General features: G+C 40.6%; 1 protein-coding gene and 1 long non-coding RNA gene across 2 annotated transcripts; one reads left to right on the top strand and one right to left on the bottom strand.

The window, feature by feature from the left end:
* Nucleotides 1-441: 441 nt before the first annotated feature.
* Nucleotides 442-38,019, bottom strand: lancl2 (LanC lantibiotic synthetase component C-like 2 (bacterial)). The gene is made up of 9 exons (XM_047349764.1): nt 37,833-38,019; nt 35,968-36,085; nt 22,794-23,001; nt 16,086-16,233; nt 11,841-11,987; nt 7,914-8,096; nt 3,899-4,075; nt 3,733-3,805; nt 442-1,551 (listed from the first exon to the last, which is right to left on the bottom strand). The coding sequence occupies exons 1-9, from the start codon at nt 37,995-37,997 to the stop codon at nt 1,475-1,477; spliced, it is 1,296 nt and encodes a 431-aa protein (XP_047205720.1). The 5' UTR covers nt 37,998-38,019; the 3' UTR covers nt 442-1,474.
* LOC124858050 lies at nt 37,960-42,564 on the top strand. Its single transcript, XR_007035743.1, has 5 exons — nt 37,960-38,073; nt 38,728-38,844; nt 39,816-39,973; nt 42,076-42,233; nt 42,331-42,564. It is a non-coding gene; the product is annotated as an uncharacterized LOC124858050 (long non-coding RNA).
* Nucleotides 42,565-60,948: the final 18,384 nt, after the last annotated feature.

Below are 60,948 nucleotides of genomic sequence, written 5' to 3'. Positions count from 1 at the left end.
TTGAATACAAGGAACAAAAGCAGTAAAAAAAAAAAGTGTTAGAAAAAAATAATCTGAATCTTTCTGAATTGGAATTGGTCAGACCTGAAGGAAAACTGGAAAATAGTATCTGCCAATAACGGCCTCATCAGTGGATCTCTAATTGTAATCTGTCAAAATTAGTTATATCTGCCACAGTGTGTACTAATGCCAACTAATCACCATGATTGCGGCCATGTGTGACATCATCGACCCAAACAGGCTCACAAGCGAACTTGAACTGTTTTTTCCCCAACCGGATTTAAATATTTTAATTTTTTTGTGAATCCCTGCAGTGAAAACCTATACTGCATTGCTGTACTACCGCTGTGTTTTTCTTATTGTTATTATTATAAAAACTGGCTAGTAACTTTAAGTTACACATAAATGAGGTAAAATCCACAATAAAAACGAACCCTGAAATGACTGCAGTTTCTGTTTTATTAGAAGCATTTGGATACTTGAACAGTAGCGTTGTTCCCCAGATATGAGGCTTATATTGGAGTATGATGGAGGCAATGGAGCCGAACAATGGAATATTAAATAATTTGGGCTTTTCTCATATCTTTTGTAGAACATTACCATCAGCTATGACTTTATGACATAACTTGAGCTCCATCACTGTTAAGTGACATGTGAATGAAGAGTTGCCAGTGCTGGGAGTTTTTACTGTGGGTGTCTCACCATCACAAGGTGCTATCAGCTCATTAAACATCTGTATGATGGAAGATAAAATAGAAACAATAAAGAGAAAAAAACCTCTTTACATAAATTCTATCCAGTCTTTAGTCTGTCGCAGGACATGGACACTGCTGGTAAAACTCCACTGCTGCCAGGGCAACCTGTTGGGATCAAAACAGCATGCACAGGAAAATGGATCCACATTGATTGGTCACCCCATATATTGTTCACAATTATTGAAAGATAACTTTAGCACAATGCAACACAAACATGGAGAAGTGTTTAAACACGACACAGATAGGACATGACACACCAAGAGCCAACAGTGGTGGACATGCAGAGGCCTTTCAACACCTGAACAACATCAGACCTCTAGCATTACCAGTTCAGGGCTGAGGGAGTTTTAAACATTGTCCCAATAAGCTGACAATGAATCTTATTGAGTGGGAAGGCTTCTTCATGGAGCTCTTTCTTCAGCCCAAAACACTGCTGGATGAAAGAGCACAAGGACACGTTTCCATGATTTTCCTACCACTGATCCCATGGGATAAACATGTCCATTTTTAGCAGGCAGCTATTCCTGTTAAGCCCCCTCAATGAAGCAACAACATTCATCTCACAGTTACATCCATGAATTATTCAGAGAAACAAACAGGTGAATTTTTACAGAAATCCACCTGCCACCAGTCTAACTGTTCTGTCAAACAACGTTGTCCAAATACTGTTTGTTTCTCCTTTAGGCCTCTCCAGATTCTCAGCCTCAGCAGTTGGCGCGTTACAGTTCAAAGGCAGGAAAGCTGGAAGCTTCAGGGTTTGTCATCTCTGACAGGTAGTGGATGGTTCCTGCCATACCTACGAAGAGAAAAACATACCATCAACACAGCTTAATCATCACTTTGTTGTGAACACGGGAAAAATAAACATTTCCCTATCAAGTCATACATCAATTTATAGAAGAGAAAAACACTAGCTTTCTGTTGGTTTAGAAGCATGTTAATTAGATCTGATGTCATATGTCAGTTTTTGTCCCAGGTGTGAACACTCATCAGTAAAGTATGACCAGAATATACCAGGACACCATGTTAGCATCAGGTCTGAGGACCACGGCCCTGTTCAGACCTGCCTATAACATACTTTCTGATTCAGATACAGGTGGACAGCTTTAAGCATGAAGGTTCACATATGGCATCAAAATCTGTTACCCGCTCTCAATACAGGGTCATGTCAATAAATTAGAATATCGTTGAAATGTGAAATAATTTCATTAGTTCAGGTCAAAAAGTAAAACTCATAACTTAACCTCACACAGGGTAATAGATTCCAAGTATTTATTTCAGATTGTTTTGATGATTATGGCGTACATATAATGAATAGTGATGTTCCCTGTGATATTTAAGCTTTTAAGCTTGTGTCAAATTATGAGGGTGCTTTTCTTCGGCAGTTGTTTCAGTAAGGGGAAGAAAATAAACACGCGACTGATTGGAACTACTTCTCTGCTTCATTGAGACTGAATCAGTTGATAGGACAGAATTGTTGTCAGAATGCTGAGACGCCCAACAGATTTACTTTCACAAGTGGAGCATTATGGCTAATATAATGCTCTACTTGATGTATATGAAAAAACGATATTAGAAACTGCTTTGGGATTATTTCAATTGCAATAGACATGGAGACCTAAACAAAAAGGGAAAAAAGAAGCAAGAAAGATGGGGGTCTAAGTTGATCCAGAAGAGGGAGCAGACCAGGACACAGATATCGAACACATGGCCCCATACCCAAATGCCATGAATCCCTTCCCCACAGGGCTACGCCCTGACAGATGAGCTCCACCCCTGAAAAGCCAATGAAGACACAACCACACAGCGCAAGCTCCACATACAGTACCGCTCCAAGCACCCTTGCCACACTCTGCCCTCCACCACACAGTGCGCCACAACAGCACCCCAACCTCCGTCCATAAGTGCAACAGAGCAGACAACATCAAGCACTGTACTCATGACAGACCCCTGACCCCACACCAAGACGGGACAAACTCACCTGGCAAGTGGTCCCCGGCCAGCGGCATGCACCCGGGGCCGATAGCCCCTATCATGCCCCCGCAAACACACAAACACATCACATCGCCGCCACTGCAACGACAGCCCAGGGAGAAACACCAACCAGCTCAGCTCAACCGTCACCGCTCAGCCGACCAATCATACATTCAAAAAGAGGACACAAGCCCCACACCCTCATTTGTCATCTGGACTCCTTCCGTGTGGTTCTCATGTCAGCTATTGAGTCTGTTCCCGCTTCCTTTCACCCTATGACCCTGTGCGACCGCTAACAACAAAGCTTTCTAAAATCATGTCAGCTTCGAAGGGCAGGTATAAAGGGTGTCATATCGCAGCGTTCTTCCCGATAGCTGTTAAGTACAAATCGGATGACGGTCATTTCACTAATGGCGAGTAACAAGATCACTTTAACTTTTATGCTATCTGTGCCAACCATTTCCATCATTTCAGCCTGACATGAACAAATATTGATAGTTTTTACATACAGTAAGGGTTTTTTTCCTGCTCAAAGTGTTTCATTCAGTTTTGCTGTTCAGGCAGCAAATGATCAAATGTTGATTCCAACCAACCTGAAGGCAACAGTTACTGAGGCAGCTGCATAACAGGTCTATGAAGCAGGTGAAGAAGACTCAGTGTTACAAAGTACTGTCTCTACAAGCTAATCCAGGAGGAGTAAATGCTGCAAGTCACTAAATCAATGCAATCTGCTGGGTTTCCTTTGATTGAAAAACATTTAACCAGTTTGAATAATAAACTGAACTTGACTGCATTGTTTGATAAGTAGGATCAATTGGAATGAATGTACTTGGCTTGGAATCTGTCTGTATGATTAAAATTGCTGTAATGTGGCTTGAGACAATGTGTTGTGAATTTAAGCTATATAAATAAACTGAACTGAATTACATCACATTTATTATTAAGATGTTTTCCTGGCAAAGGAGGAACAATTTGAGTTGAACATAAGATATATATTTTGTACCTTCAAACAGAGAGTACGGTCTGTCTGGGATGCGACAGCCATGAGCCCCATAGTCCAAACACCACTCAGCAAACTAGAGGAAGGAAATCACAATAATAGGTCAACAACTGCTACATATCAAGTCTTTAAAAAATAGTTCAATGCTGTTCCTGATCCACTGCCTTACCTTGCATGCTCGATACAAGTACTTCTTCTCCTGGTTGAGCTTATAAAGGGTTAAGAAGGCATAGCCATTGCCGGCGGTGCCATGACAGATACCATAGCCTTTTCTTAGCAAGCCCCGCTGCCAGATGACCTCAGCACAGTCCGCTGCCTCCTTCAGGTATTTCTCCTCTTTGAACACCTACCAGGACACAGTCAGTGACACACAAAAAAAAATCAGCTTATATCAAGAGGTTCAACCCAAAGCAGAGAAAATAATAATTTGGTCGATTCAGCTGTTCAATATAAAAGCATCTTCCTGACAGGCTGTTAGTGTACTCCACCTACAGGTACATTTTTGGTTCCTCATTTCAGAAAGTGAAACATATATAATATGGATTCATTAAACAGAGTGAAATATTTTAAGTCTTTATTTCCCAATTTAATTTTGATGATTATGGCTTACAGAGAATGAAAACACAAAACTTTGTGTTTTCAGAAAATTTGAATATTAGGTAAGATTAAAAAACAAACAATATTTTGAACAAAAATGTCAGGCTTCTGAAAAGTATGTGTATTTCCATGCACTCAGTACTTGGTTGGGACTCCTTTTGCCTGAATTACTCCATCAATGCAGTGTGGCATAAAGATGATCAGTCTGTGGTTCTGCTAAGGTGTAACAGAAGCCCAGCTTGCTTTGATTGAAGCCTTCGGGCCCTCTATATTGCTGGTTTTGGTGTCTCTAATCTTCCTTTTGACAATACTCCATCACTAGATGGCCATGTTGACTGAGGACTTTAGAAAACACCAGCAGATGACATCCCCACCCCAAACCATCATGTGGAAACGTCAAACTGGACTTCAAGCAACATGGATTCTCTCTGGGACCTTGATTTCCAAATGAAATGCAAACTTTACTTTCATGAAAAGAGGACTTTGAACCACTGAGCAACAGTGCAGTTATTTTTCTCCTTAGTGCAGGTAAGACGCAGGTAGCCCCTGTGAAGGATTCCTCTGTGTGTGGTGGCTCTTGATGCCCTGAGTTACGCCTCAGTCCATTCCTTATAAAGCTCCCTCAAATTTTTGAATGAATTTTGCTTGACAGACCTTTGTATGCTGCGGTTATCCCCGTTGCTGGTGCACCTCCTGGATCAGTGCTTGAGTTCTTTTTGTGTCTCTGCTCTGTTCTCTCAAACCCCCAGTCGGTCATGGCAGATGGCTGCTCACACTGAGTTTTTCCTCTCCACTGTTGCTACATGCATGCTCAGTATGAGGGATTGTTGCAAAGTCAACGCCAGTGACTGTCCACTGTCTCTACATGCTCATCTAGGAGGAGTGAATGCTACAAATCTCTGACTCGATGCAATCTGCTGGGTTTCCTTAGATAGAAAAACGTTTTATCCAATTTGAATAAATAACTGAATCTGACAGCACTGTTCAATGGTTAGGATTAATTGGAATGTATGAACCTGACTTTTGTGAAGTTCCTTGAGACATGTGTTTTGAATTGGTGCTATATAAATAAACTGAATTGAATATGTTTTGATCTCGAGGCCTGCGAACCACATCTGGCCCTGGAATCAATTATCATTGGTCCGCGTGATAATATTTAATTACTATTAGAGCTGACTGGCTAGTATTGCACCCACAGCCATAATACTACGAGTTCCACTATCCACTCCTTGTGCGTTGGGCGCACATGAGTCTCTGGCTCACTCTTATCTGCAGCTTTATGCAGCTATGCACCAACTGACAAGTTTCAACCATCCCTCTCTCCTCACAATATGGCTAAACGAAAAGACTTTGAAAACAGAGGTTGTCAGGACAGGTCGGAGGTCGAGTATATGTTTGCTAATGTAAAGGGCAAACTGTATGCCTTCTGTGCACAGACAGGGTGGCTGTGATGAAACAATGCAATATAAGACGACACTATGAAACGAGACACAACAACAGATACAACACTGTAGACATGAAACAAAGGCTTGGCTTCAGAAGGTAGAATAATGTAAAAAGCCTGGTCTAGAATAATGCCTGGATGTAGCTTTTAAGGCCAGTTTCATTGTTGCAGCAGAAGTTGCAAAATCAGTCTTTACCAATAGAGAGTTTGTGATGAAAGTTTGCGACACCATCTGCCCAAAAAAAGCCATTTTCAAATATGAGCCGGAGCCAAAACACTATTGCTGACTGTGTACTGTGTCAGCTAACTACCAAATGGAACATTTTTCATTGCATAATCACTTGCTGTGGATGAGGGAACACAACTTCTGAGGATTTCCTCAGCCTGGAGCCTAACCCCAAACAAGATGAGACACCAAGTATCTGGCTCAGAGAAGTGGGCATCACAGAGCAGCAAACTGAGTTTTAAAACAATTTATGGGATTAATTGCGATTAATCCATTATTGAAATAATCCTCAACTAATTTAGTAATTGAATAAACATTAACTGGAGTACACATACCATTTACTGAAAGAACAACCCACTAAGAGCAGTAATTAGGCCAAAATTGTACAACAAATATATACATTTAGCATTTGAGATAAAAACCTTTGTATGTAAATATGCCCTATCCAAAACTCACGTAGCATAGTTGTAGCTTCAACTGGTTCAAATTCTGTAAAAAATCTCCTACTAAGCACCTTTCACTATCCAATAACTAATCAATAAGCAAAATAATCATTAGTTGCAGCCCTACTATAAGGCATTTTCAGTTTTTAATGCAGTTTCATTTTTGGTAATTTTTTTTTCTTGCTACTACAGGACATTTGAATTTGAAAAAATATTTTTTGGCTGTTTGTGGAAAAGCATGTTCACTTGAATTTACTCTGGAGAGGTTGCAGATAGAGCTGTAAGAAACTAATGCAGCTTTCATTTATTTTTGACATGTTACTATTTAAAAGTAGTGATTGATGAGGATCTTTCAGACATCACCCACATAATTTTGAACCTAACAGCTTTTACGTTAGCTTTTAAGTCTTTGTTAGTGTATATCACCTCATTGTTGTAATGGGCTTTGTTAGTTCCAGGTTCAGCATGTACGATATGGTAATTTAAAAAAGTTTTCAATAAACATTGAATCGGTCCGGCCCTCGACTTGTACCATTTTTTTTAAAGTTTTGGCCCTCTGTGTCCTTTTCCACTGGCTCCACGTGGCCCGGCTCCACTCTGCTCACTTTGCCAGAGTTTCCATTACTGTTTTTTTTGTACCAGTAACTACTTTTTTCCTCCCTGCTTCTGAGCGGGTCCAACCAGGGCTGAGTCGGGCCTCCATGTGACGTGAACAGATTGCTGTTCACTGATTGGTCATGAAACCAGGAGAAATGAGAAGGTTTTCGATGAGGCAGTGCAGGAAAAGTTAATAAAACTCAAGGTCTACTACAATAAAATGAAGGACCACAATGATCGAAGCGGGTCAAACTGAAATAGAGTTTTACACATCATCGTTCTAAATCAGCAAATCGCACATAAAACCAGCTGTTAAGATGCACAAACATTTTCTCCAAAACACACAAACCAATACAAGCGCTCAGAAATAAACAAGATTTTTTTAATGTGACAATATTGTGACAATGTCACACAGTAACACTGATAGTGGCACAGTGCACAACACTGGCAGCTGGAGGCGGGGCTTTAAGCCATAACTGCAGCCATCAGTGAGGCCATGAAAACGCAACACGTTCCATGCCAGATAGAGAGACCGATCGGTGAAAACCCATTCGGAATTGTCAATAAAAAGAGGCAATAGCTGCCTTTCTGACTCCATAGTGGATCAAGAAAAGAAGAAACTAGCCTGTATAGAGCAGCTGCAATGTTTCTGTGCACATACAACAGCAGGCTGAATCTGTATTTAGTCACAGAATTCAATCTCAGCTGTGACATGAACTAAAAAAGTATCAGTTTAAAAAAGAAATGTTTTTAAATTAGACTGTTGCAACACCGACTTTGCTGAGAAGAACCAGGCCACAGGGAGTCAGTGTTGTGTTTGCAATAGACGGAGTGACTACTTTACTCCTCAGCCATTCCCCATAAACACGGGTCTCACCTTGTAGGCCATGATGAGCATGTGGATGACACCAGGAGCTCCATGACACCAGTGTACCAGCCGGTCACTCTCGTTGCTCAGCGATGAAGGGAAGTTCCCTGATCGAAACCTCTTGTGGCGGACGTAGTCGATGCTGGGCCGAACCAGCTCTGCCAGCATGGTTGGGTGGACTCTCGCTCCAGGCTGAACACAGAAACATACAGGTCACCTTCAAAACTGCTGCTCAGACATGTCTAAAGTTATATAGGGAGAAGAAAAGACAGAAACCAAAAATGGTGATTGTGGACCTAACTGACTTGTGTGACCTAAAATTGTCACAACTCATGATCACCCAGAATTCCTACTACCCTCTTCTTAAATGTGTATATGCAAAGCAAGAGGTACTTTCTATAAACCCGTACAAAATATATTTGATATTAAAAAAGAAATGCAGTAGCCAACTACTGAGGGAAGAGCAGCCACTTGGAGAGATCTGGACAGTGCCCATTATTGGTTAGTTGTAAATGTTCAAGCAAAACACACCTAAACTAATATATTGTCAAACGGTGATAGGTTTGATGAATAACAAAGAGCTACCCCGCTGCACCACGGCCACTGCAGTAGCTGCAACGTGCCTTTGTTGTACAGTTCAGTCCACGTGTGAACGACCGGGACAGCTTTGCTACCTTTCAGATATTACCTGGGATTTTGGAAGAGACTGAGCCCATACCTTCATCCTTCCAGCTGGTGGACGATCACCTGCCTTTGCTTTTGAAAGAGTTTGAGCGTCTCATGGCAGACAAACAAGTTCAGGGCTCCCACTGATTTTGCATTATGGTGAGTTGCATTTTTAATGCACTTTGTTTTTGTAGTGTATCATATTTTAAAGGCATGTTTAAACGTTACCAGAGGAATCAGAGAGTGTTAGGGGGCAGGGAGGATGTTACTAATGTTAGGCTGTTGACGCGAAGTTAGGAAGACGCTGCTAAAGTTGCATACAAGCATACAGTGGATTTACGTTTATAATTACAGGTCCTTCTCAAAATATTAGCATATTGTGATAAAGTTCATTATTTTCCATAATGTCATGATGAAAATTTAACATTCATATATTTTAGATTCATTGCACACTAACTGAAATATTTCAGGTCTTTTATTGTCTTAATACGGATGATTTTGGCATACAGCTCATGAAAACCCAAAATTCCTATCTCACAAAATTAGCATATTTCATCCGACCAATAAAAGAAAAGTGTTTTTAATACAAAAAACGTCAACCTTCAAATAATCATTTACAGTTATGCACTCAATACTTGGTCGGGAATCCTTTTGCAGAAATGACTGCTTCAATGCGGCGTGGCATGGAGGCAATCAGCCTGTGGCACTGCTGAGGTCTTATGGAGGCCCAGGATGCTTCGATAGCGGCCTTTAGCTCATCCAGAGTGTTGGGTCTTGAGTCTCTCAACGTTCTCTTCACAATATCCCACAGATTCTCTATGGGGTTCAGGTCAGGAGAGTTGGCAGGCCAATTGAGCACAGTGATACCATGGTCAGTAAACCATTTACCAGTGGTTTTGGCACTGTGAGCAGGTGCCAGGTCGTGCTGAAAAATGAAATCTTCATCTCCATAAAGCTTTTCAGCAGATGGAAGCATGAAGTGCTCCAAAATCTCCTGATAGCTAGCTGCATTGACCCTGCCCTCGATAAAACACAGTGGACCAACACCAGCAGCTGACACGGCACCCCAGACCATCACTGACTGTGGGTACTTGACACTGGACTTCTGGCATTTTGGCATTTCCTTCTCCCCAGTCTTCCTCCAGACTCTGGCACCTTGATTTCCGAATGACATGCAGAATTTTACTTACATCCGAAAAAAGTACTTTGGACCACTGAGCAACAGTCCAGTGCTGCTTCTCTGTAGCCCAGGTCAGGCGCTTCTGCCGCTGTTTCTGGTTCAAAAGTGGCTTGACCTGGGGAATGCGGCACCTGTAGCCCATTTCCTGCACACTTCTGTGCACGGTGGCTCTGGATGTTTCTACTCCAGACTCAGTCCACTGCTTCCGCAGGTCCCCCAAGGTCTGGAATCGGCCCTTCTCCACAATCTTCCTCAGTGTCCGGTCACCTCTTCTTGTTGTGCAGCGTTTTCTGCCACACTTTTTCCTTCCCACAGACTTCCCACTGAGGTGCCTTGATACAGCACTCTGGGAACAGCCTATTCGTTCAGAAATTTATTTCTGTGTCTTACCCTCTTGCTTGAGGGTGTCAATAGTGGCCTTCTGGACAGCAGTCAGGTCGGCAGTCTTACCCATGATTGGGGTTTTGAGTGATGAACCAGGCTGGGAGTTTTAAAGGCCTCAGGAATCTTTTGCAGGTGTTTAGAGTTAACTCGTTGATTCAGATGATTAGGTTCATAGCTCGTTTAGAGACCCTTTTAATGATATGCTAATTTTGTGAGATAGGAATTTTGGGTTTTCATGAGTTGTATGCCAAAATCATCCGTATTAAGACAATAAAAGACCTGAAATATTTCAGTTAGTGTGCAATTAATCTAAAATATATGAATGTTAAATTTTCATCATGACATTATGGAAAATAATGAACTTTATCACAATATGCTAATATTTTGAGAAGGACCTGTATATTTAGAGTATACTACAATTTGTATGATGATTGTATAATTTTATTTTGTTGTATTTATCTGTTGCCACCTAAAGGCTGGTCCATGCACATATTCTCTGATGTTAAATCGGTCTGTGGCGCAAGAAAAATTGGGAAACAATGATGTAAACATAGAAGAAAGTGTTCTCTCATGTTCGACTGCATGCAACACATGTGGCTGAAACACTGCGTATCATCCTATGCATACGGACCCCACTGTGACACGTGATTCTGGAAGCATCATGCTGTGGGGATGCTTCAGCAAGGACAGGGAAGCTGGTCATAGTTGATGGAAAGACAGAGGGAGCTTAATACAGGGCAGGTTTTCTGTACAGGTCAAATAAAACCTGTTGGAGGCTGCAAAAGACTAGGTGAAGGTTTATCTTCTATCAGGAACAATACTCTCAACACAGCCTGAGCTGAAAAGGAATTGTTCAATCAAGGTCCAGAAATAAATCCAATTGAAAATCTGTGACAAGACTTATAAATTGATGTTCAAAGAAGCTCTCTACCCAATCAGACAAAGCTTAAGCTATTTGCAAAGATAAATGAGACAGCCTAAAAGACTTGCACCAGCAAATGCAGAAAGTCCATTCTACAAAGTATTGAGTCTGGCAGTTAAATACAAATGCATGCACACTTTTCAAGATTTATTTGTAAAACAAAATCAGTACCAATGTGTTCTTTTCATTCCTCTTCACAAATTGAAATCCATTTTGTTTATCACATAGAATCCTGACAAAATACATTGAGGTTTGGTTTTGACAAGGTACAAGGGGTGTAAATACATTTCTAAGACACCATAAAACCTGTTTTTACAGATTTCTATAAACTGGCTCAAACTTCTGTTTGAAGGGGTACTTCTGTTACTCTGTACTCTTTCTGGCCAAAACTGGCATTTGTTTTAACCGAGAACAATTCCAGTGATTGATAGAATATGGAAGTGGTCTCTATGATGACGGGTATTTTAACTTACATCCATTTCTAATTCTATGTAGAGAATGAATAATGGCCTGAAAACCGCTGAATCAATAGCAACTAATAAGACAACCTAACCATATTTATGTATCAAAATCGTAAACGTCTCACTAAATAAACTATATTATTACATTTCTTTAAAGGCTCATTAATCAACAATCAATTCTGAAGGGATACATTTCTGTTACCTACACCTGACAGTGTGTGAGGAGGTCAACGTTTTTCAGATTTCACTGACATAATTTGAACATTTTCTGAAAATATACAACCAAATCCAGGAGAACAGCTCAGGTTTGAGGTTTTTCTTACCTGCATTAGCATGTAATAAATGCCAGCGAGGCCATGGGCAGCACCAATGTACTGCTTCTTGTGCCATTCGTAGAGAAGAGGGCAGCAATCTGTCTTCTTCTCCTCTGCTGACATGTTCTTTCCCGATCTGACAATGGCCGTCACCACCTACAGGTTAAGAGAAAATGGACAAACATAAAGCACTGGGCCAACTATATTCCACCAGAACTTTTAACATTTGACACAGATATAGACTTTAAACCCTACCAGCAAAATGCTAGATCTTTATTAGGGCAAATATTTTAAATTAATGTTACAACTTGATTGTTATCCTCAGATCTTTTCATCAGGACGAAGCTCAACCAATTAGCTTTCAGCTGTTCAGAAAACAGTAAATGGCAATTGAAAGGTTGCAATGAATGCTGATGCGGACTTCACAAAAACTATATGCTGCTATTAAAAAGTACAAATGTCATTTTTCTTGTTAATAAAACAATATCCTTATTGTTTGTAACTAAAGTTAAAATTCAGAAAAAGAGAAAAAAAGGCAGTTTCTCAGGTTTAAACACATTGTATTATATATGTTAACCACCATCTACAAAGCTTTTGCTTTATCTTCTGTTGCAGACATGCTGCTTAAAAAGCAATCGACTCCCTCTCTTGGATAGAAAGATTGGTTGAATTAATCTGTTTGCAGCTTGAATAAAACCCTAAGAACCAGCTAAAGCCAATGGGATTTGGCCTCAATGGGCTGAATTTAATTGAGGAGCTCTGTATGTGAACTTATAGTAACCCGCTTCAGTGGTTAACTCATTTATCGGTGGACTGTAAGAGAGTTAGGCGACACAAGGTCAGAACATGGGCAGGAACAGAACTGGCTCTGAGACTCTGGATCAGTCTAATGTGTTCATGTCAGTGTTATATGCTAACAAACACAAATTCAATTTAATTCAATTCAAAAATACCTCAATAATCCAAAAGGGAAATTAAATTTTATTGTAACTCATATTAGTTGGCTTAGAGTTGAAGACGCTGATGGCTGTTGGCAGGAAGGATATCCTCAGTACTACGGTGAATCTGAAGAAGCCTCTGACTGAAAACACTGTGTTGTTGTATGATAGTCTCATGAAGAGGATGCTGAGCGTTGTTCGTCAGAGGGTGTCAGTGCTTGCTGACCAGTCTTGCCCGTCATCCAGCTGGATACCCAAGTACTTGTAGGTTCCTAAAAACCTCCACATCAACCCCTTCAATAGAGATCAGCTACAGGGTAGGCCTGGTTCTTCTAAAGTCCACGAGCAGTTCTTAAGTTTTGAAAGTATTCAGCTGCAAGTGGTTGGCTAAGCACCACACTGTAAAGTCTTCAACCAGGCTCCAGTACCGCCTCTCAATATTCTCTTACAAAGGCTTGAACATCAGGGGATCATCTGCTTAGCTGTCATTCTCTGCCAGGTGAAGCCAATAAAGGAGCTACTACTGCCATTAATGTTTTACTTTTCTTTGACATAGAAGTACTCCTCGATCAGTGGTTGAGTTCTTTTTGTGTCTCTGCTCTGTTCTCTCAAACCTCCAGTCGGTCGTGGAAGATGTCTGAAAACACTGAGCCCGGTTCTGGTTCTGCTGGAGGTTTCTTCCTGTTAAAAGGGAGGTTTCCTCTCCACTGGCGCTACATGCATGCTCAGTATGAGGGATTGCTGCAAAGTAAATGGCAGCGACTGTCCACTGTCTCTACATGCTCATCCAGGAGGAGGGAATGCTGCAAGTCCCTGACTGGATGCAATCTGCTGGGTTTCCTTAGATAGAAAAGCTTTTAACCAACCCGAATAATAAACGGAATCTGACTGCACTGTTTGATAGTTAGGATTAAATGGAATGTCTGAACCTGACTTGAAATCTGCATGATTAGACTGAATTAACTTTGTAAAGTGCCTTGAGATGGCATGTGTTGTTAATTGGCTCTATATAAATTAGCTGAGCCGAATTGAATATCTGAGCTGCAGAGATGACACCTAACAGGAACAGGTCCTGGATTAGAGAATCTGTTGTTAACAAGCACTGCTAATCTAACTTCTTTTTGTATAGTCAGAAAGCCGGGCAGAGACACGTTGGAGTCAGGGATATGATCCTGCAGCCATGTTTCAATCAAATACATAATACTGCATTCCTAATAGCCTGTCTGGGTCCTTTCTAGACTTGCAGTTTATCCAAATTGTTTGCCAAAGATCTTACATTGCTCATTATGATCGATGGAAGTGATGGTTTGAACTTCCATCCTATCTCTCTCCTGTTTGCTCCTGCTCTGCATTTACAACACCTCCTTTTCAACTTATCTAGCACTATATTCGAGGTATTATCTGAGCTTTGGAGATGTTGATCAGCTGCTCTTAGTTGTAATAAACCCAACATGTTGCTAAAGTTATGCATCAAAACTGAACAGAAGTAAAAGAGTATCAGCAAAATTCTTCCAGCTGCAGAGCTGCCAAAACCAGAGGGAAAAATCCTCGAAAAAAAGCCATGTTTCAGCCTGAAAAGCAGGAATAACAGGTTTTTTTTAAAGAATTTGCTGTCACCTTGAGTAACGCAATTTGAGGTCAAAAGCTCTGAAAGAAACATGTGGCATCTTTTAAATCTGGGATTTTGACAGCAAATCTGGCCCCTATTAACACAGTCTACCAAATTAAATATTAATCCTTTCATGTTCAGTCTTTTTCATACTGGATTCTTGTAATTTCTGTTTCAGTTTATCTTAACTGAATTCCAAATGTCATTTAAAGGCACTTTAGGAGGCAACATGGTCCAACTCATACCCTGTTCAAACTAAATGAATGATCCAGTTTCACCACAATTCAATCAGAGTACCATAGAAATTGTCAACTGATGGTCCATGAACCACATATCTGGTCTGTTAACCTAATCCATTTGGCAAGAACTGGACAGAGAAATTATCAACATTTTCCAGCCAGTCAACATAAGCCCTACCAGAGTGAGCTGAAACTCTTTGATAGAGATCATTACTCAGAAGGCTAGATGTGGCCATGAGACTTCAGCATTAACCAAGCAAAGATGCTCTAAAGGTCACAGAGTTGGGAGAATCATCATGACATTAGCGAGAGAAGTGAGGAAAATGTGGCTTTATGGCAACTGATAGTCACACCATAAAATAAAACTGTATTTATAGAGCAATTGGTGGCCTCACATTAGCCTTATTTTGTAGAAAGTTATGTTTTTTTCTTGTGTCACACAAAAACAAAAGCTAAATTAATATTCTAAAGTTATGCAAAATAGCACAAATGTTCAAAGCTGTATAACACATCTACTATGTCTCACTGCTTTTCCTCACTGCATGGAAATGTCAGAATCTATTTCATGGTTGTGTTTGTACAAAGGCCAGATTAAGCCAAAATACAAACCTTCACCTGAAGCTCCAACACAAAGACTGGAATAAAAACTGAATATCTTCCAAACAGTACCAAAAGGAGTAAAAGAAAGAAAATGTGGATGTTTAGAGAACAATGTTTGTAATAATCCTCCTGGCCGATAAGCCACTATTAAGGGTCAAATAACTCAAAGACAAATGTAAAAGGGAGTTGTTTTTTGAAGCCTGTAGGGTTCTGCTGGAACATGTCAGCTAGAGATAGAAATGATGAACAACGCAGTGCTGCAGCAGGCCTTAAATCTTCTCATCTTTATTCTCTTAGTCCTAATAATCTCTAACCTATTCCACCAGAAAACAAAAGATGCTGTGGGTGATTACTAGGGCTGAAACAATTAGATTAATCCATTATTGAAATAATCATCAAATAATTTAGTAATTCAATAATTGGGAGTATACAGACTCTAAAATATGCCATTAGCTGAAAGAACGACCCACTCAGAGCAGTAATTAGGCCAAAACTGTAAAAAAATAAATAAACATTTTGCATTTAAGATGCAAGATGATTACAAACCTTTGTCTACAGCAGTGTTTAGCCACTCAGTGATACTATAATCTATCCTTGCATGTTTAGAGGGATCTTCAATGAGGCTTTAATACATGTAGAGGCTGTAGGTAAAACCTTTGGTATGGATACATGTTACGCTCCTATACAGTCACAGCAAAAAACTGTTTTATGGTTTTATGTATCAGCACAAGATAAAAGGATTTTAATGTTGTCCTAAGTGTACATAATTTAAAGAGATTCCACATTGTCATATTCATAAAACATAGTCGCGTGGCTCCAAGATAAGATGGCAGCTGATGTTAAACTATTGACCATAAGTGAGCCTCACCTTTGTAATTATGCCCTCATCCACAGTATCAGCTCCAATTTCCTTGTTAACATAGAGCAGAGCAAACAGGTATCCAACCCGACCATACAGCAGTTCATCTGGCATCTCGGCGTCTGGACTTAGAACCGAGCGCTGCAGCTGCAGGAGCCTGAAGGAGACCCAAAGGCTTTGGTAAAGGTATCATTTAGGACCAAACCAGCTAAAACAAAACAGAGACCTTCATTTGGAATTCAACATAAAAAGAAGATATTCCACATTTTACACATGAACTAAGACAGAGGTCTGCAACCTGCAGCTCTAGAGCCTCATGTAGCTCTTATAAAACTACAAGTTTTCAGTTATAAAATTAAGAGGTGCGGTTTTAGCAGTTCTTCTGTATCTGCTCTTGACAAATTTTATTTTGTAGCAGCATGGGCAAACGTGGCTCTTTAAACTAAAAAGGTTGCTCCCCTGAACTAGAGCTGGACAAGATCAGAATGTTTTAGGTCGGCGTACCCTTTTGATTGGCTGAATTATGCACATCAGCTTTAACACATCATATATAAACCTCAAAGAAATATTGATGGTTGCAGTTTGTGGTTGGAAACTGAATTTACCTTCAAATTTATTTCATCACACAGATTTTACTGAAATAATAGAAGTGTGTAAGGTGGTTGTCAGTAATAGTTACTGTTGGTTTTCTCAAATTAGGGCCAAATATGTAGTAAAACTGTATTAAAAAGAAAGTTTGGTTATGTGGAAGTTGGAGTTTACATGGCTTTCTGTCTCAATTGGAGGTTTAGAAAAGTTTCAAGGTTTGACTATTTTATTGGCGCAGTAAAAACATCGGTCCATGTGTGGACAGATGTGTTAATATGTCCTCTCTAGGACAGAGGACAGATTCAAATTCAGGTGTACCAGCAGCATAGTGACAAGTAAATGGAAGCATGCAGATCAACAAAAAGGTAAAAAATATAAAAGCAACAAACTAAGAATAAAAACTGTACAAAAAGAAAGAAAATGTACAGCATAAGTAAAACAGACTTTTATTAAAAACACAGTTATTAAAAATATCATACTTAGAACTCAGAGCTGTGTTCCTCACCAGCAAGGTTTAATAATTAAGTCTGCTAATTATTTTCCAGAGAAAACTATGTTTTTTACTATTTCATTCAAAGTTGTGTTATCCTTTTTTGTTAACATAAAAACATGATAAATAAACAATTAGATGATTTTGGGAAACATATAAGAAAGAAGGTGTAAAGGTTCATCTTGAGTGTTTTATCTTTTCCAGTCATCTAAATCAGATACACAGTTCCTGTTTTTTTTTTGCAGTGGCAGATTTATTTGCTCTTCTAAAAGGGAGCAAAACCCTAAAATCAACTGACAAAAAAACTCACATTCTCAATAAAAAGTTCAAATCATACAACTTTGGCCTTTTTAGATATTAAAAGGAGGCTAAAAATAAATAAGAAAGGGCCTCATATGGAGTACAAAAATATTTAAGCGTTTTGAAAAACAATTAATTTATTTTTTTGACTTGATATAGACTCATTGGTCTACAAAGAAAATCCAGTCCGACAACCATTCAGCAGGTAAACCCATATAGAGCAGTTCTAACATCAGATCACAGATGTTTCAGGTGGAAAATTCAATTAAATTCAATTCAAAAATACTTTATTAATCCTAAAGGGAAATTAAATGTTGTTGTAGCTCATTATGAAGGTTTCTTCAAAGAGCCGTTGTAGATGCTGATGGCTGTGGGCAGGAAGGATCTCCTGTAGCGCTCCGTCTTACAGCAGATCTGAAGAAGCCTCTGACTGAAGACACTGTTGTTGTAGGACAGTCTCATGAAGAGGATGCTCAGGGTTCTCCATAATGTGCTTCATTTTATGAAGAATCCATCTTTCCACAATGATCTCCAGAGGTTCCATAGGAGTCCCCAGAACAGAGCCAGCCTTCTTTATCAGCTTGTTGAGTTTTTTTAAGTCCCTGCCTCTGATGCTGCTTCTCCAGCAGATTATGGCAGAAGAGATCACACTCTCCACAACAGACTTGTAGAAGATATGCAGCATCTTGCTGCAAACACCAAAGGACCTAAGCTTCCTCAAGAAGTACAGTCTGCTCTGTCCCTTCTTGTAGATGGCTTCACAGTTGCATCTCCACTCTAGTTTGTTGTCCAGGTGAACACCGAGGTATTTATACTCCTCCACCACCTCCACTTCTACTCCCATGATAGAAATAGTTTTTGACTTAAAATAGTTTTTCTCTTAAAATCTACAATCATCTCCTTTGTTTTAGTCACGTTCAAAATGAGATGATTGTTTCCACACCATGCCACAAAGAGGTCCACCACCTTCCTGTACTCAGCTTCTTGTCCATCTCTGATCCACCCTACGACTGCAGAATCATCCGAGTATTTCTGCAGATGACAGGAGACTGTCTTGTACTGGAAGTCTGAGATGTACAGAGTGAAAAGGAATGGTGAGAGTACAGTCCCCTGTGGTGCGCCTGTGCTGCTGACTACCTGGTTAGACTCATAACCCTTCAGTCTCACAAACTGTGGTTTGTTTGTCAGGTAGTCTTTGATCCAGGAGATTGTTGAGGCCTCCACCTGAGTCTTCGGGAGTTTCTGACAAAGCAAATCAGGTTGGATTGTATTAAATGCACTGGAGAAATCAAAGAGCGTGATCCTCACAGTGCTGCTGGCTTTGTCCAGATGGCAGTGGGTTTGTTGAAGCAGGTGTATAATGGCATCTTCAACTCCAACTCCACAGCAATAAGCAAACTGAAGGGGGTCCTGATGGTTTACTGTTTGCTTACTCAGGTGGGCCAACAGGAGTCTCTCTAGGACCTTCATGATGTGAGATGTCAGGGCAACAGGTCTATAGTCATTGAGGACTGATGGGTGAGTTTTCTTTGGTACCGGAACAAGACAGGAGGTCTTCCACAACACCGGAACCTTCTTCTGGGCCAGGCTAAGGTTGAAGAGGTGCTGCAGAATCCCACAGAGCTGCTCTGCACAGGCCTTCAGGACTCTAGGGCTGACATGATCTGGACCTGCAGCCTTATTCCGATTCAGTCTCTCCAGTTGCATCTTCACTTGACTTCTTGAGACACACAGGTGGAAGGGGGAAGCAAAGGAAGCATCAGCATCTTCTGATATGGTTAAAGGCAAACATGTAGAAGCAGAAGGGTCTAGGGCTGAGGTGGAAGATAAAAAATGTGAGGTGTTACTGGACAGTTGTGGGTCCTGTGGGTCAAAGAAGGGTGGAATGTCTGTTTGGCTGTGAGCAGGAGAAGAGAATGCAAAGCTTGTTTCTGAACTGAACCTATTGAAGAATGTGTTCAGTTCATTGGCTCTGTCCAGACCTTCATCGGTCCGATCATCCCTCTGCCTGAAGCCCGTGATCTTCTTCATCCCTGTCCTCACATCTGTGATATTGTTTTGCTGGGGCTTGCTCTCCAGCTTCTTCTTGTACACCTCCTTGGTGTCTCTTATCTTGCTTCTGTAAACTCCTCAATAATTATCTGTCTCCCTCTCTGAAGGCTCTTTTTTTCTTGTTAAGCAAGTCCTTCAGGTCACTGGTGATCCAAGGTTTGTTATTGGGGAAGCATCTCACGGTTCTGGTGGGGATGATGTTATCCACACAGAAGTTTATATAGTCGGTTACACACTCAGTCATGGCATTGATGTCCTCTCCATGTGGCTGGCACACTGCGTCCCAGTCTGTAGCCTCAAGGCAACCTTGCAGAGCTTCTTCAGCTTCCTGTGACCATTTTCTCACAGTCCTCTTTATTACAGGTTGCCTCTGAACAAGGGCCTTATATTTCGAGCAGAGAAAAACAAGCTTGTGATCTGATTGGCCTAGAGGAGGTCTTGCTGTAGAGATGTATGAGTCCTTCACATTTGCATAAAACAAATCCAATGTTTTGTTTTCTCTGGTAGAGCAGCTGACAAACTGTTGAAATGTTGGAAGTGTAGCAGAGAGAGAAGCATGGTTAAAATCACCAGAAATTGCCACAAAAGTAATGGACACACTGAAGTTAGCATATCAAATGCTGACCTCAACAGGAACATGTTAGAATGATTAACAATCACTGTCACTCTAAACTATAATTATGGGATGCTCTGAAGAGAAATCTAAACTTGAATGTATTTAAGAGCCATCAGACTGGGCAGAAACAGCGGCACAGGAGGCTGGGTTGTTGTTCATCCAGTAATATTCAAAAACCTTTAATGTTACTGAAATGTTTATTATTTCAGTAACTCAGGTGACATTTTTCTACACACTGATGCTTTCAAGCCTTTTTTCTAGTAATTAAGATGTTTTTCTGCTTCCAACTAATGAAAACACAACATTTAAGATCAGAATATTGTATCAGACCAATAAAAGAACATTTTGATACAGAAATGTGGGCTAAACGAAATTATGTTTAATACCTGCTGAAAGGTTATTTTCAAAAGGTACTTTTGAGAAACAAGCCTCATCTGAAAGCCTTTTCTAGTTTATTATAAATGACAATATATTTATTTCAATACAAAGAATAAGAAAAGGATTCCAGTCACAGTTGCCCTTTGCTGTTATTATTTATTTATTTCATTCTTTTCTTTTGTATATTTTTTATAGCACATCTAAACTCTTGTGAGAATGACAGTTAGAAGGACCAAACATACCACTAGGTGGCGATAATAGACCAAAAACATAATTATTGCTCTACTTTGAGTTCCCACCAGACGACAGAGCTCCTCATCCTAACTCTGTGTCAGCGCCGGACCACACTGTAGAGAAAGCTCATTACAGCTACTCATCAGGGACTTGGTTCTTCAGCCATTATCTCATCACATTACAATAGTTGACAGTTAGAAGGATCAGTCTGCTTCACAACCACAAACAACTGCAGTACTGTCATTACTGCATACAAAGCATTATTCTACATAAACCCTTGTTTGTGCATCTTTTGTTTCATTCTTCATCACATGTTGGCATTCTCATGAAAACATGAAGGAGTTAAGTGTGTGGGCCGGTCTCTCAGTCCTGCTCCACTATTAAACAACAGGGGTATCATGCACAAAGGGCAGCTTGTTGTGAAGTAAAGTGGTGTCCACGGCAGGTGTTCTCAGTGATGTTCACCAGTATTTCTTTCATCTTTGTGTTTTTTCCATAAAATTAAGAAAATAAATGTTGTTTGTTTGGTGTGTAACAGACACACTGAGGCCTGGACACTTTAAGCAGCTCATATACAGTACAGACCAAAAGTTTGGACACACCTTCTCATTCAAAGAGTTGTCTTTATTTTCATGACTATGAATATTGTAGCATCACACTGAAGGCATCAAAACTATGAATAAACACATGTGGAATTATATACTGAACAAAAAAGTGTGAAACAACTGAAAATATGTCTTATATTCTAGGTTCTTCAAAGTAGCCACCTTTTGCTTTGTTTACTGCTCCGCACACTCTTGGCATTCTGTTGATGAGCTTCAAGAGGTAGTCACCTGAAATGGTTTTGACTTCACAGGTGTGCCCTGTCAGGTGTAATAAGTGGGATTTCAAGCCTTATAAATGGGGTTGGGACCATCAGTTGTGTTGTTCAGGAGGTGGATACAGTGAATAGACTGTTAGAATTTGTATTATGGCAAGAAAAAAGCAGCTAAGTCAAGAGAAACGAGTGGCCATCATTACTTTAAGAAATGAAGGTCAGTCAGTCTGAACAATTGGGAAAACTTTGAAAGTGTCCCCAAGTGCAGTCGCAAAAACCATCAAGCGCTACAAAGAAACTGACTCGCAAGAGGACCGCCCCAGGAAAGGAAGACCAAGAGTCACCTCTGCTGCGGACGATAAGTTCTGCTAGGAAACCACAGGCAACAAGCAGAAGAGACTTGTTTGGGATAAGGAACACAAGGAATGGACATTAGACCAGTGGAAATCTGTGCTTTGGTCTGATGAGTCCAAGTTTGAGATCTTTGGTTCCAACCACTGTGTCTTTGTGCGGCGCAGAAGAGGTGAACGGATGGACTCTACATACCTGGTTCCCACCGTGAAGCATGGAGGAGGAGGTGGGATGGTGTGGGGTTGCTTTGCTGGTGACACTGTTGGGAATTTATTCAAAATTGAAGGCATACTGAACCAGCATGGCTACCACAGCATCTTGCAGCGGCATGCTATTCCATCCAGTTTGGGTTTAGTTGGACCATCATTTATCTTTCAACAGGACAATGACCCCAAGCACACCTCTAGGCTGTGTAAGGGCTAATTGACCAAGAAGGAGAGTGATGGGGTGCTGCGCCAGATGACCTGGCCTCCACAGTCACCGGACCTGAACCCAATTGAGATGGTTTGGGGTGAGCTGGACTGCAGAGTGAAGGCAAAAGGGCCAACAAGTGCTAAGCATCTCTGGGAACTACTTCAAGACTGTTGGAAAACCATTTCAGGTGACTACCTCTTGAAACTCATCAACAGAATGCAAAGAGTGTGATCAAAGCAAAAGGTGGCTACTTTAAAGAGCCTAGAATATAAGATATATTTTCAGTTGTTTCACACTTTTTTGTTCAGTATATAATTCCACATGTGTTAATTCATAGTTTTGATGCCTTCAGTGTAAAGCTAAAATATTCATAGTCATGAAAATAAAGAAAACTCTTTGAATGAGAAGGTGTGTCCAAACGTTTGGTCTGTACTGTAAGTCACAACATGGGGAGTAGTCACATAGTCCACCACTCACCTCGACACACAGTCTTTACTCTCTACACTGTTGTTTAGCTTGTGGTGGACCACAGCACCAACAGCCAGAGGCCCTGCATCGCCACACAGGAAAGTCACTCTCCGACCATTCAGAATCCTCATGGCCCTCTTCACATAGTCCAGCGCCCTCTGCAGGTGGGAGCCCTCAGAGGAGATGCGGTGCAGCTGAAGGTACAGCAAGGCAATGCCTGCAGTAGGAGAACAATAATGAACTGCTATAATCATGAAGTACAGGCGGTAATTAAAACCTTGGTTTAGAAACTGTGTTTCTAACTTTCTAACACTTAGAAAGTGTTCCTGCAGAGATCACATTTTGTGCAAATTTGCAACTAAATCCATTATTCTGATCCAAAATGGTTAGACAAGCAAGTAACTGGTTTAGTCAAAAGCTGTGTCTCCATCCAGCAGCTGCATCGTTAAAAGGCTGCATCTGAAGGTAGAAAACATCACAGTGGCACAACGAAGGACGTACAAATTCAAAGGCTCCCCTAAATGAAGCCTTCGAAATATGGCCTTCTTCTCTGAAAGATGAGTCTGGTAGATTATATGAGGCCTGAAATTTTTTATTCAGTGCACCAAGTGGAGGGCTGCTGGCAAATAAAACTCGCTGCACAGGTTACATGTTGGAGTAAAGATGCCTTAAACTGAAGAACTTGGCTTAATATAACCAGAAAAGCTTGTGATCCAGACTTTAAAGATTCAAGAGACCTTAACACCCAAAGTTGTTCCAACTTAGTTAAGAGACATTAGAGAACCAGTCTGATGTGTTTACTGCACCTCAGCTGCTATCAGACATGTAGATAAATGAAGTATTAAAAGCAGAGGCTCAGAGGTTTAGTGTTACATTTACTATGAAAAATGTTCTAGTAAAAAGTTGAGCATGAATAAACATCACTGTTTTCTGGTATTGCTCAACTAGAAAAGCTCTATTAAGCACTGAATGAATACAGTGTTGGTCTGAGGATGAGTGCTGTTTAACAGATATTTGCTCACACTTCCGTGGTGATAAAAAATGTTTTACTGAACGTGAGGAAGCATATGCAGACTGCATCACTTATAAATCTGGGATCAAACCTTTTCAAAAATAATTTTAAGGCAAATTTATTCTGTTTATTGTGTGAATGCTGAAGGCACTTTTTAACTCTTTTTTTGGCACCTATCTCCTCCTTCATACTTTGTGCTATTTCAGCCATTCAACTTTTAAAATGTTCAGGTCATTTAGGACATTACGGCTATGACTTTTGGTATTAATACTTTTTATACTTTTTAAAATATTCAGCTTTTTGTGCCGATTTGTGGCCTATTGAAATGAATGGAAAATCTTAAACATTCCGCAAAATTCAGCTAAAACTTTGTGCGCTTTCACAGCTTACTATTTCTGCATACTTTCAGCTAGAAACACCATTCAACTTTTAAAATGTTCACAAGACATTAAGCTATCTTCAAATGATTCAGCTTTTTTATATCTATTACGGTTCTTCTACAATTGCCATTCAAATTTTAGGCAAGATTCTTGACGTTTTTGATTTTATAATGTAATCCTATGGCGGAATTCGTTGGTAGTGTAAACTAGGTTTTTGAATAACCTGAGAAAGAACAAACAAACTCTCCTCACTCTCTCAATTTTCACTCTACTGGCACAAATTATGTATCAAAACGTAGGATGCTCTTTCGCGATTCAGAAAATGTCACCCTCATTAATGTGGGACTAACGGATTTCACGCAACACGCCCGGGAGCAACGCAAAGTCAACACACCCTGAATGGAAAACCTATAGGAATTTCAGAAAAAATTAGAGCAAAACATCCTTAAACTCACATGTTTTCGAATCGCCGCCTTTTGTAAACCGTTCAAGTTAGAGACATGAGCTTTGCACCAATAAATCTTCAGACCTTGCTGGCGCTATCAATGAAGGAATTGTTTTGATACCTTTCATCGTTTTGTCATAAAAAAGGTTTGTTTAGGAGTACCAAATCTGTCCTTCCCAAAATAGCTTGAAATTTCAAAATTTCAAAATTATCCACTTTTCTACACTGTCATATCTCCTACACGGATTTATGTAGAAACATGAAAATCTTCAGGATTGTTCACCGATTATTCATCCCTGCTGATACCTACGGTGCAAACATTTGGATACCTTTTATCGTTTCCCCGTGAAGTAGGTTTGTTTGACAGTGAAAAATTCACCTTCACTCAGGTTAAAAATGGTCAAAATGATCCACTTTTTCACAGGGTCACACCTCCCAGACAGATTTTTATAGAAAATTGAGAAGCTCCATGATTGTTCAGCAAGGCCTGCTGATTAATACAGTGCATGAATCAAATTGATAGCCCTTATAGTTTCCGAGGTATTAGACGGTATTGGAGAGCATGTTCAGGCATTTTTGTGTTTTTCTCCATTTTTCCCTTTTTTTCACCTAGTGTTGTGCCTTTATTATTATATTTTCAATGAAAATGTGTTAATATTCTTGTTCCCCTGTCCGTTCTGAGAAAAACGGTCCACGAATGACGTTGATAGTCCCTACGGTTTCCGAGTTATGGGCAGTAGTTGGGGAGCATGTGCCACCATACCATGATGAAACACAAAGTGTGGTGCTGCATGAGTGAGAAACAGCAGCTGTTGGGCGCTCATTAATTACCATAGCAACAAAACACAGCTGCCAGTGAACTTAAGTAACCTCTGAAAGAGAGTGGCTCTGAGGCTGAGCTCAGGCCAGAAGCTTCCATGAGTGTTCACAATAAGTCAGTCATAGCTGACAACCACACTAGATTTTCAAAATAAGACCTACACATACTCTACAAAATAAAAGCCTTTTTTTCACACTGAAAATCAACCTTCCATATTTACAAATGATTTTTTAAAGCTGATAATAGCATACACAATGATTTCAGACGAGCAAGCAGGTTCTATATGACTAATGGAAATAACCCAGACTTGAAAGAACAAACCTGATAGATTTTCAAAATAAGACAAAATATGCTCTACAAAATAAAAGCCTTTACATTTTAAACAATAGAAAACTGCAGCACTAGGCTTCACACTAATGTTGGAGCTCATCCAGTGTAGGAAATAGGACCAGGTCAGCCCTTTAAAAGAAGGCTTAGTGAAATTTTCAAAATAAAAGCCTCAATCTTCCATAGTTACTAATGATTTTTTAAGCTGATAATAGCATAGACAATGATTTTAGAACAACTAATTGAACTAACCCAGACCTGAAAGGAGAACATTGCTGGACTTTCAAAATAAGACAAAACATGCTCTACAAAAAAAAAAAAAGTCTTTACCTTTTAAACTATATATCATTGCAGGACTGGGCATTACACTACTGTTGGAGTTCACCCAGTGTTGGAAATGGGACTATGCTGGTCCTTTGAAATAAGGCTTACTGAAACTTTCAAAATAAAAGCCTCAGCGTTCCATAGTTTGTATTAATTTTTTAAGCTGATAATAGCATACACAACGATTTCAGAAAAGCAAACAGGTTCTTTATATCTAGTGGAAGTACGCCAAACCTAAAAGGACAACTATACTAGACTTTCAAAACAACACTTAGACATACAGCACAAAATAAACGCCTTCATATTTCACACAGCGATAATTGCAGCATTGGTCTTAATACTATTGCTGGGACTCTGATCTACTTTATCTAAATTTCTTCCGAAATTTTCTAGTATACAGGTCCTTCTCAAAATATTAGCATATTGTGATAAAGTTCATTATTTTCCATAATGTCATGATGAAAATTTAACATTCATATATTTTAGATTCATTGCACACTAACTGAAATATTTCAGGTCTTTTATTGTCTTAATACGGATGATTTTGGCATACAGCTCATGAAAACCCAAAATTCCTATCTCACAAAATTAGCATATTTCATCCGACCAATAAAAGAAAAGTGTTTTTAATACAAAAAACGTCAACCTTCAAATAATCATGTACAGTTATGCACTCAATACTTGGTCGGGAATCCTTTTGCAGAAATGACTGCTTCAATGCGGCGTGGCATGGAGGCAATCAGCCTGTGGCACTACTGAGGTCTTATGGAGGCCCAGGAGGCTTCGATAGCGGCCTTTAGCTCATCCAGAGTGTTGGGTCTTGAGTCTCTCAACGTTCTCTTCACAATATCCCACAGATTCTCTATGGGGTTCAGGTCAGGAGAGTTGGCAGGCCAATTGAGCACAGTGATACCATGGTCAGTAAACCATTTACCAGTGGTTTTGGCACTGTGAGCAGGTGCCAGGTCGTGCTGAAAAATGAAATCTTCATCTCCATAAAGCTTTTCAGCAGATGGAAGCATGAAGTGCTCCAAAATCTCCTGATAAATGCATTGACCCTGCCCTTGATAAAACACAGTGGACCAACACCAGCAGCTGACACGGCACCCCAGACCATCACTGACTGTGGGTATTTGACACTGGACTTCTGGCATTTTGGCATTTCCTTCTCCCCAGTCTTCCTCCAGACTCTGGCACCTTGATTTCCGAATGACATGCAGAATTTGCTTTCATCCGAAAAAAGTATTTTGGACCACTGAGCAACATTCCAGTGCTGGTTCTCTGTAGCCCAGGTCAGGCGCTTCTGCCGCTGTTTCTGGTTCAAAAGTGGCTTGACCTGGGGAATGCGGCACCTGTAGCCCATTTCCTGCCGACGCCTGTGCACGGTGGCTCTGGATGTTTCTACTCCAGACTCAGTCCACTGCTTCCGCAGGTCCCCCAAGGTCTGGAATCGGCCCTTCTCCACAATCTTCCTCAGGGAAGATTGTGGAGAACCTCTTCTCGTTGTGCAGCGTTTTCTGCCACACTTTTTCCTTCCCACAGACTTCCCACTGAGGTGCCTTGATACAGCACTCTGGGAACAGCCTATTCGTTCAGAAATTTCTTTCTGTGTCTTACCCTCTTGCTTGAGGGTGTCAATAGTGGCCTTCTGGACAGCAGTCAGGTCGGCAGTCTTACCCATGATTGGGGTTTTGAGTGATGAATCAGGCTGGGAGTTTTAAAGGCCCCAGGAATCTTTTGCAGATATTACTGCAAAGTCGTTGTGTTTTACTGTTAGACCTGTTCATGGTTGACATTATTTTTACAGTACATTGTTGTTGTCCTGTGACGAATATTTTGCGACACTTTAAATATCAAATGAAATTATATTGTTAGAAATAAAGTTTAATACATATTTGTATAAAATTGCAACTAGAGGTTATTGTTTTAACTATCTAATGTGAACATTACTGATGCTTAAAGTTACACAGGTTTAGAAATCTTATTTTACTTTGATGAGTCATCTTTTCTAAATAATAAATCACATGCCGCATTTAGCGTGGTGTAGAATATAAAATATCTATGTGTGTAATATGACTTATCTATGTGTGTAACTGCAATGTGTGGAAATAGGGGGGTCAAGCTTAGGGAGTGAAGCATAGAAGGGGCCTAGGGGAGTGAAAACATAGGGAGTGAGAAGCATAGAGAGTGCAAGGTCATAAATTAGAAGAGGACAAGGAAGGCCAGAGACAGGGGAGGATGAGTTGCATGTTACAATCAGAAGTATTCCTTATTTGGACTGTTATGTTATGTTATACATGTGTGCCATGATATATGTATATGTTGAACACACCCTTGAGACTGAATAAAACTAGCTGGAAGCAAGAGTTGATCAGAGTTGGGCTCGCAGATACTTGGCTGGAGTCTCCATCTCTCACTCTGCAGAGGCGAACATAAGTAGATTGTATTTATGTTTATTTCACTCTTTGAAACCTGTACCCAAATCAACGGACCCGGGGAAGCTGAGACGGCTCCAACAATTGGCGGCTCGTCCAGGATTTGGAGCAACAGGCGAAAGAAATTCGGACCACTGACGAGGACCAACAGGCATCAGACACGGCTAGCCAAAAACTACAGAACAGGTAAGCAGAACCTGTTTAATCAAAACTTTGCTTTTGGATTTTCAATAGGCTAAATTAATATTGTGTCTGATGTCTAAGTAAGTCTGAGTCAGCCAAAACTTAAGAAAAAGAGTGTCATAAATGTTGACTAGGATTTAAACTGGTGAATAGGAGGTTGTTTTAAACTGGTGAATAAGATGTTGTTTTAAGAGAATTACAAGACTTAGTGGTGGTATTGTGTGGAAAAATATAGTAGTTTCTCGAACATGGCAGTTCAGAGTACGTCCTCGACGGAGGTCTACTGTTAAGCTGGGTCAGAGGCCCGGGAGAGTGAGAAATCCCAAATTCTACAGAAAAGTTATTGTGTGGAAAATATAGTAGTTTCTCGAACGTGGCGGTTCAGAGTACTCCTTGATGGAGGTTTACTGTTAAGCTGGGTCAGAGGCCTAAGGAATTGAGAAACCTTAAATTCTATAGAAAAGTAAATACACTAAGATCAGGCAAAACACTTTGGTGTGAATGCCGTGTTTTACGTGAGTTCTGCCTCAGTAAAACCGGATTACAGACATAATAAAAGCACAAACACATAGTCTGAGAATAAGTCCTGTGAAGTGATAAACTGTGAGTTGGAGGAAATAATCCAACGAGATCAGGTTTGTGATAAAATAAATGAACTGTGAGCTGAATACAGGAATTCAGCAAGACCAGGCTTTTTGGTAAAAAACTCATGATATGTGCGCAGAGGAAATAATCTGTTACAGACTTGTTAGGAGTGAGTGAAAATTTGTGTATGACTGGAGAAGCAGCTGTGGAGAGCAGCTGTCTCTCATTGCGGGTGACTGAGTGCAGTTTTCTATCTGGAAACCTTACGGTGGCAACAGAAGGATAGACTGCTGATTGCTGTTTTTGATGAGTAACGAAACATTGCTCTGTGAAAATTTAGATTATAAACAAAAACTTAGAAGGAACAATATAAGCGGTGGAAATAACACTGTAAGATATAGAAAAGTTTTGTGAGTTTGACATTTTTTAAAGAACTGTGAACAGCAGTTATTATAACTGTAAGACCGGTCATGAGCTGTTAAGTTGGGTACCAATGAACCGACAACAGACTTTGTTAGGGTTAAAAAGAATGAGCTGTGTGTTGGTATAAATAAACCAACAAACAGACTTTGTTAGGGTTAAAAGAATGAGCTGTGTGTTGGTATAAATAAACCAACAAACAGACTTCATTAGGGTTAAAAGAATGAGCTGTGCGTTGGTATAAATAACCAACAAGAGACTTGTTAGGGTTAGAAAAGTGCATAAGCTGGACACTCAACACTCCGGCAAATAGTAGACAAGATTTATAGTTTAAGTCCATGAGCTGTGAGACACACACACACAGGCCACTAAAAACAGGCTTCTGGGGGTTGAATGTGTTCTGTTGTTTTGAAAGTTGGTCAGAATTGAATGAGTGAGTGACTGAGATAACGCATTAAAAATATATCTTTTAGAAAAAAGGATAGTCGTTGTTATAAGATGGAAAGTGAATTTAATAGAGAAATGGATATCAGTGCAAAAGAACACAATGTTTTATGGAAAACAATAGAGAATCAGCTGTTAATAATGAAAACTGCTATTAAGAAACCTCACTGCACCCCTTAGAGAGCTTGTCAAAAAACAGGGCATGAGAAATCTCACTGCCCCGCTTGAATGGACCAGAGAAGCTGAAGAAGCGTTCATTAACTTAAAAACCAGCCTCTCGCAAGCTACACATTTGGCACATCCAGATTACACGTTGCCCTTCCACTTGGATGTTTCTGTCACAGCACACACAGCCAATGGTGTGCTGTTCCAGAAAAAAGGGGGTGTTAGGACGGTCCTCATGTAAATAAGTGTAATGTTGGACAACATGGAACAAAGACATCATGAGTGCACCCGACATGCAGCAGGGATGGCTAAAATAATGCAAAAAACAGCTCATGTAGTGATGGGACACCCTCTTAACATATTAACATCACATGGCGTGGTGGCCTTTGTGAACTCTCAGGCTTTCACACTCTCACCACTGAGACAACAGAGGCTGAGTAAGGTGCTGGAGGCCCCAAACATCACATACACACATGAGGGAATAAACATGGCAGACAGAATGACATCAGGAGAACCACATGTCTGCGCAGAAAAAGTGGAGTTTAATGAAAAAATCAGACCAGATCTACAAAGTACATCCCTAACAGACGCCCGAAACTTGTACACAGACGGGTGCTGCTTCAGACATGACACAGAAGGACTTAAGGCAGCATACGCGGTTGTGGAAGACACAGGGACAGATTTTGTCACAGTACAGGCAGAAGAACTAACAGACGCACAATCAGCGCAGAGAGCAGAAGTTTTGGCTGTAATAGCTGCTTTACAATTAGGAGAAGGACAGAGAGTAAACATTTACACAGACTCAGCATATGCCACAAGTGCAGTGCATGTTGAACTAAAGCAATGGTTGAGAACAGGGTTCAGGACAGCAGGACAGAAACCCATTAAACATGAACAGGAAATGAAAAGGCTGGCTGAAGCTTTGTTGCTCCCTCAAGAAGAAGCCGTCATTAAATGCAGAGGACATGACAGCAGTAACACCAGAGTAGCACAAGGTAATCAGGCCGCTGACCGGGCATCTAAACAGTGTGCAGAATATCAGCCCAGGCACATAATGCTGTGTTCAGAAGCAGGGTGGACACCAGAACCCACCCTGGAAGAAGTAATGAAACTACAAAAGGGGGCCTCTCCTGACGAAAATCAGTTTGGAAGGCACGAGGGGGCTCACAAGATCAGAATGGTCTCTGGAGAAGCCCAGATGGACGTCCCATCTTGCCACCAGGTCTTACCAAAGTAGCTCTAGAAGAAGCACATGGAGTAGGACATGTGGGAACAATGCAAATGTTGAAAAATCTTGAACACTGGTGGGATCCTTTTTGGAAACCAATGGCAGTGCATTGGATTAATTCATGTGAGATGTGCAGGCAGTTCAATACCAGACCAACCTTGAAGCCAGCACCTGGAAAGTTCCCAGTAGACCCAATAGCAGGAAAAGAGGTTATTATTGATTATACAGACATGACTGAGAGAGTGAATGGGTTCAGATATCTGTTGGAGTGTGTGGATGCATTTACTGGATGGCCGGAGGCGTGGCCTACAAAAAAGGAACACAGCAAATCTGTGGTAAAGTGTTTGATAAATCATTGTATCCCTAGACACAGTTTTCCAGCTAAAATAAGGTCTGACAATGGAACACATTTCAAAAATGAGCAACTCAAGGAAGTGGAAAGATTTCTGGGACTAAAACACTCATTTGGCACTGTGTATCATCCACAGTCACAGGGGAAGGTTGAAAGAATGAATCGAACCCTTAAGACCAAATTGGCTGAGATCTGTGCACAGTCCAAAATGAATTGGGTTACGGCCTTGCCATTAGCTCTGATGTCTGTACGGAGTTATGTAAATCAGAAACATGGTTTGACCCCACATGAGCTGCAAACAGGGAGGCCATTTCCAGGTCCACAAACAAGGTTACCGTTTCTCACTGAGTGTGAACAATCTATGTCTCATAGTGATTATTACAGATCTCTCCACAGTCTTGTTACAGCTTTCTCCAAACAGATCTCAGCAGAACCAGAGACCAGGGTTGGAACTAACACATCAGAAGCCGAGTGGGTCCTCCTGAAAGTCATCAAAAGAAAGTGGTCAGAGCCAAGGTGGACCGGTCCATTCCAGGTCACAGAGAGGACAACCCATGCAGTCAGGCTGAAGGGCAAAGGTGCTACTTGGTATCACTGGAGCCAGTGTGCAGGAGCAGAACCACCTCAACAATCCTTTTCTCAGGTCCAGGAGGATCTGAGCGAAAACACAGGAGAAGGCAATCTCACTTCTCTCACCCAAGAAGGGGCAGAATAATCCCCGGGTGAGAGAAATTAGCTCTAGGTCAGACTACACCTGAGAGCTGAAGATCAGATTTCTCACACCACTGAAGGGGCAGAATAATCCCCAGGTGTGAGAACGCAAGGCTCCAGGTCAGTCTACACCTGGGAGCTGAAGAGGAGAAAGGACAGCTGAAGGAGAGACGGGACGGATTGAGTTTCTCTCTCACTGGAAGTGGTGGAGCTTCTCTCCCACCCCAGAAGACACCGTTTGGCGAATGTTTTATATTTTATACTACATTTTGATTTTTTGTATCTTTTCATGTTATGATTTAACTTTCTATGTTTATGTTTTAAGTTTTATATGTTTTTTTAAAAATGATGAGTACCCAAAGAAAGGGAATTAGACTCTCTAGGAGTTTTATCATAGGTGGATTGTTAATCTCAGTATTCATTGTTATGTTTATCTTATGGTATTTTTGTGAACTTCCATTCCAGATATGTTCTGAAAACCTCTCCGGGAAGGTGTCCAAAAGGTCTAGGGTAACTCCATCCGAGGACGTATGCCTTAAGCAGCATGGGGGATTAGAATTAAATTACACCTTAGGAGCAACTACCACTTTTCGGTTTGACCTGTGTAATGTTGTTAATCGGAAGAATCCGATTGCCTGGTTGGGGTATAATGTGTATTTGTGTGCCAATGTTGACGTGTCCACCCAATGCGCTGCAGGCAGGACTATGAGTTTATATGCAGGAAACTAGCTTTGCGGAAATTGGGGTCACGCAGTGGGGTATACGGGTATGTGGACACCCACCCTGACATATATAAATTTACGGAAAAAAGAAAAAGCCAAACAAATCAGCCTGGTATGGGCGTTAACGCATAGCACACTGGGGGGTGTCAATACACTATTTTTGCCCATAAAATCGTTACAAGAAGATTTGCATCGCACCTTTCACAAGTGGGACGAGGTGATGTATTTCACTCTAGGGGTAGAGGTAACAGGGACCGACCCCCAGGTACTAACCAAAGTCAATTTAAATAAACCAACTCCCCAGGTGCAGGCCACCAGCACTCCTACAGTTCCAGAACCAGAAGATTAACTAGAAGGGGTGATGAAAGTAGATTACTCCACCCTGCAGCCTCTAGAAATGATCCAGATGGCCACAGGTTATGCAGATGATAATCTTTGGCTGCAATGGATGACACAAACCGCAAAGGAACAAAGTAGGTCTGACTGCATTGCATGTGCATCTGTAAGGCCACACTTAACCACTGACCCAGCCCCTTTATATCTGGAAGATGCTTGGGGGTACAGTTGCATGTTACAACTAACTAAAGAAGCCACCCTAGCCAACTGTACCACGCTAGCTAGCATCTTTCCACCCATTCCAAACAATACTAGGACAGGACCATTCACTCCTCAGAGGCTGAATGGGACATATTTTTGTTTCGAGTTCACCTCAAACATCCCAAAGGTGAATGTAGGACAAATTCCCTCGGACTGGTGTAATACCACCACGTCTGGGAAAGTGATTGGACTCTGGGCACGATCAGGATTATATTATTACTGCGGAGGATATAGACTTCTCACTAATATCCCAGATAACACCATAGGAGTACGTGCAATGGTTAGATTGCAGGCCCCGTTGATTTTAATTGGCCCTAATATTACCTCTGTGACATATCAACAAGATAAGGCGCTGGCACTCACTCGCAGGAGGAGAAGACATATTATGAAAAGAAGCACTTCAACCACTTTTGACCTGAGTCAGAGTTCCCCCACCTATATAGATGCAATTGGAGTTCCGCGACGAGTCCCGAATGAGTATAAACTTGCAGATCAAATATCAGCTGGATTTGAAAACATCCCTATTATAGCTGCCTTGTTCCCAGTAACTCCCAATAAAAACGTAGACCGCATTAATTATATTCATTATAATGTTTTGCGGCTGGCGAATCTAACTCGAGACGCTGTAGAAGGTTTATCTGAACAATTGGCCCCAACTTCTCTCATGGCAGTTCAAAATAGGATGGCTTTGGATATGTTATTAGCTGAAAAGGGTGGCGTGTGTGACATGTTTGGAGATATGTGTTGTACTTTTATTCCTAATAACACTGCACCGGACGGTTCAGTGTCAAAGGCTTTAGAGGGACTTAAGACCCTCTCCGCCACCATGCATGAACATTCTGGAATTGATAATCCCCTGGAGGAGTGGATGTCAGGGATATTTGGACACTGGAAGGGTTTGATAATGTCTTTAATGATTTCTATTGCATTATTTGTAGCTATAATGGTAACCTGTGGATGTTGTTGTGTCCCATGCATTCGTTCTCTGATGGTGCGCCTCATCACCTCTGCAATTGAGCAGAAGGATCCAAAGATAACCATGCCACTGTTGCAAATTGACTATAATCAAGATGAGGACTCAGAGTGTGAATTCATGGACGCATAATATGATGCATGCATGTTGTTTAATGATTTTCTCTTTTACAGGTGGTATAGTAATATTTTTGCATTATTTCTACTTATCTTTAGAAGGACATTTTAGATTGTGAACTCTTTTATAAGAGTTCAAAAGGGGGAATTGTAGAATATAAAATATCTATGTGTGTAATATGACTTATCTATGTGTGTAACTGCAATGTGTGGAAATAGGGGGGTCAAGCTTAGGGAGTGAAGCATAGAAGGTGCCTAGGGGAGTGAAAACATAGGGAGTGAGAAGCATAGAGAGTGCAAGGTCATAAATTAGAAGAGGACAAGGAAGGCCAGAGACAGGGGAGGATGAGTTGCATGTTACAATCAGAAGTATTCCTTATTTGGACTGTTATGTTATGTTATACATGTGTGCCATGATATATGTATATGTTGAACACACCCTTGAGACTGAATAAAACTAGCTGGAAGCAAGAGTTGATCAGAGTTGAGCTCGCAGATACTTGGCTGGAGTCTCCATCTCTCACTCTGCAGAGGCGAACATAAGTAGATTGTACTTGTGTTTATTTCACTCTTTGAAACCTGTACCCAAATCAACGGACCCGGGGAAGCAGAGACGGCTTCAACAGTGGATAAGCAGCAACAGCTCGCCACTTAACCATGGAAACCCTGGTAGGCTAGACATTCTCATGTTACCGGACCTCGACCAAGCCATTACAGTATACAGAGGATGCTTCCCTCGAAGTATACAGCCGCTGAACTGAGATTTACTGAAACAATTTCCTTCCAAGCAGCTGAAACAAGAAACAGGTTAGCACCAAGCAGGTTTCCCGGCAAACAGATTACTTGCTATGTTTTTAGTGACCAAGTTATAAATTGGCTTTGGCACCAGTCATGGGTCAGCACTGGCACCACCTTGGTGAAGAAAACCCCTTTCTAGGACATACCTGTCCAGCCGGTGTAAGTGGAGAAGTCATGGGGGTCAGCAGTCTTCAGGCCCTCTTCCATCTGTTCAAGGAGATCTTTGATCTTACTCTGGACCTTCATCTGAAATGCTGCATTAACCTGAGCAGAATAAAAAAAACACTGTGAGTAAGCAGGTATAGTAATTCTCAATGTATGATTTCAGTCAAAACTTAAAGCCAGGAGTATCAACAAAAAGGATAACATTAAGGGTCTGGATTGACCTTGCCATGGCCCTGACTTAAACCCTGCTGAATTCATATTCAATGCGAAAGGCCGTGTTGGTGCCAAGAAACCAACTCTAACAATTTACCAGGAAGGGAGGCTGATTATCCAGATAGCATTACAATACAAGCTTGTTGAGGGCTACTCATCAACAAGCTGGCCTAAAAACATTTAAGTGTGACAAAACTAGCAAAAAGAAGAAATCTGGAAGGGGTCATATACTTATTAACAGCAGTGCAGGTGGAGTTTGTACTCCATTTCAAGCACCATATACTGTAAATTAATGACACCCCTGATCAACAGCAAAGCAAAGAATCAGATGCAGGGGTGTAAAGCATGCCGTCACTGGAGTCTAGAGCAGTGGAGACATGTTTTCTGGTGTGACAAATCATGCCTCTCTGTGTGACAATCCAGTAGATGAGTCTCAGTTTGGCGGTTGCCAAAAGAAAAGTAATTGCCTGAATGCATTGTATCAAGTGGAGAGGGGGTTATGGTGTGAGGCTGGACTCTGCCCTTTAGTTCAAGTGAAATACACTCTAAATTCTTCAGCATAGCAGCAGATTGTGCTTCCAGCTTGGTATTTTCTTGGTTCAATAGGACTGTGCACAAGTGCACAAAGCAAAGTCCATAAAGACATTAAATAATCATTGGTTATAATCAGTCTGACAGAGAGAGGTACCCCCAATCCTTGTGGTTTTTAGTAGAACAATGACCACCAGTGGGCTCTAGATGGAAAAACTTTATCAGTTTATTATTTTACTTAGTACCCCTACACATAGCCCATTCTAAAATGGCCAAACTCTAACACTTAGTAGTTCATTCTAACTTCCCCATCAACCCCGCACCATTCCAAACCCTTTGTGAAGAGCTTTGAGACAACGTGTTGTGAATTGCCGCTATATAAATAAACTGAATTGAATTGGTAGAGAGTTTGGTGTGGATAAGAGTGACTGGCCTGCACATAGTCCTGACCTCAACCTCCCAGAACCCATTTGGGATGAACTAAGGCAAAGACTTTGCGCCAGGCCTTCTCGTCCAACATCAGCGTCTGACCTTACAAATGACCCTCTGGAAGAATGGTCCCCAATGCTTTAAACACACCCCTAAACCCTTCCAGAAGAGTTGAAACTGTTATAGCTGCAAAGAGTGGACCAATGTCAGATTCAACCATATGGAATAAAATAATGTCTGTATGTATGTGAAGGCAAACGAGCAAATACCTTTAACAAAATAGTGGATCTGATTTCAAGACTGTTTAGAATTTACACAGCACAACATGCATGATAAATTACATGAACGATGTTGATCTGGTTTGTGCAAGGCGATATGAAATCCAAGGTTGAAAACGTGGTTTAAAATGTCTCAGAACTACGAGGTGCAATATAAAACCAATGTAATTACTGCAATTTTGTCCGCATCAGATTAAAGCACTCTGAACTACAAAAAACCTTTCACTACAACAATAGTTTGTTTTTTTCTGAATAGATGGAGCATTGTAACAAACCAGACCAGATTATTATGACTTGGTGAGCCCAGGCAAATATTCAAACGCTAAGCTAACAGTAGCTACCAGTATCACCTGAACACAACATCAAATACATGTCAAAACAATGACTAATGTCACCTTTCCTTCAGCGTCAAACGGATCATTATATTCCACGTCAGCTCCAGCGTTCGAGGCAACCACTCCCTGCTCCCAGTCAGGATACTGGTTAGGGAAAGAGCGCTCCTCCATCTCTGCTTCGGTAGCTGATATTAACTTCATCCGCTTGGAAACGTTGTCTCCCATTGCTACGGCGGCTCGGCAGGAACACTAGTAGTCGGCAGCGCTGTGAGGGATGGGAGTGGGGATATTTCATTCCTGGGTAAATCTCTACGACGTGAATAAGTCTTTATAATTCTGTAATAATATAAAGCACTACATTGTTGCAGTGCAAAAATGAAATTATTAGTTTAGTTTATATAACTACAGTCCAGAATCTCCATATTGTATTTTTTTTTAAATAATCACAAAAACAAAATCTGTTTTTTTTTTCTTCTTGGTTCTATATATTTGTCATTTTATATATTTTAACAAGAAGCCAAGAAATGTTTACAATTCAAAACTGAGTCAAAACAAACCTGTCCTTAGGCTTTGATTTTAAAACCCAATAAAGTTTGTGTGAAGTCAGCTGAGATCCATCAGCAACATGGGTCAGATGTTGCCTTCCATTTACTATAGAAAATGGTGCTCAGATTCAAGTAAACCCCAATTTAATCTTGTTGTACATGCAAGTTACTGGTAATTGCTGTGAGCAATACAAATAATTTAAAACCCATATATCCATTAATTGTCTATACGTGCATGTCCATGCGGGCGGCAGGAGTAGAGGGAAGGAGGACCATCTGGTGCTTATCTCTAGAGGTCATTTGACCAGATGCAATAGAGACACAAATACATGGAACAAACAACCAGTGCACACATACAGTCTTACTCAAGGTGAATTTAACCTAACAGAAATGGTTTTGTACTGTGGAAGGATGCCGGAGTACTCAGAGAGAACCCATGCATGCACAAGGAGAACATGCAAACTCGATGCAGAAAAACCCCAAGCCAGCATTCAAACCCAGGACCTCCTTGCTGCACGGCAAAAGTGGTAATTGCACCACCATTTAAAACCCAATGAGATCCATTTATTCCTATTTTCAGATTCAGTATTTTCTGATCTAAGTTCCTTTTATCTGATGCACTTTCATTATTTTTTTCAATATATGAATTTGATATTTTATTTTGTCTGAAAACAATGTGATTACATACAGAATTCACTTTCAGAAAAATTAAAACAGAACAAAATGAAATTAGGGTGGTGGGTGAAACACAAAACTGTGTATTTAATTAGTCCCAAATAGGCAATAATGTTACAGTTATAATAACTGCTTTAGCTGGGTCTGTTATACTCGTCTATTTCACCATTCTTCCAGTGCCCCAAGAGAACATCAATGAAAGCTGCATTTATGTTTCAAACTATGATTAAACTATTTAACAGTACAATCGGAGAACTTTGTGTAGTTTGTATAAGGCTGTTACAGTTTGCAGTAAAAGATTTATATAAGCTACTTTTTCAATTGCAGAGACTTTCAGCCACTACCCAGGATTTTGAAAGCTCTCTGCACATTTCAATGCAATTTCCCTACACACTTTCAGGGTTAAAAGGTCCTGATCCGGATGCAGGATGCAGCCTGATGTCGGCATGTCGCTCTCTCATTTGCCACTCCCTGAGATCTGCTTGGTTATAAAGCGTTTATATGTGGTGGATTATTGCATGTACCAGAGTTTAAAATATCAAGATTTTCTCTAGATATATTTTATATTTGAAGGTAATGTAGGTATTTTGTGTTGCCAAAGTCTTTCCTTACAATACAAATTAATTTTATTTGTCTTTCTAGCAATTTTTTGGCACGCAAATTCATTGTAAGAAAAATATTTTATTAGAGTACCTCAGGATGATTAAGCAGAGCACTTTCACTTTTCCTCATACATAAAAAATATACATTTCCGTAAGAATGTTTTTTCATGTAAACCACACTTAGTGGAGTGTGAACTATTTAATATTTGTCATTTTAATAGTTTTATGCAGACAGCTCAGCAGGAGGAGAAACCACAGTTTTCATGCAGTTTCCTAAAAGCTTCCAGTGATCTTCTTCACCCTCTTCTCCTGTCATCATCTACTCCACTGTCGCATCTTCTACTTTACATAAAAATTTGGTGACGATTCAACAGTCAAGGTATCAATTCCCTGTATTGCTGGACCATTTATTTGTTTTTTGTTTTTTAAACAAACAAGATTTTTCCTAAAAATATTTTTCCGTTTGTTCTGCTCACCTCATTTTATTGTCATCACTCACCTGATGACAATAAAAGAAAAATAAGTGTGGTAATCAGGGTTTAGTAGTTATTAATGAATCATGCAGTTGTAAATCAACAACTGTAGCCTGATGCAGGTTGGTAAAAAAGTGCAAAATAATAACTTTGACTTTTTCTGTTTATGGATCTTGAGCAACTTAAGGAATATTGGAAGGAATTAATCACCTGTATAACTCTAAAGCTGCTCATCATCTACTATCATTTATCAGTTGAAATAAAAAAATATTTTTAAGCATATAGTATTTTGAAGGAAGTAAAAATGTAAAGCTAAATGTGCGTTCTCCATCTTGCTTTTTGAACAAATAGCTGGATACGGGCTTCTATTTCTTACACCTTTCCCGAACAGAGGAGAAGAAGAAAAAAAGAACTAAAAAAATTACAAGAAAGGCTGGATAATGTACACTACGGAGCCCGACAGGGGACATGGGGGAAAAAATGGAACAAACACTATACCTGTTTTTGAGATTTATTGAGTTTTATTTTGAAATAGGCTTTAAATAAAAGGATCTTCAATCAGACTTAAAGACAGTTATTATCCACAAGCTTTCAAACTACTGAACGAAACCACAACTGTGGCACTTTATTTGCCTATTGCTGCTGCATGATGTGAACTTTTATTTGCACACCATTATTGCTTTTGTTTTTATAGTGATTTGAACGGTTCTTCTTATCTTAAGCATTTAATCACATTGTTGACTGCGTGTTAACCTGCATATGACAAACTATACCAATGCCATATCAGTGCTGTTTGTTTTGTGAGCAGTTTGTCATATGTGCTGCTGTTTCAAAATTCACAGCTTTCTCAAGGTGATTAACAACTTTTGCGAGCGAACGCAAAAGTATTACGTGGGAACGCAAAAGAAAAAAATTCCCCCATGTACATAGGAGGAGGGCAGAAGGAGTATTTTTGGGGTCTAGAAACAATGATTTGAGAAAAGAGAGCAACATTTCTCTTTATTAAGTTAGACATTTCTAATGCAAAATTAAATACAAACACTCATTTAAGAATAGAAGTCGTACCTGATGACTTAAAGATGATATTAATGAAAATTGTACTTTTTTTGTGAAGCCGGTGGGTAAACAAGAGTTCATGTATTCTGTTGTTGCTCTTTTATAAATCACATTTGGAAAAGTCTTTTATTTACGTTTTATACGTTTATACGTTTTATTTTGTGGAGGCATAGAGCTGTGTTTGATTAAATTAAAAGTGTTATTATTGTCTTTACCATAATAAAATGAACTATGTGATAAGTTCACTCTGATTGGAGACATGCAAGCTGTTTGGTTGGGAAAGAGATTACATTAGAGGAAAGTTCTTGGCGTGAGGAAAGGCAAATGAGCTTGTTATTGCAGGCAGTCAGGAAATCTGGGGAACACTGCCAGGTCAACTGACTGCAGTCTGCATCTTAATAAAGTCATGAGAGTGTTGTCACGTACGCCAATCTGATGTTTTCCAGATGTTGGGCCGGAGTGTATTCTCGGAAAGAGTAGAGATAACAGTGTGAATGTGTCAAGGAATGTTATGTAACGGAGAATAATGATTTCAATTGGTCAAGAGAATCCAAATACACACCAATGCTTTGTATATGTATAAAAAAAACCCTGCACAGACTGGAGGCCAGGGTGACGTCTGGAATTTGTGATGAATATGACACTGTGCGCTTTTTGAAGAATAAAAGTACCCTCTCGTGAAGGTGTTTGAAGAGAGAATATTTCTGAGTACTGTTTTAATTATTTCGGCTTAGAGATCCGACCGCATCGCTCCCAAAATTTCTGATCACATTTACCCATATTTTTCCTTATGCTGGAAAAATGTTTTGTTTGGTTACACAGATAATGAAACATAATTCTTACTTCTACAGCCTAAAATTCTATATTCAACAAGTAGTCCAATTGTAAGCCAAATTTCACTGAATTCGTTTTGTATATAAAGCTCTATAAAGCTCTATATTTTATTTGTCAGATCCTGGTTCTGCCTGCTACCAACCTTTTTCCACCAGTAGGAGCCGTAGGAGCTGAAGGATCAGGGTGGACAGGTGTTTCGCAGGTTGTCATCAGCTGGAGGACTATAAGAGGGTGGCGAGCCAGTACTTCGATGCCTGAGAGTTTTGCCTCTTCGTGGTATTTCTACCTGGCCAATTTCATAGTTTAAGCATCTAGAGAAATTAGCTTCTTTGAGAAAGTCTGGTATCTTGACTAATAGTCTGTTTTGTCTCAGGTACCCAAGTCTCGCTCCAAATTAAGAGACCTCTCAGGAGACCCGTCTAACAGGGCGTGGACTCTGGATCTCTTGTTTCCCGCTGGCTGCCGGATTGGATGGTTCTTCACAGCTTCAGGCGAACCCTGTCCACCCTCCTCCGTTCCTCCCAAGAATGCCCAGCTCCGGCGGCTCAGCATAACCTGCTGCCTCCTCCAGGATCACAATCTCTCTCCCTGGCGGACCTACCCCAACCTGACCGTAAGCTCCCTTGCAGAGTAGAGTTTAAGGGTTTCAGTTGTGGTGTCTTACCTGCGTCCGTTTCCATACAGCCGCTCAGCAGATTCTGTTTCCAGTACCTGGTCCTGAAAATAAAGCTCCTGAAATGCTTCTCTGTTTTCCGTGTTTTTCTGCATGTGGGTCAAGTTGGCCATCTCCAATATGACAGAACACTCAGGCCAGCCGGACCCTGCAGAAACACTACGGAGAACCGTTTCGGAACACGGCCAAACGACCCAGGCGCACGATTCAACCCTCCGTTCGCTCCTCGAACAGCAGCGACAGGTCAGTCAGCAGCTGGGGGAGATGACGGCGCTCATGCAGCACGTTTTTTCAGGCTCTGGACGAAAATTTAAAGGATGAACTAATTTTGTTAGACGAACCTGAAAACCTGGACGAGTATATTGCTCTAGCACTCCGTTTGGATACCCATATGAGGGAAAGGAGGCGGACTCGCGCTGAGCGGTTTTTGCCTAGAGTGCAGTCTTTACCCACTCACCAAACGCCGACCCGGCCGGTACAGTCTCCAGGCCAGGCTGAGTCAGAGCCCATGCAGCTCGGCTGTCTCGGATGAGCGGCATCGCCAACGAGAGGTCGGGCAGTGTTTTTACTGTGGGTCCCCCGAGCATTTGATTTCGGCCTGTCCGGTTCGGCCAAAAGGGTGGGTCCGCCGGTTCTAACAGGGCAACCGGTGGACCAGAGGCCCCTCTGCATGCCCTCACGTTTCACATTACCCGCCACATTAGTATTGAACCAACAGAGCCTCACACTCTCCGCCCTACTAGACTCGGGTTGTGAACTGAGCCTAATAGATCAGGACCTAGTTAAACACCATCAGATTAAGACAGAACTGTTAACCGCGCCACATCAAGTCTTGGCCTTAGATGGCCGGACTCTTCATAGTATTACCCATAGGACTCTTCTCTTGGAGTTGGTCTTGTCTGGTAATCATAGGGAGTTCGTCACCTTGCTTGTATTTCCCATAGTACAGAGCTCCCTAGCGCTAGGGTTTCCTTGGCTGCAGCGTCACAACCCGCATCTGAACTGGGCTGAATTACGGGTAGAGTCTTGGTCTACCCAGTGCTTGTCATCCTGTCTCCACTCGACTGTTCCCCCTAGTACATCTGAGAGGGAGAGGGAGGTCGAGCCGCCCGATCTGACCCGAGTACCATGCGAATACCACGACCTAAGATCTGTGTTTAGTAAATCTCGGGCTCAATCCCTCCCAGCGCACTGTCCCTACGACTGCGCAATCGACCTTCTGTGGGGAGCTCCTTTACCTTCCAGCCGGTTGTATAAGATCTCTGGACCGGAGAGGTTGGTAATGGAGAATTATATAAACGAGTCATTAGCCTCTGGAATAATCCGACCGTCTTCATCTCCGTTGGGAGCCGGGTTTTCTTTTGTCGGTAAAAAGGATGGGTCTCTCTGCCCGTGTATCGATTATAGAGGACTAAACGCCATTACAATAAAGAACAAATACCCATTACCCCTTCTTTCATCAGCCTTCGAACCGGTCCATGGCGCCACAATCTTTACTAAGCTTGATCTTAGAAACGCGTACCACTTGGTCCGGATCCGCCAGGGAGATGAGTGGAAAACGGCCTTCAAGACCCCACTCAGACACTATGAGTACCTTGTGATGCCGTTTGGATTATGTAATGCACCCGCCGTGTTCCAGGCTCTTGTGAAAGACGTATTGAGGGATTTTCTGAATTTGTTTGTGTTTGTTTACCTTGATGACATTTTGGTCTATTCTAAGACTCCTGCAGAGCATCATCACCATGTCTGCCTGGTCCTACAGCGCCTCCTGGAGAACCAGCTGTATGTAAAGGCCGAAAAGTGCGAATTCCACCAGTCGTCCATCAGCTTTCTGGGTTTCGTCCTCGAGGATGGGCAGGTTCGCGATGACCCCAACAAGATCAAGGCTGTGGAGGACTGGCCAACTCCAACCACTCGGAAAGAGCTACAACGGTTCCTGGGCTTCGCCAATTTTTATAGAAAGTTCATTCTGAATTACAGCCAGCCCCCTCACAGCCTCAAAGGTGCCGTTCATATGGACTCCTGAGGCTGACAATGCATTCGGCGCCCTGAAGACCAAGTTCACCCATGCACCAGTGCTCGTTCACCTAGACTCAGCAAAACAGTTTACTCTGGAGGTGGACGCCTCGGACACCGGGATGGGGGCAGTGCTCTCCCAACGCCAGGACCTCAACGCAAGGCTCCATCCGTGTGCCCCGTTTTTCTCCCGCCGCTTATCTGCGGCAGAGAGGAACTACGATGTGGGTGACAGGGAGCTTCTGGTTATTAAGCTTGCCCTGGAGGAGTGGCGGCACTGGTTGGAGGGCGCAGAACATCCAGTGCTGGTCTGGACAGACCATAGCAATTTGTCATACATCCAGTCGGCAAAATGGTTGAACCCCCGACAATCACGTTGGTCTTTATTTTTTTCTCGCTTTAACTTGTTGATCTCTTACAGACCCGGCACCAGAAACACCAAGCCAGACGCCCTGTCACGACAGTTTTCCACTAGTGAAACTGAGAATTTAGCTGCGCCTATCCTGCCTCCCATCTGCACAGTCGGGGCCGTGACCTGGGAGATTGAGGACAACGTGCGGCAGGCCCTCCCCGCTGACCCGGGTCCAGGAACTGGGCCACCTAACCGGATGTATGTTCCCAGCACAGTTCGGTCCCGGCTCATTACCTGGTTCCACGCTTCAAGGTTTGCCGTCCACCCGGGAGCAAATCGGACCATCGCCGCTCTGACCAGACGCTTCTGATGGCCCACTCTGCACTGGGACGTGAGGGACTATGTCTCAGCTTGTAGAACCTGTGCACGTAACAAGACATCCAATCGGCGCCTGCTAGCCTCCTGCAACCGCTGGACATTCCTCCTCGACCGTGGTCCCACGTCGCATGGATTTTGTCATTGGTCTTCCAATCTCTCACAGTATGACTACTATCATGACTATAGTGGACAGATTTTTTAAAGCCTGCCATCTTGTACCTCTCAGGAGATTGCCATCCGCCCTCCAGACCACCAAGCTTATGGTCAAGCACGGGTTTCGCTTGCATGGAGTTCCCCAGTATGTGCTGTCTGACCGGGGGCCCCAGTTCGCCGCTCAGGTGTGGAAGGAGTTCTGTGCGGCGTTCGGGGCCACTGTCTCTCTAACATCCGGTCACCACCCGCAGACCAATAGCCAGGTGGAGAGACTCAACCAGGAGATGGAGGCGGCGCTCCGCTGCGTAGCATCCTCCAGCCCCACTGATTGGAGCGACCACTTGCCCTGGATTGAGTACTCACACAATTCGCATGTGTCCACCGCCACTGGTTTTTCCCCGTTTGAGATCTCGTTGGGGTATCAACGGCCTCTGTTTCCTGCGGATGAGAGGGAGATCGCTGTGACCTCAGTCCGGCAGCACGTCCGGCGATGCAGACGGATCTGGGCGTCTACCACCAAGGCCCTTCAGCGGTCCGCTGCAGCCAACAAGCCTTACGCCGACAGGCGGTGGATCCCTGCCCCTGCCTATCGCCCAGGTCAGCAGGTGGGGTTGTCGCCTCGCAGCGACTTCCGCATGGCCGAGACGTCACTTCCCCCTGCCCGGAGAAGTTTTCCGGTGAGGTGGGGAGTTGTCGTGGGTTTTTGTTGCAGTGCACCCTAGTGTTTAACCGATCTCCTCTGTTTCCAGTACCTGGTCCTGAAAATAAAGCTCCTGAAACGCTTCTCTGTTTCCCGTGTTTTTCTGCATGTGGATCAAGTCGGCCATCTCCAATATGACATTATCAGTAATGGATAGTCAGAAGAAAAAAAAAACTTGAAAACCTAGCTTTGCCTGTTTGGCCGTTGATTTCCTATTATCGCCTCCTGCTGGACTGGAGGTGTATTGCAGTTATCTTTAAAACTTCCCCCATTCGTCATCACGTTTAGTTAAATGGTCTGTGGCCCTTCAAAGCAGTGGAAACAGAAAGCACATAAATTACTGGGGATTCCGTTTAGCCAGGTAAAAAAAAAAAACAGGTCTTTAAATCCCAGGTCTTTTGGTGGAAAAGGGGCTACACATTTTTTTTCTTCTTTTGTTTGCGATCTGACCTGCAGCTTTCTTAATGCTATTGCATCATAGTATTTACACAAAAAATGTTATCAAAACTTTTTCATCAAAGTGAAGTCAGTCTCACTAAGCACTATTCAGTAGTTTTCTGCATGTAACTTTAACTGCTGAAGTGATATAACTAAATATCATAACTTCTTAATGAGATAGAGAATCAAACCTAAGAGTTACCAAATATGTAATATAAAACTGAATAACAGGACTGTATTAGTCACATCTTCTTGAAATGTGCAAATCCTAATGAGCAGTTTAAATTTTAAAATCAGCTTTTATTTTGATCGGCAGGTAAATATGCTGATGGTGTTTTGTTTATAGACCAGAAATAATGTGAGTTCTTTGTATTTTCTTAAATGTAATTATTATTTAAAGTTTCTCAGGAACACCTTAGCATCAGACACGAATACAAACTTGGACCCATCTAACTTGGACTGAACTGCTGGTAACTGATTACAGATTTGTTTTGGTACATCAGACAGTTTCTAATTTGTAAAACCCACGTTCTATTTGAGTAATAAAAAGTATGAATCTTCAAAAAACTACTAAACTACTAAAATCTAATTTTGTGTCATTATCATGAGCCCAGTTATTATTTATTATTAATTGTTATTGCATTGTATTATCTTGTGAGTTGGATGAATATTCCCTACCATATCCATAAGTATAGATAAGATATATGACAATTTTCAAGCATGATTTTGGGTTTGGGTGTTTTAAAGGTTTTCTTGATATCAAACAAAAAATGTGGTCTATTTTGAATGGCTACAAGAAAAGCAAAAGTTTGTTAAAGGAACTTTTATGAATTTTTCAAAGTAATAAAAATATCAATTGATCTTGAGGTACTTCAGTTCTCATTCTAAAAAAAAGAACAAATGAAGCCAGTGAAAGTCACCTTGGATAAAATTATGCTCTTAGGGCTCCAACAACTCAAAATCTATTCAATTTCAAAGAAAAAAACGAGACTTTATTTTATTTAGATGTGAGGGGAGCAAAGTCAGAACAATAAAAGACTGTAAGACTGCACAGTAAAACAATGCTACAATGTGATCGCTGACTATAGGCTGTAAACATACTGCAGGTACAGACAGGTGGAGGTTGATTAAGCGACATAGCTAACAAATTCACAATTCCCGGCTATTCCACACATCACACTGCCTCCCCTGGCTACACCACCTTCCTGTCCTTTTTCTATGTCATTCCCTTCCTGCATCAACGTTCTGTTTCAATTCCTAAAGGCATATTCAAATTAAGCAGCATAAATATATTAACAAGGAAACAACAACAAGAAACAAAAGTCATATTGTGGTAGAATGAAGTACATAAAAACTTGGATTAACAAGATCAAATGATGTTACATTATATTTTTGATTTATTGACCAAAACTAAAGCATAATATAGAAAAAAATAAGACCACTCAACAGTTTACTAACTTAGAATGCCTCTGAAGAACAATAACTGGGAATATTAGTGATTTTGTTTTGATGGGATTATAGCCAATTCCTCTTTACAATGTGACCATATAATGCCTTGCAAAAGTATTCATAGCCTTTGAACTTTTCCGCATTTTTCACATTACAGCCTAAGATGTCAATGTATTGAACTGATATTTTACGAGATATAGCATCACAAAGTGCATGTGAAGTGTCAATGTTTTGTTGACAATTGCAGCTTTGTTGAACCTTTTGCTGTTATTACATTGTCAGGTCTTTTGGGCTGTTTCTTGAGAGTGGATGGGAACACTATTTTCAAATCTTGCCACAGATTCTCAGTTAGTTTCCAGTCTTGACTTTGAATTGGCTGTTCTAACAAATAAATATGCTTTGATCGAAACCATTCTATTGTAGCTTTGGCTGTATGTTGACGTTAAAAGGAAGCCATCCTGCTAGAATGTGAACCTCCAACCCAGTTTGAAGTAATTTGTACCTCTTATATCTTTTTTTCCAGAATTGCAACTGTATTTAGATTCATCCATTTTTCCATCAACTTTGACTAGCTTTCTTGTTCCTTCAGTGTCATGGTGTTTTTTGTGAGACCGTCTTGCAGTCAACAACTGGGGACAACAATAAAAAGTTTGAACGGTTTATTGACACAAATGAAAGAATGGGTGATTCTTCCAGGGTCAGGAAACAATCCAGGATGGCACTGAGAAGGAGAGGTAATGGGTTAAAAAAGAAGGTTCTGTTTGATGATATGTGATGAAAATGAAGGAAAGGTGGTTCTCTTACTCTCAATAAGACAGTGGAAATTCCAGTGAGGAGGTAAGGGTACCCATAGAGGCTGAGATCGGAATGTTCTGAGCGGTGCAGGTTGGTAATGGTTGCTTATTCTTTCTTGCCTCAGGAGATGAAGATCCTAGTAGAAAGAAGGACGTTGGACAGATACTGTAGGTGAGCTATGGTGGAGGATTGTGGTCCAGTTGGCTAATCCTTGGGAGCAGTCAGAGAAGAAGTTAGAAGATACTTGAAGGGGGTCTCAAGGTGAATTCTCTAACAAACTCAGAAAACTAGCAGGCAGAGGACTGGAATCCAGGAATAAACTGTTGACTGAAAACAGGTTTTCCTGAAAGGAGTTCAACAAGGGGTGAGCATAGAACATCAAAGAATGCAAGAGCAACAAATTAATGGAGGCCTGATTACCACTCATTGAGCAAGAACAATCTGGCACCTGCCTTAGGGAATCTCATCTCTGTGAGATGTTCAAATGTTGGGATATTGTTGTATAACCTAACCCTATTTTTAACTTCTCCACAACTGTCTCCCTGACCTGTTGTTGGTCCCAGCCATAGAATGAAACAAGGACTGAACTACACACAGAAAACAAACAAGAATGATAAAAACTCTGAATCCCAGAATGCATAGCATTAACCCATTCTTATGTACAGCACTCAGGAAGAAAAGGTTACAAGCAGCTGGTTTCCCCGTGACGTCTTGAAGATACTAAACTCTATGTGCAACAGCATTTTTTTCTCTTTGTCTGCAGCTCTCAACAAGCTGGGGAGGACACGTGAGTGAACATCTTGCTCTCACTGGCCAAGTAAAAAACTTCTTCAAAGAAAAGCTTAGATCCAGGGCAAGGCACTGTTGGTGTTGGGGTTTAGCACCTTGACCATGTGCAGAGGCTATAGTCCTCGATGTGGCTGTCCCGGACCCAGTGACCTTTGCCAAATGTCTCCCCCTCTCTTTGCCTTCTTTTCTGTCTACCTACTGTCAAAAAATGAAAAATAAAGGTCATTAGTGCCGCAAAAATAAATAAATAAATAAAAGCTTAGATCTAAAATAAAGTACAATCTGCTGTTTATATAATCAGTGACTGTTCCACAGCCCAAAAATAAGACTAGCCAGCTGAGACTGGCTATCTGAGCTTCTACAGAAAACAATATGAAAGAATTACAGATTTCCCAAAAACCGACAGTGTCTCTAATTATGTTGACAACACGCTATTCCGCTCCATTGCCTGAAGAAGATTGCACTGAAACCGAAGCTCTAATGTGTGCATCAGTCCGAGCAAATGCTCGCCACAGCCGCTACACTGAGAGCGGTTGCCACATTTCCTCTGTTCATTGGACCTGCTAACTCAACTTGCTCTCCTGTTCATCTGAGCGGTTCACAGTAAGAGGTTGAGTCAAGGCAGAGAAAATGATTTTAGGATAAAACATTTAAATATTGTTTATTTAATTGTGTTTTGCATTGTTTTGATCCTTTAACTGCCAGGCCGGAGCAAGCCGGAGCTGAGCTATCGGTGATTCAAACTATCTCAATGAGTGGACTGAGCACTAATAGTTAATAAATGTGAGCTTGTTCTGTTTTATCTGTGTTTTCTCTTCATAACTTCTTGCTAACCTGCATAAAATATGTCCACATAGTCCTTATGGATCCTGCCAGTTAACTAGGAACCTTTGTATTGTCATACAAGCAATCCAACATGGTGTCAGACGTTCGGGAAATAAAGTTGAAAGTATTATTGGAAGTTATTTGTCAGGCGGATGTTAATTTTGTTGACGAAGAAATAAATTGACACAGCTCATGCAGTGAAGTAGCGTACAGGGAAGTTCTAATAGGCTTAGCATAGCTATCTATGAACCACTGAACCAATTTCAGATATTTTCACCAGAAAAGTTCATAAATAAGGCTGAGGACTGGCCAGAGTGTATTAAACTGGTTTGGAAACCCAGGCAGATGAAAATCAGGTGAATGCGCTGATCCACACAATGGGTGATGAGGCAGAAGAAATACTGACTTCCTGTATATGCTCAAGGAAAGGACAACTGAGTATAAGACTGTAAAGGGAACGTTGGACACTCACTTTGTTGCCCGTAGGAATGTAATATTTGTGGTATAAGTGCCAAAATTAAGACTATTGCACACCCAGAGGTGGCTACTTCCTTGTTGCAGGAGGCAATATCCATTCCGAAGCCAGCTAATGATCTGATTAATGATATTATGACGCAGGCAAATGAGAAAGAGAGTATTCACTTGCATTGGCTTTGTAGAGGCTAGCGATAGCATGGGAGAGGCTGGCGTTAGCATTGGAGAGGCTAGTGACTAGCATGCCTAGGCTGGTCATGAAGTTGAAGTTGGCTTCCGATTGCAGCTTCCGATTCTGGAGTTAATGGGCAATACCACCTCATTTTCATAACCTCTAGCATCTTTAATCTGCTTCAACTCAAAAACTACAGTACTTGGACACTTCAAACCTGGACTAGATTGTTCTACACTAATAGCAAAATCTTATAAACTCAGTTTGAGATTTGTGAAACCTTAATTTGATTTGTAAAAGTTTAATAAATGGCAATATTAGAGTTGTTTTTCATTTGGACCACATTATAATGGCTACTCACTAGCCTCTTCAATGCTCCCCAACAGTGTTGCCAAGTCTGTTTATTATAAGAAACTTTCAGCTTGTTTTTCTCTAGTCGCTTGCAAACCTCATAAGGCATGGGTTGCGTTTTTTTGGGCTTATTTTTAAACGTGAAGTTGCCTTTTTGGGTTTGGCTTTCTTTCCGAGTGATACCCCTTGATTATCTCCCTGCTCCCCACAATAAAGCAAAACATGAGTGGTTGGTAGTTTGTCCTTTCCACGCCCTCATTTCCTGGTTATCGTGCCGGCTGAGTTGATTATGCAGACCTCAAACACACAAACACCAGAGACCAGAATGATAGGAAAACAAGTGACAAGACAGCATGAGAATGAGTTGCAGTAAGTGGGGAAAATATGGGAAAAAATATGATAAGGAGTGGAAGAAAGAGAGTGCATTGAAAGACTGGATCCGACTTCAGATGAGATATCTCTCTTCCGATTCTGTAAGTGTGAAATATGTGCTCACTATGCCTTTTCTTTTAAACAGAGCTTAAGTGCCTAAGACGCGCTTTACCCACAAATGCAGCAATTGAAATTGTTGTGGAATTTCTTATCAAAGTGGAGAGAAGTTGACTCACAAGAAGAGAAAATCCGGACTTTGTCTTATAAGTTTTATTCAAAGGCATTCAGCGTTTGAAGACCCTGACACTGAGGTTAGTCAGTGAAACAGAGCCCCGATCAACATTTACACACAGTATTTATACCAGAACATGACAGTTTTATCTCAACTGCAAAGAGTTTTAGAAATATGGCCCCTAGACCCTCCCCGGGTCAGAGTTAACAAAGTTATTTATGAGGGCACCCATCTACCTTCCCTTGAAATATACACTTCAGGAAGTGTTAACCATAAAACTCTCCAGCATTTGAATTTAGAGTCCATCTGCTAATAAAAACAGAACACTAATCAAACACAGAGGTCAGAGGTGAGAGGTAGATGGAAGGTCACCTGTGAGTGATACAACACAGAAACAAATGAGAGAGGTGAAGGGAATATCAGAGCACTTTGAAATAATTTTCCATTACACTCCTTTCTTCTGATTACAAGATAATCACAAAACTAAAAGAAAATTCTACAAAACCAGCACCCAAGCTCATAATCAAAGTAAAACTAATAAATGAAAAGAATACATAACAAATACATGTGTTATTTCATGGCTTCCCCTAAGATCTACTGTTCTCAAATTACAACCAAAACAAAGCTAAAACAATAAGGATAACAACACTTAAAAAAAAAACTCCAAATCTCTATATATACCACTAAAATGCTGAACATCAGTAATAACTCCCCAAACACTTTAGAGTTAGCACATCATTAAAGCATCTCAAGCAACATAAAATCCATCGGTATCCATACCATCTGCCACCGCAAATGCAGAATCATCACAATCATGACAAACAGAAATTAAGTTCACATCCTTATCAACAGGCAACACAGAAAAACGTACCAGTCTCATCACCATTCCCCTAACCATTGGAATAATACAACATGAAAGAAACACCAAAATCAAAAAGAAACATAAAAGAATCACTCCAATCTTTACTAACCAAGATGTCCATCCACCAGTAAAGAACCAAGACCAAGGAGTCCAAGAGGAACTCATATTCTCCTTCTGTTGGGTCGTCAGCAAGTCCTCAAACTTATCATGGATACTTGTCATGTTCTTAGACACATCGGGAATAAAAGTGCAACATTGTTCCCCAATTAAATGACAAACACCACCCCTCTCAGCTAACAGATAATCCAAAGCCATTCTATTTTGCAAACTCATAGTTCTTATAGCCTGCTGCTCCGTGGTCAGAACAGTGAAACCTTCCTCAGATAAAGCAGTAAGATTTTCTAACTCAACTGACAACTCATTAATCCTATGGGCGGCGTTAGCAGCACCATAATTAGGAAAAATTGTACCCAAAATTCCTTTCCAATGTGGGATCCTAGCTCTCTTTTGCCGTTTGAGCATTGTCTTCCTCTCTAATAATGGGCTGATTGAATCATAAGTCGTGACTGTAGGTAGTAAATGAGCTAGATAACATACTCCAGACCAATTAGCAGGCAGATACAGATATGATCTGTTTCCACACATCCAAACCATGTTCTTAGGACACGAGAACCCATCTCTACTAGGAAAAGTAACAAGAACCCTGGTTAATTTACCTGCCATGCCATACAATTGACTTCCATTCGGTAAGGTTAAGAGTTAACACAAAAGGATCTGGAGCCAAAGATTCTGAAATAGTATACGGATCAGTTCTGACAGGACAAGGTCTAGATGTATTACTGTGGATCAAGGCACATGAAACTGGTATAATAGTTTTACAACCCTCCGTCTTTCCAAGGAAATAAGGTGTGCTTTCCTCCTGAGCAATACAAATATCTGGATCTTTAATTGGATTTCTATTACCCCGAAATCTATAAAGAGTTCCTGTAGACGCACACGTTAAATTAGTCTCACTAGAAAATTTACCAACATTTCTGCTTTTCCGTACAGCATAATTCCTCACCCAAGGAAAAATGACCTCCACCAACTGGTTATCTGGAAAGAAAGTAGCTAGAGTATAAGCAGTATCAATAGGAACTGGTACCAAAAATGGTTGATCATTAATAGCATGTGGAATCAAACAACAAACATAGCAACTATCATTTCTTATCTTCCTCACAGTTTGATGCATCAGTTGCCACCAGACATTATCAGCATGATCATAGTAGTCAGAAAAGTGATGGATCTCTCTTCGAATCCGCTGATGAGTATTATTAGCACAATTCCTCAAATTAGCCTTACATTGTCTTTGCTGTACCTTTTCCCAAATGAACACAAGAGTTATAAAAATACTTGAAATACCAATCATTAGCATCAGAACAGACCATCTTCCATTTAACTGCATCGTGACCTTGAAGTGGAATGTCCTTTCTTCTGGTACTGAAAGCAAACAGTTTTTTCTCAAAGAAAACAAATTATAAACAACTTAAAGAAAATTAATAATAATAAAAAAAAATCCTGCTGCCTCTCCTGAGTGGCTTCTGCGCTTCAAGCTGCCCTGTTACCAGTCTGGTACAGGTGGGCGGTCGTAGGAAGCTCCTCTAGAAATATATTTAGAAACAGGAACTCTAACCTGCTGGAAGTCAGGCTTCCATAGTCCAACTTATGATTTCTAACTTTCAGGCAATGCGATGGCCTTAAGTAGATTCTGAAATAACGTTGCACTGTCCAAGGGATTATTGTGCCCTTGTAAGAACAGTGTTCTTCAACCACCTGTTCAATCACTCGCCAGTGATCAGCTTACAGTTCTTTATCTTGTGGTGGTCCGCTGTCCTCACACCTTTCAGGCTGTGGATGATCCAGTTGGAAGATGACTTGCGTCCTGGAAGCCAGATGAAGCTGGAGGAGCTGGAGCTTTCCTGCAGCTTTCCTGGGTGTCTAGTAGGATCTGATATGGGCCATTCCAGCGCCTGGACTTCCTGTGTTTTCTCCTAGATTCTCTGACCAGAATCCAGTTGCCAGAAATAAAGGACTGGAGGGTGGAAGTGGCTGTTTCTGGTAATGCAGCCTTCACCGTCTGTGAAACTTGAGAAAACACAGTGGACAGGTTTTGACAGTAAAACAACATCCTATCTTCACACAAAGATGTGGAAGAAAATTATCTTGGCAATATTCCCATGTCCAAAATAGGAGACCTGCTACACAGCACTTCAAAAGGACTGAGATTTGCCTGTGTCCTTTGTCTCAATCTCATATAAGTGAGAACAATAGGTAGAGCCTTCACAACACTTGGCTAATTTTCAATTCAAAGTCCCATTCTCAAACCTAAGTGCTTAACTACATGAACTCCATCAAAACATCCAACAAAATTCAAAGAATTGATCTTCTGACTTCACCTGATATACTAGCAGTAACCATCAGCTAAATATTCTGAATATCAAAAATGTGACATGATGTTTGAGGAAGGTCTGATTACAGCATTTCATAGTTTCAGAAAACCCAAAAAGAATTTCAAAAATGGTCTAATCTGTGGAGATATAAAATTTCACAAAAGAATCAACACCATAATTTCAGAGAGGTTTTCATAATGTGGTCTTAGGGAGCTATGCACCATTTATAGAAACAAAGTACAACGTCTCTCTCGCATTGTCACTAAGTCCTCACTGGAGGTCTGAGCTACCCTTTTTCCCATGAGTGCTAAAACTTTTGGAACCCCATGTTACTTTATTCTGACATTCCCCTCTTCTGGCGCAGGGTCCAACCCATGCGACAATCCAGCAAAAAGTTTGTACAAAAATGTTTTAGTAACCAAGATCACATTACATAGAACCAAAGAAAGGAATTCTGACATAACTATGTGTCACTATGAATTTAACGAAAGCAACATAAAGAAAATCCAGATGTTTTTAACTGCAATTCAGTTTAACTGTCATTCAGTTCATCAATGTCTCACTTAGAAATTAGTCACACATCATCCTAATTTGTCTTGTACAAAGATGAGTATTAGATTAATGGACATCCAATGTAATTTGGATGAATGAACCCTACAAATTGAATCAAATAAATAATTCCCACCAAGTATAAAGGCATGACTCTGATTCTTTATCAAAAATATATTCCTTACTTTTGACATATCTTGAACTGTCAGCTAGCTTAATGGCACCAGGGAAACTTTCAATCTAATAAATCACCAATGATTCTGCATGCAAAACTAATTCTTCAAACTAGTTTAAACTATTTCATTAACCTTTTAGTAATAAAACACTTAAATCTAAAAGTCATGCTACATCCTTAATTATTATACAAAAAAAAACATGTTTTTAAGGCAACAATCACTACAAGCATTTTGACTCTATTGTCTCTTAAACAGTGTTAAAACTCAGGAAGGGAGGTGCTGAGCGTTACCATGACAACAAAGGCATGAACCAACCTGGTAGGTGGGCGGAGTCAGGCAGAACTAACCTCTGATTGGCAGCCTATGGGCGGACCCACAGTTTCTTCATTCCATCCCATCTTAGTGTAACTTAAACTGCAAAACTATTAACATGCACCTACCTCAGAAACAAGCTGCTTCTTAACTCTCCTGAAAACTCAAAGTTTTAATCAATCTGGGATTTAGAAACATTATTCTAAACATGAATTATTGTCATGCAACATATAAACAAACATTCATTCCAACAAAACAAAGACAAAACATCAAAGACAAACAAATGGCCAAATTTGAAGCTTCAAGAATTCAAAGAAATTTTTAACAATCTCTTTTCAGAATATGTTTTCTCAGCCATATCTTTTAATGCTATAATTGATCAATTTTGTTATGACAATCGTCAGGATCCTTTTTAAAAATGAGTGCACATAGTCCAAAGAGATCTCAAAGTATTTAGAAGCACAGCAACAGTTTTCTCTTATATGAATCCAAATTTACTGATGCTGAAACCTTTTGCTAATTCTTTGTACTGTAACTCTGTAATAATAACTACAATCCTGAGAGTTATTGTTACAATTCTCTTTTTGTTTGGCTCAATTTAATCGCAGCTGCATTGCAGAATTTCAAGTTAAATGCAAAGAAGTATTTTTTATTTAATTCAATTCAAATTCAAAGATACTTTATTGATCCCCGAGGGGAAATTAGAAAAGTCAGCGTTGACATTTTTATGGTATACCCAAACTAAACTAAACTGCAGTGTTTGACTTAATCAGAAATTAAGATAAGAAGCTTGACTCCAAACTGGACTTTTTCCCACATAGTGTTTAAAGAAGAACAAACATCATTTTCTTTAATTTGGCTATTTAAATTTTGAGAGTTGGGGAAAACTTATTACTAGAACCCCTCTTTTACAATCCAAATGCTGATAAATGTTTCAATATTTTATCTCTTAGTAATCTGAAATCACCTTGTGTACCTTTGTACTCCCATGTATTCTTTTAATCTTTAAACCTTAAGAAATCAAACAAGGAGACTTGAGTTTGAGCCGACCATCCTCTTACTGTTAAGAGAGCATTTATTTCTTTTATTTTCCTAAAATAAAGAATTTTACTTGTCTTGATTCTGTTATAAAAATCCTAACCTTGGTTCCAAAACTAAACTCTTCAACCCCAATCTGTGTTCCCCAAAGTAGAATTTTTGAGTATTATTGCATTTCAAAGTCACCAAAATGACTGGAACTCATCATTGACTTAGATCTATTTTAATAGGTAATCAGTCTACCTTTAATTAAGTATTATAATTTCATGGACCCAAAATCTATGGCTTACAGGCTTCAGGAGTCCAGGAACCACAAGTTGAGTACAACTGCATTGAACAATGGTGTTAACTTTCTGCAGAGATTGAAGGATTGGCTAAATATATTGTTTCTGCTTGGACAATAATCAGATTTAAAATTATTAGTTCACAGCTCCTAATTTACCTCAGATCATATTTGCTTCTAACCCAGTTCATAAGAAGCTTCAGACAAACATTATACTAAAAAGCCAAAAACAAAACCCAGATCTGTTTTAAAATAAAGAAAAAGCATCCTTAAAAACTTGATACTGTGGTGGAAAATAACTCCACGGTTCTGAAGGCCTTTTCATGCAGAGTCTTTTAGGAAGCATGAGATTAGTTTAATTTTTGTGTGGTACCACTGTCCAATCAGATTCTTTATAAATAACCCAATTTTTTTCATACTCATTTTAAAGGTTTGTTTTACCAAGGAAAATGTGTTTAACAAAACCAATTACTCTCAAAAGTTTTAAAAGTTTTTAGCTGGTGATATCTTAGAAAACAACAAGTGTTTTAATATTTCTATGCAACACAGAACTGATCAGGTGTCCTTTCCTTCTCCAAAGGGAGAAAAAAGAAACTGCAGAACCAAACCTTTCATAGTTTTTTGTCAGGACCTGATATAAGGTACAGTGTAAATCAACACGCTGCATGAATCAGAAGAGGGAAGAAAAAAACCTAATATAACCTCTTCCCAGCAGCTGCTGTGAAAAACAATGAATTTGTACTTTCCATAAGCGTCAGTTAACACTTGTGGACAAGAACTGCACCAAACTGTAAATACTGTGTCAGAAACTGTATGAAGACCATCTGCAGTAGAACTAAGACTGTTTTAATGAGGTCTCTACCCATTAGATTTATGGAATACAAACTCTGACAACAGAAAATAATATCTGAAGGAGAAACCCATCAGGTTTTACGCATGCGCTTGGTTTTAAAAATGCTCCTTCATGAGATCTGTCCTGAGAATAACATAGAAACACTTGGTTACTGCTGAGTTTTGGAGATGTTGTAACTTCCTCTGCATTTTCATAACTTTTAATAACTATAATAATTGATCCTGAATATTCCACGACGAAAGAGAACTTGTTTCTCTGAAAGAATTAACTGGAAAGTATCAAATGAGTTAAGTTATCACCCTTTTAAAGATACTTTTCTAACCCTAAAATAATATTTTAACCCGCTATATCTGTCAACGTCAAGCAAGCGTGTCACATGAGCAGCGGTTAATAAGCGTTCTTCATTGCAGAAAATAGGAAAAGATTTATGCAAATGTGTGTGTGTTTGTACGTTACCCCCATCAGTTTCTTAATCGCTCCAGAGTCAGACTGTCATGGCACACAGTCCTCTATCAGTCCAAAAAACAACCAGGCCCTTCCCAGGTCTGTTGGTGAGACATTCAATCATTCTTTGTCCACTTTAACTTCTCCAGGAGGGAGAAAGAAGAAACTTTGCTCCGGTTTCTCTTCTGCCCGCATAAGATGTGCTTTCAATATAAATCCAGTGTATCACTCTTCTGGCTCTTGCAAACAGCATGGATCTTTGTCCATCTCAGTGGGTCCAGACTTCTTCTGAGTTTTTTTTTTTTTTTTTTGTAGAAAGTCACACTGCGATTTTCAACATGCAGGAAGGCAGATCTCTCTCTTTCAGGCCGTGCTGGAGAAGCGTCTCTGGCGGAGTAGCCATGGAGAAGGGCAGGTTTCTAAGGTCCAGACTCAAAAACGCAGATGTTGAACTTAAATCCCATATATGTGTGTATTTGTGTGTGAGAGAGGCAGAAGAAAAGTTTAGTATAGGTTCAGATTTTGTACAAATACATATTATCAGTCAGTCAGTCAGTTGTCCCCCTGCCTGTCACTTCCTTCCACAACATGAACTATACTCCTTTCTAAAACAACTTTCTTTTCGCATCTCTAATGTCCCTTTTCAATTTTACCTTCTTTTCCGACTGATCGCAATATTTAAGACAAACAAAACTTCCTTCAGGAAAGTTTTAACTCTTTAACCCCTTAATTGATGCACTCTGTGCTTTTTAATCTTTTCTTGTTTTTTATTTATTTTTCCATCAACTGTTTTACTTGAAACTTTTTAAACTATTTAACTTATTTACACTCAAACTTCCACGCTGTGAAAAACCAAACTTATCTTCCAAATTAAAGCACATTTAACACAATCATCCCCACTTTTTCCTTTCATTATTTTATAAATCAGAGTCTGGAGGAGGAGACACCCCTGATGCCTCAAGGTTCCGGAACCATTTTTTTTTACCTGTTCAGCGGCACGTCTGCCCACTGGCTTTTCTCCTTTATGAGGTGTAGAAAATTGCTAAAAACCACCCGCAAAACCCTGTGTTTTGCTTTATCTTATTGTTACCAATAAGAACCTCCCTGCAATTCCTTTTGCAGGGTAACCGGGCCCTCAGCTGATGTCCTCCCTCTCGCAACTCTGGAACCTAATTAATTAGTTAGGAGATGATGGTTAATGTGTAATAAAAATAATAATATACATTATATCATATAGAGCAACTTCTCACCCAGATATATTTGAAGACAAATTGTTCGGATCTAATCAGCCAGAAGCCGCAGGCGGACATGAGGACTCCCCTACCGTAATATGGAGGTGGACTGAGGACAACGTCTCCAGGCTGGCCAGGCGTCCGTGTCCCCTCCTGCGGTCTCCTCTGGCACGTTAGATCCTGTTCGTGACGCTAAAATTGTTGTGGAATTTCTTATCAAAGTGGAGAGAAGTTGACTCACAAGAAGAGAAAATCCGGACTTTGTCTTATAAGTTTTATTCAAAGGCATTCAGCGTTTGAAGACCCTGACACTGAGGTTAGTCAGTGAAACAGAGCCCCGATCAACATTTACACACAGTATTTATACCAGAACATGACAGTTTTATCTCAACTGCAAAGAGTTTTAGAAATATGGCCCCTAGACCCTCCCCGGGTCAGAGTTAACAAAGTTATTTATGAGGGCACCCATCTACCTTCCCTTGAAATATACACTTCAGGAAGTGTTAACCATAAAACTCTCCAGCATTTGAATTTAGAGTCCATCTGCTAATAAAAACAGAACACTAATCAAACACAGAGGTCAGAGGTGAGAGGTAGATGGAAGGTCACCTGTGAGTGATACAACACAGAAACAAATGAGAGAG

The sequence above is a fragment of the Girardinichthys multiradiatus genome, chromosome 21, assembly GCF_021462225.1.
Source record: "Girardinichthys multiradiatus isolate DD_20200921_A chromosome 21, DD_fGirMul_XY1, whole genome shotgun sequence".
Classification (NCBI taxonomy): domain Eukaryota; kingdom Metazoa; phylum Chordata; class Actinopteri; order Cyprinodontiformes; family Goodeidae; genus Girardinichthys; species Girardinichthys multiradiatus.
Note: the sequence above shows the minus strand (reverse complement) of the source record. Positions and strands in the feature narration are given on the sequence as shown.

Bases quoted from the DNA above. Each gene is read 5' to 3' on its own strand.
- lancl2 (XM_047349764.1), bottom strand. From the start codon at position 37,997: ATGGGAGACAACGTTTCCAAGCGGATGAAGTTAATATCAGCTACCGAA. The intron at 11,988-16,085 runs GTGAGGCTCACT...CTTAACCTGTAG, and splicing joins ATGAGGGCATAATTACAAAG to GTGGTGACGGCCATTGTCAG. The intron at 1,552-3,732 runs GTACAAAATATA...TTCTCTTCGTAG, and splicing joins ACCGTACTCTCTGTTTGAAG to GTATGGCAGGAACCATCCAC.